This window comes from Corvus brachyrhynchos, unplaced genomic scaffold (genome assembly GCF_000691975.1).
Source record: "Corvus brachyrhynchos isolate BGI_N302 unplaced genomic scaffold, ASM69197v1 scaffold3, whole genome shotgun sequence".
Classification (NCBI taxonomy): Eukaryota; Metazoa; Chordata; class Aves; order Passeriformes; family Corvidae; genus Corvus; species Corvus brachyrhynchos.
In genome coordinates, this window is record NW_008237619.1 from 3,197,063 (window position 1) to 3,261,796 (window position 64,734).

At 39.5% G+C, this 64,734-nt stretch overlaps 1 long non-coding RNA gene across 1 annotated transcript; it reads left to right on the forward strand.

The window, feature by feature from the left end:
• The first annotated feature begins 6,040 nt into the window (after nt 1–6,040).
• Nucleotides 6,041–44,044, forward strand: LOC108446121. The gene is made up of 4 exons (XR_001861229.1): nt 6,041–18,185; nt 18,823–34,375; nt 36,714–36,805; nt 43,253–44,044. It is a non-coding gene; the product is annotated as an uncharacterized LOC108446121 (long non-coding RNA).
• Nucleotides 44,045–64,734: the final 20,690 nt, after the last annotated feature.

The following is a 64,734-nucleotide window of genomic DNA, read 5'->3' on the forward strand; positions in this document are numbered from 1 at the left end:
GGACTGAACAATATTTGGAAGTGGGCGGCTGTCTCGTTGTGATAATGTTTTCATAGCACGAGCAAGAAGAGACTTCTCTTTCTAAATGGACTGAACAAGGTTATTATGGAAGTGGTAAACAGACTGAACATCTTAAGGGTTGTCTTTTTACATTGTCAGTGGGAGAAGGGAGGAAGGTGGGAGGAGGAGGAGAGTTCTGAAGGTGGTATAATTTTTTTTTCCTTCTTTTAGGTCTGTTAATAAACTTCTTTATATTCTTTCAAGGTTGGTGCCTGCTTTGCATTTCTCCTAATTCTTATCTCACAGAAGATAAACAGTAATGAGTATTTTGGACCAAACCACTACACTAAATTGGTGTTTCCACCCGGTTACAAACCCAACCCGCGACATGGAGTCCATGAGCCAAAGATGTTTTGGAATACAGATTAATAGCCATTGATTACCAAAGCTCTATTTAGTTCTTTGTTTGTAAATAGCCCCTTCTCAAAGCATTGGTAGATTGATTCTGACCAGTACAAGATCTTTTCTGCCATTTTCTTGTTCTCCTTAATTATTCTCTGATGGGATGGTCAATAATTCTGCTAATTAGTCCCTGCACTGACTCTCTTTAGAGGTACAAAAACCATAGTAATATAATTTTTTTAAAATCGCTTTATATGCAGTATAAATTTTTTTTACTAATCCAAAGGAAGAATAGGTTATAGTCATGGGATGTAATTTTTTTTAAGCCTATGGCTTTCAAAGGATTCTTTTAAAAAAGTAAATAATGTCCATTAGTAGCTGCTCTCTTTAAAAATAAATATTTTTCTGATATCAAAACACAGTGCTAAAAGCTTTCAAGTTTCCCATTTGACTGTGCTGGCCAGGTAATGTAAAATCTGGCTTCCTGCATTCATAAATTGTAATTTAACACATACACAGCTTCTGGTGTTCACTTTCTGTGAATAACTCCTGAAGGATAAAAAAAAAATGGCACAGCAAAAATAATACTTGCAGAAAAGGATGGATTTAAAACATGTAAAAAAGTTAAAATGGGAAGTGTATTCCACTGGTAATTTTGATGTTTTGAATTCTGGAAATATCAAGGTTGGCTCAAAGCTTTATTTTATCATAACCATGTCATAGTGTATTATGAGATGTTTGATGTTTTTCATGTAGTAAACTGTAACATGTCTATGTATGAAAGGATACTGTCCATCGAAAAAAAGATATATAGGATTATTATATATCATTCTTTTATTTTCCATTTGTGTTATATTTGCAAATGTTCACTTGTTTTGAAAGATCAAAAATATAGCAAAAGTTCATCATGGTTGTTGTGAAAGGCATTAGTCTTGTTAATGAAGTTATAGGGAATCATTTTTTATTACTGATTAGCTGAAACAATTAGTAAGAGGAAAAATAAGTATCAGTGTTCCTAAAAAATAAATGCAAAGATCTTACAAGCTCTGAGTTCCACGGGAACTTTTGATATTAGAAAGAATTTTTAAGTATGTTTGCTTTTGTCTGCATTCTAGGAGACAATGTAATTTTCTGAATTTATTTTTATTGTCTCACTTGTTTTCATCATTTTTTGATCCTATTAGGTCAGCAAAGAGGGGAATGTGTAGCCTAACATCCAGGTCCTACTGGGAGCACCAATCCTTTACATCATGGCTGTCTTTGTCATTGAGAAGTGGGCTGGTATTCTCAGTTTGAGAGTACTCACTCCTGTCTTGGGCACTTTGTCCCCAGGAAGCATTTATATACAATATTTCAGAGATACTTTGGCTCTTTTTCTGAGTCCCAGCAAGGAGGAACCTGATGGAGCCCTTCCCCACATACAAGTTTCCTACATCAGATTGCATTTTCTTAGCATTGAGTGCCTTTTAAATTGCCACCAGGCTTCCAAGACAACCACAAAACGTTGTCTGATGTGACACAGAGCCTAGAGAAGATCCTTTCTTTCCTGAATCAACAGGTGGAGCATCCATGTTTAGTGTTCTCCATATTGATTATTTATGATTCCACAACTACATGTTGATCCATTTTCCTGTTTAGTTTAATAGGGTCTCATCATGTCTCATATCTTACTTAACTTACTGTGCTTTATTTACTGTATTCTCCTAACCTGCCAACTTTAGAAATATTTATAAAGCAGATGCAGCTGTGGTTTTTTGAGCAACAGTTTTTTAAAGAGAGCAGGTAGAACCATTTGTGTGCATGTGCACATGAATCTTTTACCTAAAGACTTCTTTTCAGGCACAACAGCCTTCCTCAGGTATGAAACAAAGTATGCAGACTTCAAAGCTGAGCAGAAAATGAAAGCAATTGCTCAGTTATATACCAAGCAAACCATCTCAGAAAGAAAACATCATTAGTATGTGTGGAGTAGAGACAGTTGATAAGGCAGTTACCTTGCTAAGGGAAAGAAAGAAAAAATAATTTATAGTCTGTGGAACATGGAACAGTTAGTGGAAGGGAAAGGAAATTATACTGTGCCATGCAATCAGTATCTCTGTTGAATCCCTGTTTTCTGGTGACCAGTAGTTTAAACTGCTAGCTCTAGGCTTGCCTTTGGAAGGCATTTTGGAGATCCTTAAAGATCATAACTGTGAGATCAAAGATGGCATGGTTGTGAAAATTGCTCTTTTTATAAAATGGGGATATTAAATCTGTGTCAAGAGTCTATCACAGAGCTGAATCTCAGAAATATTTCATTCAGCACTTCTAGTCCTTTGAGTGTGCCATGCTGAGTCCCAGAGGATGAACTTTTGAGATTGGAAAGGATCTTTTAGGTCAGATGTATGTTTGCTTTTGTCTGCAGTCTAGCAGAGAGCGTAATGTATCTTGTTAAGTGGGATTTACTCTGGCTAAGTCTATTGACATCTCCCTTTCATCTGCAAGATAGCTGTACCTAAGTGCTACTGCTGCTGTGCTCAAATCCTCAAGTCTATACTAAGTTTTTATTGACTCATTTCTGAAATTCCATGTTGTTCTTAAAACTGAAGTCAATCTACTTCACTGTGACAGTACATCACAAGTGGGCAGAGAGGTCCTAGGGCACACACTGCTGCCCCAGATATGGGATCTGCCCCTGGGGTGCTGTTCCCACTCTGGAAATAATATTTTGATTGGAATAAGGACTTTTTGACCCCCTGAAATGATCTGGAAGTTGCAGCCATGCAACCTGGTATTTTCTCATTCCGCAAGGGTCCCTGCTCACCCTGCATCTGTTTCACTAATCTTGACTCCTTAGGCCTGGAGAAATGCCATGGTCAGGAAGATGCTCAGGTTGCTCAGAGTTTCTCAGGTTGCTCAGGTTGCTCACTAGTTCAGGTTGCTCAGAACCCCATCCAACCTGGCCTTGAACACTTTCAGGGATGGGGCATCCACAGCTTCTCTGGGCAACCTGTGCCAGGGCCTCACCACCATCACAGTAAAGAATTTTTTCCCACTTGTCCTAATAAAAAGTCCCTCTCCAGCTCTCTTGCAGGCCCCTTTAGGCACTGGAAGATGCTATAAGTTTTCTCTGGATCCTTCTCTTCTCCAGGCTGGAAAACCCAGTCTCTCTCTGTCAGTCCTTGTAAGAGAGGTGCTGCACCTTCTGATCATCTTCATGGCCCTCCTCTGAAGTCACTCCAGGTACACTTCTTTCTTATGCTGGGGATCCCAGACCTGGATGCAGCAGTCCAGATGGGTTCTCACAAGAGTGGAGTAGGGAGAGAGTCACTTCCCTTGCCCTGCTGGCCACATTGCTTTGGATGGAGCCCAGGATGCATTGGCTTTGCTGGGTCATGTTGATCTTCTTGTCAACTGGCATCTCCAGGTTCTTCTCAGCAGGGCTGTTCTCAATCCGTTCTCCTCTCAGCCTGTGTCTGAGCTTCATGGGATCTTCCTGTTGCTCAGCTGAGTCCTGGACTCCTCTCCCTTCCAGAAGCCCCATTGTTCCAGTGGCAGGTCTGTTGTCACCACACTTGTCCTGGTTCCGTACATGCAATGAATACTTAGGGAAACAGCCACAGCATCTGTGACACCAGATAAATGATCTTAGGTATGTCATTACAGCTGCCAGTTAGTGAAACATCTGGATACCTTTTCTTCACCAACACTCCTTCAGGAATTAGCTGTCAGGAAGGTGGGATGATAATTCCTTTATTTCTTTTTTTCTTCTCCCTAAGAATCTTCCTGATCTGTGCTATTATTCAAAAAGGTGTTCTCACCTTAAACTGACATCTTCTCTTTGACAGCAGCCGCTGTGGGGTGTTTCAGAGGGATGCATGAAACTCCAAGGGTTGATATCTCAGTGCAGTTCTGTCACTGCCCTGTGGGACAGGTGTTTTGCTGAGACAATAGCCAAGGGGCTATTGGCAGGGTGTTTCTCCAAGCAATGGTGAAACAAGACTACTGAAGTAATTAAGAAGTTGTTTTACCACTCTGGTGATCCCTAGAGCATCTATTGCCATTTTCACATTAAATAAAACACATATATCTCACATATTTTCTTTCTTCAGAGTTCCTACCTGAGCTGATGAATAGGAACAAATTAATCCCAGTTTGATCCAGTTTAATTAAACCATCTCAAAGGTGTTGCATTGGCTTGGATGTTTTGATCCTGTTATTATTTTTATTTATTGCAACAATATACCATTCTTGGTCTGCCTTTTGCTAGAAATATGGTTATTTGGTTAAACTTTATATTCCTAAGTAAGAGCCCGGGATACATTAATCGAACAGTATTATTGTGTATGGATGGTGTAATTGAGGCTGGTAGAGATACTTGCAATATAGGTTTGAAAACATTTTCAATCAGGGTCTTACTGTTCTGTTCCTTGGGAAATTGTGATTGTGATAAGAATGTCACACCTGGAACATTTCTTGTTCCTCTTTTCTAGATTTTGTGAGCATACCTGATTATTCTTTCATTACTGCATAACTACTGTTATTACCTATTCTTTAATAAGTTAGATTGAAAGTACAAAATTATTTTATTGAAATATTTTATACAGTTTTGCAAAGATGGAAACCCTAATAATGATCTAATCATTTTGGCACACTCATGCAGGTTAATAATTCAACAGTGCATTAGTTATGCCCATGTTATAATAATTCCTTTTCTTTCATTTAGCAGAAAAGGCCTACTCTGGCCAACTTGGTACCTTTATATTTTTTCATATGGTTATTATAGAGCCTGTTGTTATTATAGTACCTTAAGTGGTTATTATAGTGCCCTTGAATGCCTTGAAATCAATACTGCATATTTACTTCAATAAAATTCAATTGGTTTTATTTCCATTTTATAGACAGAAAAGTGAAAAATGTCAAACCTGTAGTTCTGAGGCAGCCCAGCCTCTGTCCATGGATTTTTACCAATCTCAGTCTGTGACTTTGGACTACTCTCAATGCTACAGGACAGAGAAGTCAAAACAGCTTTTTATTTTGTTTAATCCTACTTACATGTCGGACAACGCACAGCAAGTGTCCTCCCTGTGTATCGGGTAAGTTACTCATTTGCTGTACAAGCCAGAAGCAGAACTTTGTCATCTCTGAAGACACTGGTTCCTTTATCAGGCTAGTGAAGGTGCAAAGAGCAAAGCTGTACACCAAGAGTTATCCTGTACCTCAGCTCTGAACAGGTACAGAAGCAGGTTCCTTAATCCTGCTTCTAGATTTTTCCCAGGGGCAGTTGCCTTTTCTCCCTCAGGGCAACACAAGAGCTATGACTCTGAAGTTCATTCCAGTTGGATTTTTTATAGTTATTTTAAATCACTGTATTTCACAACTAAGTTTAGGTGGCAAGTGCAAAAAAAGGTAAGGCTGAATTAACAGAACAAGTCCAAATATATTGTTTGATTAGAAACCAAGTATTTTGCTGTGTAGTAAAATTCTTTGGTTAATGTTATTTATCCTATTTTTCAATAATATTATTTGACCTCAGCAACAAAACTAAAAATCTGATTTCTAAACACAAAATTGACAATCATAGCACTTGATTCAAAAAATAATTTTTAAATAAACATTTTTATTTAAGTTGGTTTAAGTTGGTTTGGTGTTTTTTTTTTTTTTTTTTGCTCCCCAGTTATCTTGTTTCAAAAATACTCCTTGGAGTTTAGTTAAACTCATGCAATGTTTTGGTCTGCTCAAAAGTGCATATTTCAGAACACATTATTTACCAGAAAAACTTCACTCAGCTCAAATTATTTGAGGTGGGAGATCTCTTTCTTTGGCCCAGTCTGAACCCAGTAAGTGAATTATTTTGCCTCTTTTGGTACCAGTGATGAAAAAAGTGACAGTAACAATGCATACCTCTGTGGTGGGAGGGCAGTGGCTGATTTCTACAGCCAGTGTGTACCACCTTCTGCTGAAGCTGTCATCTGCGGGCAAGTGGTTTCTAGATCCATCTGTGCTATTTGTTTCAATCTGTTCTGTAGCTTCTTCACAGTCCTGTGTTAGTACTGCCACAGTAACCTAATAAATCCTCTCTGCCTGCACAAAATCAGAGGATGCTTAAGTTTTAGATGTTGCTACCAACTTACATATTTTCTCATGGCTTTCAAGTTTTTTATTTTCTGAATTTGACAGGTTTTCAGCTCCAGTAGGAGGTAAGTATTCACGGAGGGTATTATAGCTCTATCTTCATTTTTCTGCACTTTCCTACTTCTCATCCTCTGTTCTGATTTTCTGTTTCAAAAATCAAGTCACTTCAGCAATTTCTTTGTAATGTATTCTCTGCAACCCTTGTTCTTCAACCTTTTTGGGAATTCATGCTGCCTTCTTAATTGACCTGTCATTTATGGACTGTATCTGTAATTCCTGGATGATACTTGGTAACCATTCTGAATTCTGATGAACAAAGCAGAAAATTTCAAATCTGCAATACTTCAGAGACAATGAGCTGTCTGCAGGCAGGATGCAATAGTTATTATTCAGGCTAGTTACTAAGCTGTCCTTGCTCATTAAACATGCACACATAGCTATGTATTTTGATTATGAGTTTGATTTGGTCATCTCAATCTATTACATCAATGCTAGAGTTAAATTAATCTTTTGACATAGACAACTGCAATTTGAGATAAATTGGAATTGTGTTAGTCAAAGGCAAGATACTAGCATAAAATCCTGGCCTGCCTCATTGCTTAATTAGCTTTATAAATATGTATTTTTACAAAATTAAGACGATGGTTTTGAAGATCTTCGTTCTTTTTCGCTCTATGAAGTTGTAATCCAAGCTTATCTCTCTTTTCCTTCCTTTTTCTCATTCAGAAGTTTTACAAGCAGATCATTCTAAGTGACTGGACTTTAAAACCAGATATGTAGGTGGGAGTAATTGCTTCTCAGAAGCTGAGATGCTGTGTGTGTTCCTGACATGTGCCATTTCTGTTTGGTACACAACTGTGACAAGTTTTCTGCCAAGCTTTGTATCTTAATGTTGCCTATAGCATCCGTAGTTATAGTATTCTTTGCCTGACTGAAGTTTTCAATAGTAAATAGGGCTGAAAGACTTAACATGTTAGGTTGCAGGCCCAGTTATTTTATTAAAAGCAAAGCTGGATGAAGAACCAACATATCCCTGAAACTCCTTCTCCTTAGTCATTGCACATGGTCTATTAATAATAACCTTTGCTAGATCTATCTCTACCAGAATTCTCATTATTTGTCCTTCTCTCTGCCCTCAAAAAGAATATGGTAACTGTGCAAAGAGCAGCTGGTAGAAGATCATGGGAGGCACAGTTAGATCTCCCTTGGAGGCCCTCAAGAAATGGTTTTCTTGCTAGTGTTCAGATATTCCCATTTAAAGGATCATCACAATGCTATAAGGAGTGTCTTGCTGTTAAGCAAAACCCCAGGAATTATCCTTAAGCCAGATCAAGTCCAGATGGATGAGAAGTTTTTTTACAATGTTCATAACAGACAGCACAATTTAAAATATTGACAAAAGAGGCATATGTGGTTAAAAGGAAGTTGTTCTGTTAATCTGTTAACCAAAAAAGAAAACATCCTTCTTCTGTATTACCCAACCTGTTCACATAAGGAGTTTTTTGCTCAAATTCTCAGGAAGGCATTCTTTTCCTGTGTGCTCATGAATACCAGTAGATGCAGGACCTTCCAAGTCAACTGCATTTGTCTTTGAACTTATTTCCTTGGAGTCTCTTGGGTTTTCACTTATATGCAAATCCACGTCTCCTCTCCTTCCCCATTAAGTCTACACTAATGTAATAAAGAAAGAATCTAGCCCTTTATCTAGGAAATGATTACTGAATATCTACCTCCTTTAGAAAGACTTAAGCAACTTCTGGCAGGTCAGGTGCTATCCTCTGAACATGACTGCCTCTATTAAACTCATTAAAGGCATAATACCTTTCCCTGGCTCCCCACTCTCACAGCCTCTCGGCAAGTGCATTTCACTGTGAAACATCTCAGGCCATTGAACATTGCATTTTATTATCAACTACTAAATGGACAGATGTACCCTAGGCAAATAATACTCATTAAATGAGCACATGCCTTCCATTACTGGTTGTTGATTTAGAACAGATACTCTGTAAATCAGCCACTTTAGAATGGCACTCAGTGGGTTTCAGGCAGACAGTCTTGCAGCTGAGGGAACTCATAGCTGATGTTTTTGGGCAGGAGGAGTTATAATGCCAAAAGACAACTGTTGAGAGGACTTTGGTGCTCTTAAATTGCTCTGTCTTCCCTTAACTGAGAGATTGGTCAACATACAGAATTGGAGTATCGCAGCAAACTATTCAGATCTATGCAGTTGCAGAGGCTTTAAGTGCAATACCCCATTTGATGGTTGAGGCAGAAATGCCTGTGGCTTTAGGTCCCCTTCCCTGAACAAAAGTAGAATCATACTGACTCACAGAAACATAAATAAAAATGAAAGGATCGTTCCAGCAAGGCATGCTATTGAAAAGGTCAACAAAATGAAGTAAGTCTCATCTTCATGCTAAACCCTGAAAGATTTCCAGGTTCTCCTGTCTGTGAATTGAAGTCTTGGTTCTGTCTGTGACTCTGCATTTGTAGACAGATGCTCTAGCAGGTGATTTCATTGTAATTCCTAAATCAAAACAAACTGGGAAATACATTGCTGTTGTGTCAATGTCTAACACTACACAGCATGTGTGAGTGCACAACACTACTTTGCATGCTGGCATGAGCAGTGGATCAGACTACAGAACAATTACCTTTACTCGAATATTGTGCGTTCTATTATAGAGTCTCCAGTTTTAATGAAGATCAACTGTGACAAAGCTACACGGAGTGATAGAAGTACCAGAGTGAAATTGCTTTTTGAAAACAGAAAGCTTTTTAAAAAATCACAGAAGGACTGGGCGAGCCATGAGTGAGTTTTCTACCCTAACATTTTGGCATTACTCTGTGGAACCTTGTGCTATCAGCAAGGAATGAAAAATTGCAGTTGACATCTATACCTGGCATTTGTCTCCATTAACGATTAATGGAGGGACTCTGTTCTCTTGGCTTAGTCTCCACCTGTCAGGTACTCTTTAGGAGAAAAGAGAACAGGGAGAAACCAAATAGATTTAGGGCTTCCTTATTTTGAACCAGGTTTTCCACTGAAATCTATAGGCAAGTGTTATATTTGCATCCTTAAGGAAACAATTTCCTTGTGGCCCTGCTTGTCTCCCCTCCTTCAGACCTACTGTTTCATTCACTCATCTACTATGGAAATTTTCTGCCTGTCTTTTCACATCAGGAGCTAGAAATCAATTTTTATACTTGGTCCATCATTCAAAGATGATGGAAACCATGTGGCATAGCTGTGTTTTGACAGAGAGAGTACACTTCTATGTCTCTGGCACAGGAGGTAAAATGCTGCTGAAAGACAGAGCCTGAAGAGTCCTTCTATCTGCTATGGGAATAGCAGCACCTTGGTGGAGGTTCAGTGAAGCAGGAAAGCTGGAAGGTGGTTCCTCTGCACATCCTAGAGGAACATCCCACAGACTGCCAGCAGTGAGCCTGGTATGGCTGTAATTGGTTCCAGATTCCCCACCTCCTCCACAGCATAATGTCCAAGAGCTTTGTCCTGAAAGGTGGTGGGTTTTTTTCTTGCATTGAGCAGGAATTGCTGCAACTTAAGAAGGCAAAGCAGAAGTATCACACCCACTAGCTTTTAAATGCATTGATATGTTATCCATATCATCTTTCTGGCATGTTAGGTGCACAGACTCAATGGCTGCTTGTTGTAGCTCCCAGGAGCACCCCTTAGCTCCTAGAATTGGAGGCACACTACAGCAGTAACCCAGCTCTAGTATTTTTAGGCAATTATCCACACAATGTAAACCTGGGCCAAATTTTTCCAGGAGTGCTGGGGCATGCTATGGTCCTTTTCCATGGCTGAGTTATAATTGTCCAATGAAAGGTGATAGTTTGCTCTTTCAGCACGGTCAGTGGAAATATCTTTGAAAGACAGCATAGAATGCAATAAAAGAAATAACAAGACTTAAGTCTGGTTCAAGGCTGTTGCTGAATAGAAAACCAAGAGAGTTGTTATAGCAACAGATGTAGGAGATTTTTCTTTTTTTAACAAGTGTATGCACCTGAACCTTGAAACCCTAGCACAGCTGTAACTGTGAGAAAGTCTAAATGGCCTCTTGGCCTTATGTGTGTTTGCTGCACTTGCACTTCCAGGCTGACCAAAGCTGAGTGCCTGTATTACTGTCATCGTAAACCCAAGCTTTCAAGACTCATTGAGGATCCAAGCCTTGGATATATCAGCCCAGTCCATGGTCTTCTCTAACTGAGATGTGGTTTTTGGAATACAGTCATTTGCACAGTGCTCTGGAGCTCGTGTGGACCGGGCTTCCATCTGCCCATGAGTTGCTGTGCAGGCATGCCCTGGGTGAGTTTGCCTTGTTTTGCTGTCAGCAGCAGAATTCTGAAGATCACAGGGATTTAAAGCGGAGTGGTGGCTGCTGTGCCATCTCTCACCTGGCACGGGGCACGTCTAATCCACTCACTAATAACCAAATATCAGCTGCATGAGCCTGGATTTGAACTAGCATCCCTGCCCCTTGTAATGCTAACATAGCAGCTATTGTAAGAGTAGGAGTTTTCCTCACACACAAAAGTAGGAGAAGGGATTAGCACAAACAAGGCGTTGATGAATACATGTACTGCTAGAAGCCAACCAGATATTTGACCTCAGGTTCATATTTCTGTAAACATGTATCTTGGCAACGTATCATTCAGTTTCTCAATGTGATGCAATAAAAGCCTTTTCTCATTCATCTCGGCTGCCTTGTTGTGTTATGTTACAAATGATTACTGTTAATTCTGTGTTTAATTGTGCTTAGCATAATTTATTTGCTATCCAGTGATTTTAACTGTTGGACATAGCAAAATATGGTTGTTTTCTTTTTTGTTTCCTTCTGCTTCTCATTTGTGGATGCTGAAAGCAGCTGGACCTGTTCCATGTGAATGGAAATAATTACGGGCATGTACAACAGATTCATTAATCTCAAGAAGGCATCTCAAATGCAGCTACTCTTGGAGTACTCTTCATGAATTGTCTTTCCTGTCCTTACAAAATTCCTTTCTTTTAATTTTCCATCACAAACCTGTTCTCTGAGAATCTACCTCCTTTCTCTTGCTAATGGGGTTTGGAAGCAAAATGCGTTTCAACTAAAATTGGTAATGATAACATGTTTCTTAAACCTAGGCGCCTGTCCAAAATGTTCTGGAGAAAAAGGAAGCCCTGAATCTTTCAAATGCAGTTGGAGCACTAGGACCATTTTGTACAATGTGAGCCCAAAAGAGAGCAATTTTGCTCAGTGTCATTGTCCCTAACATTTTAAATATATTTTTCCTGGGTTCCAAATGCAGAGCAGTCAGGACCCAAATATTTTGTGAACTTTAATAGTGTGAAAATAATCCATGTTTTTTCTGCTAGACTCATTTTATTTTCCTCTTGGTTTTGCCTTTTTAATCCTTGTGAGCAATTTGTCAGTCAGACTAGCAGTAAACCTTGTTCCTTTGGTGCCTAGAGGTTCTGCTTGCCCTTGAAGTCATTGTCAGATGATTCTGTTCAAATCTTACCCTCCAGAGCTCCCAAAGTGCTTGACTAGGAGTCCACATGAAAAACCAGCACAGGCCAGGATGCTGAAGTCAGGCAGCAACTATGACGTGCACCATGATGGCTTTCAAAGAGGATAAGAACCATGCATCCAGCACAGCAGCAGATGTGTTGGTGTTTCAGCACATACACGTCAGCATACATATTTCAAGCAGTTGGTCATCCATGCCCTTTCAAGTCTGAGCACAGGGACTTGTGTACATAACCCTGTGGTACTGCTAATGAACTTCCCCAGATACACAGATGGAAGTTGCTCCTCCATCTCAAAATCAAAGCCGATAATGCCCGCATCATTGCCTTTTAAATATACTGGGTTTGATCACATCAGGGAATGTTTCCAGCTTATCCATATTCAATTTATGTTACTTCTATTTCTTATTTATCACAAATACACTTGTCTGTGTGAAAAAAAATGAGATCAACACTTAATGGAAGGAAGCTTTTGAGGATGTCTCAGCTATTGTTCACTGTTACCTGCCAAATGGAATAATGACAAAATAGAAGGCAGTGCGTGCATTTTATCCAGCGTGATTAGTCTTCTAATGCTAAGGATGTAGGGAAGAACACAATCAGCAGGTAAAATGCACCTCTGGGTAAATATATAAGAGTGCAAGGCTACTCTGAAATACAAAAAACATACAAAATTAGCAGGTTTTCACTGTAGATTCTGGTTTTATGTATATATAGTACTTAATTACTTTGAGGGAGGACTGCAGTGAGACTGCATGGAGACGGAGTGTTGGGAGAAGCAATGCGATACGGTAAGTTATGATTGAATCTTTACACCCATTAGATTTTGCAAAGGTGCACTTCAGGCAGTAATCAGAATTATGAGATGTGAATGGCAGTGGAAATTCAAGAATGTATTTATCTTATAATGCACTGTAGACCTCTCTGCACGACTGTCATGGTTCGAATCCAGTTGGAAATTAAGCACTCACCAGGGGAAAAAAATGCAGCCAAAACAAAAGTGAACTCAGGTAAGAGATGAGTTGTATCTTCTACCCAGTGTTGAAGGATGATTTAGTATTTTATCTGATTTCTGAGTTCTTCCCAATTTTCTATGAAGGGTTTGATGGTGGGAAAAAGTGCTTTCTGTTTGCTTTCATGAATGGGTCTCCAGTCTACACACTGAGCCTCATTAGATGGATAGTGCTTTCACAGGCATGCCTGGGAACCAGACTTCATGATCCAGAAGGTCCATTTGAGGTCTATGAGATAAAAAAAACAAGTCATAATCTACTGTTTGCATGTGCAGATTGATCTTCCTGTCTTCTGTTTCCCAGAGGAAATTTCTTGTATTTTCAATTTGTCACTATAATTAGGGCTGGTCAGAAATGTCTCAATTTTTAAATTATTATAAGTTGCTGAGTTGTTTTTAAAACACTCCTTAATTTTTTTTTTCTGAAACACTCCAGTAGTAGTATTATCGATAATTATCAGCCCACAATGGAATTTTCACTTGAAAGAGAGACAGGCACAATATTAGATGTAGCCTGGGAAATCAGCAGAATTGAAGTGTGGTGGAGAGGGGCCTTACACTGTGTGCTATGTATTGCTAGTGATTGGCCCAGGTACCTGCATATAGATCATTTTCAGCTGTGCATACACATAACCCCTATTCCTCCTAGTGCACCTGATCAAACTGAAAAGCTGTGCAAAGTCTTAGGTTCACATGAATTAAAAACCCTGCCCAGCTTGCAAACACTTGAGGACGTAAAAATTCTTGTTTGTTAGCAAATTTCAGCTGCCCTTTCGTGCTCTGTAATCTTACCACTGCTTACAACATGTCACTGCAACATTATTTTGATTTGAAAAACTTGTTTAGGAACTGAGGAGTTTTTCTAGTGTCACAGTTCCAAAACTGGGGTATGTTAAAGGACAGTGTCAAAAACACACGGACAAAATTTCATAGTTGTGTTCTCAACATTTTGAACTTTTCTGGTGTCCTTTGTGAGTAGAGCTCACTAGGAGATCATAAATAAGTTTCATAGAAACATTTGAGTTATTCATTTTCTGTTCTGTATTTTCAGCCTAATCCAAAGAACAGATTTGATCCACAGAGAAGAGAGTAGTGTTGGCATTAATTTCTAAATGAAACCTGAGGATGGCAAACTGTGTGTATATGCATAGATTCACAGTAGGAACTGGGGCAATAGACTATCTTGTAAATGGTCCCTGGTTAATATAATTTTCTTTAAAATGTCCCTTTTTCTCCATAACTTTGTCTAGGTAATATTTTGCAAGCAAGGAAAAAAATCAGCTATTTCAGTAGGGACACTCATTAATTTAATTGCTGTTGTTGCATATTTCCATATCAGCAAAGTGCAATCTGCGTTATTTTTCTGTTGTTGTAATATTCTTTCCAGTTCAATAGCATTCTTCAAGGTGAAAATCTCAGCTGTTTTCTGTTAGTCTCCCACCTAAAAAGAAGCTTTAAAATCAGTTGTATCAGCAGCATATTCTTGCTGGCATTGAGATTATATTTTCTTCCTCCTCCCTATGTATCCTAATGCCTTTTTCTGTTCCCTGCCACAGCTCTACTCATGAACCGGCCAAGAAAAATTAAAGATTCCAGGCTTTCTAGCAACAGGAGTGTTCTGAACAAAGGAGATTGGGTATCCAAACAACTATGTGTTAGCAACAAAAAATCTTCCAGTCTGATTATGGAGATCTTTGCACAGATTTGGTTATGGCAGGATTTTGCACTAACTGACATGGAGTGAAAAAGTTATGTGGGAAAAAAAAAGAGTAATTAATTGTTGATGTGAATGTAGCAGACTTCTTTCTGTTTCTTCACTGACTTCAGGACTTGAGAGTGTAGAACTTCATACTGTCCTAATCAGGATGTCAGGGGAAAGAAATTATTTAGATCTTTGTTTAGTATTCTGTAGAAGTGGTAAGTCCTACAAGAGTGTCAGTTAGATCCATGGACCTCTCCAGGGAAGGAGGAGAGCTAGGGAAGCATGATGATTATTTAATCCATACAACTGCTGGACAAGAGCAGTTATATCTAATGAAAATGCTGCTGGGGTGATAGGCACTTGTTTTCATTTGTCTCCAATTGCAGATGATATGTCCTGTATTTTTCCTCTTTGTGGGTGTTCTTCTGTGACGTTGTAAATGTATAATTAATGCAGCATAGAAATGTGCACTAGACATATTATTAAAAGTTATCATGGCATTAGCTTTCAAAAATGAGTAGCAACTTGAAGTTAAAGCTGTATGAAAGACTTTCCTGTGAGGAACTCCACCATACAAAGCACTGAAATTTATTTCAATATTATTTTATTAGACCTTTTTAATTACTATGGCAGATAAGCAGGTCTGTCCATTATCTTTGCAGAACATTTGTATTAATAATGTCACACAATTTGCTATGATTGCCACAGAATATTCTGTCCCTATTGGGAGCTTAGTTTAAGATGATATGCAAAAGCCAGTCATCTACAGGGCAGAAGGTTTCCCACTCTCTTCCACTGAGCTCCCAACTCACAGCTGTTTTTCTCAGCCCTCCCTTGAGCAGTACAACCAAAGGAAACACAAAAAATCGCTCCGTGAGCCCATCTGTAATAGTAAGTTCTGAATGCAGGCATGGTAGACAGAATGTTAGTGACCTTTTTTGTTTTAAGGTAATCCTGCTGATTATAAAATGTGAGACAAGGTCATTTGGTAATGCAAAACTGCACTTTCAATTATTTACAGGTACTTTTGTGGGTTAGTTTTTCTCTCTTTTTTTTTTTTTTTAAGATCCATAACATGAATCCCAGCAATTTATTTCAAAGCATAACTTTGCTTCTTAGAGGGATATTTGTAGCTATGATAAGTGATGAAAGAAGAAGATATATTCTAGTTTACCCATCCTCTTCCAAAAAATTAAGCATCAAGTTCTAACACTGAATTTGAACTTGAAGTAGCGACAGTTTCCTTGTAATGCTACAGAACTCACCGAAGCCCTACGTGTAATGTTCCTGGCTTGGAGTGATATCCAGACTTATACATTTCAAGCAGGAGTGATATTTTTAGTGAAGGAACTAAGCAAATAATTATTTATGGGTATCATTTATGTTATGCTGTTCTGTATTTTATCTGTGGGAGATCCTGTCTCTGTATTCAGAACATGCTTAATGAAACAATGAAGAAATTCAGGGTTTGCAGTAGCACCACAAGAAATACCCATTTCAGCTCGTAATGAGATTTTAAAAGAACTGCTGGAAAGATTTCAGACATCTATATTGGCTGCAAACAAATTTTTGTCCTTGAATTATCTTGACTTCATTTAATTCAGGACAGTTCAATGTTTGCATTATACCTTCACAGCTCTCAGAATCATACATAGAAAAGGGCCATTAAGATCCATTCCACTCCCTCTTCTTTGCAGGTCAAAGCAGTATTGTTCCTTAAATTGCCTTTTTCTGTCATTTGCCTGGCCTTGGTAAAGATTTGTTAGGCTGATTTTTAAAAAGGACAGCTACAGGAAATGAGCCACACAGAGTGAAGATGAGAAGGCTTCCAATTCTGGAAGCCGATAAAATTGGGTTGTGGTATTCATGCCAAAATGTGGCAGGAGTCTCTTGAGAAGTACATTGGGGATGACTCCTCCTGGTAAGTGTAGAGTTGCAAGTAAGGATGTCTACTTGTGTCTTCAGGGCATGAAAACACAAGTATTTTATGAAACAATCAAGTTTATGACCTTAAGATTCTGCAGTTGTGCACTGTGAGGAATGAACAATCTTTTAGGATGCTGGTACAAAAGTGAGAGATTAGATTGAACTCTTAGATGCATCTGTTCAGGGTTTTTCTCTTGATCTCTGAGTCTTAGATACTATTCATACAGTTGAAAAAATGCAAGAGATTGTTCTCCTAATTTTAAAAGTAAAAGAGATTTTGGGTTTTCTATGGAAACTTGTAGGATTTAATTTTTGTCTGCTGACTAAAGGGAATTGCTTTATCTGAAGAAGAAGCTGGTAACTGGACAGCCAGCAGAGGAATGGTGGAAAATGGAATTTATGCAATTAAAGATACCCTTACTTTCTAATTCTACTGCAATTATTAACAAAATATGAAATACGAAGATAATTTAGCATTTACCTGAAATAACTAATATGGTAAGTGTTTTGCTCAAATATCTGTTTTAAAAAGCTCTTTTACAGCTCTTTCTGGCTGCAGTCTGTGGGTCTCATAAATAATTTGCAGGTGGAAATGGCACAGGTGTTAAAAAAAAAAAAGAAGTAACAAATATAAGAGCTTGGTGACATTAGATGGTTTACTATGGTGTGACTCAAAACAGATTGGATAGTTGCTGGTAAGACTGTCTTTACCTAAAATTCCCTTCTTTCCATGTGTTGTTTTATCATCATCATCATCATTTTAAATTTTATGAGCTAATTTTGAAATATTAGCAATGCTCTCCCTGCTGCCCTCCACCTTTTAAAGCCACAGTTCCTTCAATGATATGTTAACTATTGGCATCTTTCATGTGAGCCTTTTATTTTACAGTCTCATCCCATCTTTAAAAACTTTTTTTCCTAGATTTATGCATCCTTTTTCTTCCTCTTCTCTGTACATCAAGTGCCCCTTTAGGTCTTCATGGTCACCTTTTAGTTCTTTGATAAGCACTAGGAATGAGAAAAAACACTTAAAATATTATTTAAAATCATCACTTATGGCAGGCAAGATAGTGGTCCTTGAAATGAGCAGGGCTGCTCGTGGTTGAGAGTTCCAGTCCATCAGCAAAACCCCAAGGAAAGCTCTCCACAGCTGAAATCCATCTGTGCAACTGGAGCAGTTACAGGCAGAGGGTACCTCATCCTGAGGTAACAGTCCTTGTGCTTACACACAGCGTATGTGCAGTAGGGCCACTTATTTTGAGTTTCTATCATCTGGAGAAACCTGGATGCACGTTTGCTGAGTTCCTCTGTTTTGTCTTTTTTCTTGACAGAGGGATTGGCTTCCGAGAACAGGATTCACACCAGTCTGTTAGCACAGCACAACATTCCATGTGGCCACACATTCCTCCTCGCTGTTTACAAAAGGGTGCCACAATGAGTGGATGTGCTCATCCACTTCCTCTGAAATGCTGAGAAGAAGAGGAACCCTCACTCAGGTTGGACAGGCAGGAGATACAGCTCCGTGGTGTGCAGCTTCTGGGAAAGGGTTTGGAGCAGGGCAAAGGGTGAAATGAGAACTTGAAATTGAGGTATTGTCACAAATCCAAACCTCAGCACTGTACGGGCTGCTATGAAGGAAATTAACTCCCCTCAGCTAGACCCAGTACACGAACCTGGGATGTTCAGATCACAAAGAAAATAAATAGATAGCTCATTCCCCTGACCTTGAGGCTATCTGTAGCCAGCTCTACAAACATCCCTGTGAGATCCTAAACCAACTTGTCAGTTTTCTCCAGCATCTAGGCCTGGACATTTTCTGCAGGACAAATTCTGCCCTAATTAGTGACACCTGTACAAACACACTTGACAGTGGGGTTTGGGTGGGACTGATTTCCTCCTGATGTTTATGTAGGTCATGAATGAGCAAGTAGCAACAGCATCTTTCAGTCTGTAGTGTGATCTCAGTTAACTGGCAAGCTAGAAAAAATCAGGGAGAAATTTCTAGTCATAGCAGTCTGCTACTATGATGGTTAACAATATATGGATCTGTACAGTAAAAAGATCTTAAAGCAGCTCTTCAGAGAGGCAATTTACTTGGAATAATTTTTTCTTCTTTTTTCTCTGTCTCCACAGGATGCCTTATGTGAAGAAGCATAAAAATACTAAACACATGTAAACTCGGGAACTGGAATTCACTGGCTGCAGTTAGACATATAAGTCAGACCTTAAAATAAACCATTTAAAAAATTAATCCTGTGGGGAAGACAAAACAAGTGTAGAGTGACCACTGTCAGAGCCAATAATTTGCCTATTGTTCATATACCTGAACACCTGCTATATCCTGCTCCTGGGTTTCCATCAGGCATGCCTTCCGTGTCAGCTTTCTCTCCAATAGACTTCTATGTAAGGGACCAGAGACAGGGGCTACTTAACATGAGTGCTGCTGGCTGTGTGTAGAAGGATGCTCTGTATTTTTTCTTCCCCAACATTTGAGAGGCAGCAAGCACTAGCTAGTATCCTGGAGCTCTTCCCTCAATTAATTACCACTCATTTTAATAAAATAACATCCCTGAGCAGAAAAGAGAACAGGGTTGTGAGGAACATGTTTATTCCAGTGGCCTACAATGAGCTTTTTTTTCCTTCTTGTTTTGATATTTTTTAAGTTATCAATACAGCACCAGTAGCTTCATTACACCTCAATTTCAAGCTGCTCTCACTTCCACTGTTTTCTCTAACTCTTGAGGTGGTGTTTGAATAGGGCAGGATGAAGACTTACTCACATGGTTAGTTCTCTTTTTATATGCTTCAGTGTGTCTCCTGCAGAGGAATTAGGCAAGGCTGGAGGGACTGCAAACCAAAGCCAAGTGGTGATTGACCTCTGTTGCCTCTCCTGCTTTTGTCTCATGCTCTACCTGTGTCAAAGCATCTTAACTTCTCCAAAGCCAAGGATAAGCCTCCATCAAGAACAGTATTGCATTACTTTCTTCACCTGTAGCTTTATTATACAGGTGTGTCTAAACACCTACTTTTGAAGTCATATCCCTGACATGTTATGGTTCAGGGAAATGCCTTCTTCAGCCTGCAGTGGATTTGTGTCTGTTGCTTAAAAGATCCTCAGAGCTGGGAAAAAATATAAGGGCTGGATGGGAGTTCAAAGGTGAAGTGAATTTTCAGAAGAAAGAGAACACTGTGATTATGGTCTGGAAAGCAAATAATTTGAGGTTACTTCTCTGTATGTTCCTCTGATGTTGTTTGAGACCATCTTTGTGTGAGGAGGTGTGAAGAAGGATTGCTGTTTTTCTGGGATGGAAATGTGGTTTACTGAAGGAATTATGTGTCAGAAGTTTCCATTGTAACAGCACCAGTAAAGGGTGGGGTGAAGAGGTTCTCTGAGTTTGGTGGGCGTTTTGTGTTCCTTTGATCCCTTTGAAACAGTATGGGCTGATTTATTTGTCTGAACTGATACCAGTGGTATTCTATTTATCCATAGAAAAAGGTGCAGCTGAAGCTGGCAGAGGTATAAAGAAAGCATTTCTATTTTAAGCATCTGTCCATCAAGTGTCTTACCATAAATTCATTTCAAGTAGAGAGATCACTTAAGTGACACCTTTTCATCACTATCAAATTAGATTTGGACAAAAGACGTTGACATAAGACTCGCTGACTTTGCCATCACTTGTGAAGCACAGATCTTTCCTATCTCCGAACATAATTTAAGGCAATACAGTTGTGGTCTCAAATATAAAATATTTTGCTTTTATTAAAAAAAAAATCTGAATGTTTGGATGTCAGCTGCTCTTTCTTCTGTGAGAAATCTGCTTATCACCTGGAGGAAATAGTTGAAATGGCTCTTGTGGGATGCTGATACTGATCTAAGGTGTCTTATAACTCCTTTTAAAAAAGGCTGGTAAACCTGACTAGTCTATCGATGAGCAATTAGTACTGTGCAGGATTCTTTCTTCACCTCAGACAGGTTTTTTTGACAAAATGATGATGGGACTGCACATAATAACACTTGAACTACCGAAGAAACTATAATTTCCTAAATAGGACGTGGGGATTACAAATGGCAGTCCAGAATAATGAGCAGGGATTAGCTAATTAAATTTTACCTGTGCATGCTGTATTCTGTCTCTTGTTTCTGTTTTAGTTAGAAGACTCAGACATGGGTGAGTTGCTTTAGATTAAAATAAAAATTATAGTGCTCTCATCTTCAAACTCAAAAGTAATTACCATTTTTTAAAAACTTTTTCAAGGCAGGGAATTGCAAGATTACACTTTTGCATGTTCTCACAAGTTCCTTTCTCTTGGCATGCAAGCAAGTTGCCAGTCATCGTAAAAAATGTTTTGGCACTACCTACCTTCCTGACACTTCTGTGTGGGAGGTGTAAGAAGAAATAGTGAGTTCGCTCTTTGCTGCAACCATTTTTTCAAGAAGTGATTTCTGAGGTGGAGTTGCTTTCTGAGAGCTAAGCAATGGCAGTTGTCAAAGATTTCCAAAGGAGAGAATAGCAAGAGTTATCAAATGGCCTTTTAAAAAATATTTATTTAAAATTTTTACTACATGATCAATAGCCTGTTGAGAACCGACTTATGTGCTGTGTATGATTCCTCTTCCACCCAACTCCAGCCTCCTAGAACCCAAGTTCTGTGCCTCAGATGCTTTCGGGGAGGCTTTCCTGACTTCTGCTTGGAGCCCTTTGGGTGGGGGACAGCAGGGAAGCCAGGAGCAGAGAGGAGTGATGCCCCAATCACAGCTGTCTCTTCCTCAATGACACCTACAAGCCCTCTAGGTTTCTTTGGACTCTGCACAAATCCTGCAAAGTTAAATGAAGAGTGGAGGGTCTCCACTTCCTCTGACCTTGTGGGGCCTCCCAGCTGAGTCTGAACTGCCTCTCCAGAGCCCCCCATCTGGCTTCCCCTCCCCTGTCCAGGCCAGAGGTGACGTACACCACATGATCACAAACACCCTGCCCCTTGTTTAAAAAAAACACCAACCCCCAGTTTGACCCCACTCCAGTCTCCTCTGTCCAAGGAGGTGTGATGCCTGTTTCCACTCCATGCCAGGCCTGTAAATAAGCAAAACCTCATAGCCCTGCCCTGGTTCCACCATTAAGTACAGCTTGGGGTGACGCCACTTCCCACTTCATGGTGTGATTTTTGGAGTTATCCTGTGCAGGGCCAGAAGCTGGACTTGATGGTCCTTGTGGATGCCTTCCAACTCAGGATATCCTGTGATTCTATGATTTCTTCTTGCTTCCTCCTGCCAGGAAGGCAGATATTTACAGAAACAGCCACAGCCATGCGTGTAATCCCAGAGCATGACCTGAGAGCCCTTTTGGGATAAAGGCTGGAGTCTCCTCTGTGGTCTCTTTTCAGCAGGCGTGCCTCCTTACACTAACCCTACGTAAGGAAGGAAGCAGCACAGTGACACACTGTTATCATGGCTTGTGTAATGGTAAATACTCTGCTGGGTGACTAAATTACTCAGTCTTCCACATGGTAGCCTTAAGCAAAAAAACAGTAAAAAACCAATAATAAAAATAATGCAAGTCTCAAGAGGGAGAAGAAAACAAGTCTCTAAGAGGGACAGCATGCAAAACTTATTTCCTGGAACAGAATGCTCTGTGTGCAAGATTCTTAAAGTATGAAGGTTTTAAAGGCACAGTCCCAGTTCTGGCATTGAGGAGTTGTTGGACTGTGGCAAGTTGCAACCCAGCATCACTCAAAGGAAACTTGGAGCCCTGCTCCAAGCTGGTGTGAAATTAAAAGTCAAAGGCCAGGGCTGTTTCACTATCTTGAAAAGGAATAAATGAAGAGGAGTTTGAATGCAACAAAGTTTGATATTTATGAAACAGTTAGGATGAAAAAGGTATTAGTTCAAAATCCAGACTTTTTTTTTAAAGAGAAATACATTCCAATCCTTTTAGTTTATTAATTTTTCCTATTTAGTTTCTTCTGTGTCTTGAGGCCACATGAGCTTCCAATTCCCAAACAGGATCAGAATCACAGTCTTTTCTGCGACCCTTTCCCCTCCACCTGCACATGACATGTATCATCTTTTCTCTTTTCTGCCCTCCTGCTCACTGTGCCCTTTTTCATGAGCTGCCTGGACACTTGGTCATTATCTTGCAGTCACTTTCCCAACAAACCACGTTCACCTGAATGAAAGGGTTCATCTGCAGCATCCAAAAGGGGAAACATTGGTACAAATATACATAAAAGCCAGTTCCAAGGAAATGCAAGGAAATTGCTGCAGTTCTCTTGAAACTAAATCTAAAAGATCACCCTGTGCTTGCACTTCACTATTTCCAGCTGCCTCATGCAGACACTTGCCCTCCTCAGCTGTTCTATGCTCCAGCTCCCGGCTGCATCTGCCAGACATGAGCTCTTCCCAGCCAAACTCACTCCCATGGATGATCCGCTCCCCTGGAAGGAGCCAGGCTTATTTTTCGATTCAGTTTTACTCTTCCAAGCCATATTTCCTCCCAATGTGTTCAGGCAGATGTGTTTCCACTAAATAAAGACTTGCTCTCCTTGATGGAGCTCAGGGAGTACTTCTGTTGCAAATTATGACCCATATTTGGGGTTTAACTATGTTATTTAACTGTTTCTACAGTTACCAAGGAGTTACACCTTCATTTTCCTCTGTTCTTTTCCCAGACATATCAACATTAACCTTTGAATGTGAAGTGTGTTTATATTCCAAAGTTTCTAGTGCATACCAGCTCAAAAATTGACTAAACCCCTCGTCCAAACAGCTAAATCAGAAAAATACATGCAGTTCATTACTAACTCTTACCACTAGGCATGATGGTAAGCAACTGATTTAGGCTGATTATTGTCTGATTTGAGAGGTGTTTGGGGCTTTACAGAAGGTGTTAATATTGAGGCTTGGGCTTTATTCGATGATGTGTTAAATGACTTTCAGGACGGGTATCATCTTGCATGAAGAAATTCTTGAGTCATCCCATGTAGTTTTAAAAATCTGAGGCTCTTTTGGGAAGAAGCTCTCTCTCTCACAGTTATGATAATACTATGCACAGGCAGAAAAAGTCAGAGAATTTAATTCGAACTATCTGGAGCTTTTTGGGACAAAATGAAACCTCTGTTCAGAAGCTGTAGCCTAGAGAATCACTGGTGGTGACTGTAGTTTTAATAAGGCTGTTTCAATAAGCCATTTTGCAGATTTAAATTAATTTCATATCCTTTTGACTGACCTGATGCCCTTTAAAAGTGCTTAAAGTATTTCCTCTGTAAGTGTGCCAAGTGTGGGCACAAGGTTGAGGGTTGGTGCTAAAGAGCATCTCTACTAGAACAGGAAGGGAATTCAGGTAATTCAGATGGTTATCTTTGCATATGCAAGTAAAAATACAAGTAGTCTGTCTTCATTCAGCTTTCAACTGGAGTTCAAGTGGCATGAGTATCCATCCATGAATATTTGTGGACTGAAAATTTTAATTATTTTTCTTCTGGTCAATAAGGTGAATACCCAGTAGGACCTGTGCTCATTCCTCATAGAAGCAAAGACAGCACAACAGGATCTGCTGTAAAAATTGCATCTAGGCATTCAAGATAAAATACGATTCTGTAATTTCTAAAATCATGTATAAAAGCTGTAAAATTAAAATAAATACATAAACCCCACTGACAAAAATCATAACTCTGATTTTCTTGAAATTACTCAAACCTTCTTCAGTGACATTGAGCCCAGGTAAGAGATAAAACTAAAAGACTGAGCTTCAGACCCTAAGGAAACATTTCTAGCCTATTATTATACCTGTCTATTGTAGCGATCTCTCTATTCTACCTGGGCAATCTTTGCATGGATTCATCACCCTCCAGTGTTTCTGCTGATGAAGTACCTGTACAGCTGCTATTGTTAATTATTTCTGGAGGCATAGTCTGGCACTGCCATACCAAGTAAGCAGGACATCCATACATGCTGGAAAAACCTCAGAGCTCAATATCGCCTAGTAATTCGATGGCACTTTGCAACCTTTTTTGAGAAATCCATGTTCTCATTGTGAACAGTTATGCCATCTTAAGAGCCAACTTTTCTGGGTTTGAAAAAGATCTGTGGTATATATTTACTTGTGTTAATGCAAACTTGGAGAACTCTAAAGCCCACAGTTTAGCAACCACTTATTGGTCCATTCCATCTAGGACACTTGCTTGCTATGCAATCTAGGCAGTGGGGAAAAGAAGAAAATTTATCAGGCATATATATATATATATACACATATATATATAGCCTGTCCTTGAGGAGACTTTCTTTAAAATTGTTGTTTAGTCACAAGTTAATAACAGTCCTGTCACAAGATAATGAGACAGAAACACTTACAATCCATTATTTGCATTGGACATAATGATTGGTAGTGCTGTTGCACATCAAGTGATCTTGTACTAGAAAGGTAATGAATTCACATCTGTCCTCTTCAGTGCTGTAAGCCATTTTCTGTGAGCCTGAAACACACACACGTTTCAGGATGTCCAATTTTAGGGGATGGTAAGATCAACTCTCTAATGTGATTGAGTCCTGATGCTGCAGGACTTGTATGAGAAGGCATATCACTTGTACCAGGGTCAAATGCAAAGGACAGATCCAGTCTTTGCCAGACAGTTTATTGACACAGATGAGCTACTTTCAATCTTTGCTCAGAATGAGAACTGACAATTTCAAAGCATTTCTCTATGAGAGTTCCCTTTCTGGACTATTAGTAACAGCAGTCTCAAGCTAGCAGATTTCAGGGCAGATTAGTTCAATTTGAAGAAGATTCAGAGAAAACCTGGCTTGCCCAGGCTGTCTAGTGAGCTTCTGAGAAAAATACAGTTATCTATTCCTGGTACTTCTGAGAGTCATTTCTTCTAATCAATTCTGGCTACAATGCAGATGATGCAGTGTTTTTCTGTGTTAATGTCTGCTAACTCATTATTGTTCTTTCAGAAGCTGATTTTAGGAGGGTGTGCCTAAATTTTCAGCATGCATTGGTGACTTCCCCTTCATTTCCAGAGTGCAATTTTACATGTTAGTTAAGACCTGAAAAGGAAGACTCCGTCAAATAAGTTCCTGTCCTCAGTTGTCAGTGCTCCCACTAATAACTTCATAATAAACTTCATAGCTTTCACTGTGGGAAAGAGGGATCCGGCCGACAAGCAATTCTCTGAAAATCCTTCAGCTTCCATATCTGGTTTCAGGCTAGCATGCTTTAATTACAAAAGCTATCATTTCAAGAGAAAGGACTTTTTTGTAATTCTCTTATTTTGTAATTGCTGCTGTATATGCTGTTTCTGATACAGTTGACTGGATAAATGAAGGTAGCTTGGACATTTTAGTGAGGAACAAAGTAATCCTTGGTTGCTATAAACAGTACCTGTAGTTGCACTTGGGATAGATCTAATCCTTTGGCAATTATTAAGGGAATGAAAATAGACCTTAGCCTGGAGCAGAGAGGATGAGAAAGGAGTAGGGAACTGTGTAGTACTGAATAACGAGAAGTAGTAATGTAGTCAGCTTATTTTCTTATTTGTAGAAAAAATATTTCTGTAGTCCACAAAGTATAATATCTCTGATTGAATAGTTTGTACACTTAGCAAAAGGTAATTGTTTCAAATGATTTATGAGTAAAAGCATGGGTTTTGTAAAATTTTTATTCCTCTTAATTTCACTATGGTAAATGTTTTAAATAGGCTCTTCCTCATTACTGCAAACTCTTCTAAATTAAAAACCAAAAGTCAGTACATGTAGCTTTGCTATAATGTAGTTGCTTTATGAGGTACAATAGCAAAAATCAGACTGCATCCTACCCACAGTGTAATGTGGGGATGTATAGGTCCCAGGCCATCAGGAAGCTTGTGGTAGATCTTTCAGCACTGAGCCTCCTGCCTGAACTCCACAGCAAGGGTAGCACCATAAATATTTCAACAGAGACACCAAGAGGAAGCAGCACTTTATAGTTCTCAGAGCTGTGTTCAACCAAAGCCAGTTTGAAATTACAAACAAGATGGTTTTTAGGTCATTCTTCTAAATAACTACCAAATCAGTTCTTTCTCAGCGCTAAGCAGCCACCACCAACATCCATGGTTGTCTTTTTAGTTGCTTTCTTTCTGTGGTTGTTTTCTTGCCCTTAGATAGTCCTACCTTCATTTTGAAGACGGCACAATAACTGCTTTCTCTTTGCACCTTGCACAGTCGGGCCTTGAATTTATGATAATAATATTGACAGCAGTTGTAAGGATGTTTTTTAATCCTTCCTCAAGTGAGCTCCCTGCTGCACAGCAGCGTTCAATCACAAGCAGGACACAGTTGAATTATTCAGATCGGATTTCACATGCTTATTCAGTTCTGCCAAGGAGGCAGGGAACGGCATGAAATCACCTTAGCAGTGGCTGATATGACCAGGAGTAAGGAGCTGAATAGGAAGTGTCACTCCAAGCTGACTATCCTGTAATGCCTCATAGAGAAAGAAGCTATTAGGGGCTGACCCTAGTGGGCTGAAATTCATCAGTCTGTCCCTTCTTCCTTCCCTATCCCTGTCTGGATTGACACTGGCATAGGGAAGCTCGCTTCCCTTGGGAGGTTATGGTTAAAATTGCATTGCAGGTCTCAATGAGTACTTGTTCTATCTCTAATGTAGTCAGCTGCAGCACTCAGCCTGCCTAGGGCTGCGGTGGGATGTGGCTTGGGCTCAAAGGGAACAGATGTTTGCTGTGTTGCCTTGTGTTGATCACCTCTACAGATATCCAGCTTGATACCACTCGTCTCTCATAGAAGGACTTGTTCCTCTTTTTTGCAGCTGGTGGAAAGCAGACTCTGCAGGTTTGATGTAATGTTGTTTGAAATACATCTCTCTTCAACAGTCTTTGAGGCAGAACAGTAATTATTGATGTTTGTTTGCTTAACATAATAATCACATACAAAGACTGCTTATTTCCTGGCTTAACTTTTTGTTTTTTGGATAACTTTCTATGTTTACATTTTAACAACTGAGCTCATTTTTTCCTATGGATGATGCAAAAGATTAATAATTTATTTTGCACTCTACATGAAGTGGTTATGGCAATATACCTGCCTCAGGTGGGTGGTTTATATACTTAATCAGCCAACATAAATTGCTTTGAACACAGCTCACACTTGCTGGCAGCCAGCAGCAGGTGTAGATTAGATGAGTATTTTGTCTCAGCTGTTCTAGTTTAAACTAAGACAATAGAAGATCAAATGTAAAGCAAGGCACAACAGTAGTGTGACGCAAGCTCAAAAGGTTTATGCAGTAAAATCATCTGGGACCAGGTTCAATCACATGAATTACAACAGTGATGAAGTAGTGTGTAGAACTTTCATTGAATACCAGTTGTCACTGTTCTGTTTGAAGAAACCATTTCAGGTCATAAAGTAAATGCTTTGTTCTCATTACCTCTATATACTCACCTGCTGAGTTTATAGAAAACTGCATCTTAGTACCTATCCCATACTCAACATTTGTAAAGTAGGTTATATATGGGTTACTTGGACTCTACAGCTCTCCCTATTTGCTGTGTTCAGAATGACTGGCTTTTCTTATTAAAAGAAAGCCATGGAGTATTAATCTTTTTCTTCAATTATTATCGGAAAGACAGGTTTTCTTACTTCTCCTGTCATGTCTAACTACACTGAATCCCTCCTCTGTTTCCCTGACAAGGCAGGGCTCCTACAACCATGCTGCCTAAGTAGGTAGATGTTTATCCCCTATGTCTAGTCACTGTAATTTTGTGACTTGTGGGCTGTTTTCAATTCAACTTGACAGAGTAGGAGAGATTGCAAAGACAGCTTGATTCTTCTAAGATTGGGAAAATTAGGGATACAAGGATCTGGTGGAATAGGCAAGGATTTGCAGCATGGTTCAGATCTGACTTGGCACTCCCATGGGACAGACACCGTGTAAGGGCTTTGCCTGGCAAAAAGCTGCTGCTGGAGCTGGATATCAACCAAGAGATACTTGGACATCCTGATTTCTGTCGTTCTGTTGATTTTAGTCACCATGTTCACATGAGTCAGGAAAGAGTTGGAAACTGGCAGATGTTCTGCATCCATCCAGTTAACATCTATACAGAGACAAACCTGACTCCAGCTTCCTGTGATTCTTCTTCCTCTCAGCCCGTTTCCCTAACGCAGGGTTTGGTGCTCGAGGTATGAGCTCTGGCGTGCCCCAGGTCAGAGACAGTCCAGCTGCGTTACTTCTGTCCATCGCAGAAGCGACTTCGGCATCAGGAAAAGGGCTGCTTGCTGGGCTGGCTAGCTGGCTTCTCGGCAGAGGAAACACGGCAGGAACCGATGGGATCAGCTCATGTTAGCTCGGAGACAAAGGAAGAGAGAGGCTGTTTGGGTCTGGCTTTTAACAGGTTTATTGTTAGAAGTTTTGCAACCCGAACAAGCTGGAATCCGATGTGATGGGATGCGGTGGGATCGGATTGATGGGATTGTGATGGGATCTCTCCTTGGAGCCTCGTCCTCAGTTTTATACGGAATTTGAAAATCCCGGTGAAAGGGGAAAACAACCAATGAGTTACAAGCCACGGGGAGGATACAATGTAACAAGAACCACTGGGGGGGAAACCAAGAGGCGGGAGGTATGAACAAGAACCAGTGAACAACCGAGTAACAGAGAATTTTCCCGAACCAGGGGAGGCAGCTTGGACCCAGGCACCACCCAGGGGGTCCAGCTTAGGCTTCTGAGCCTCCCCTCAGCCCACCCTCTGAGTCTGCCGCTTCGGGAAACTCGATCCAGGGGATGGGCTGGGATTGATTGGCATCACACTGCCCCAGCCCCACAGTGGGCTGGGTCACCCCAACATTTCCCCTCTCTCAGAGGAACTGTGTTCTCTCTTGCCTCAGGGAGCTCTGGTGTTTGTGGGACTTAGGTTTTTTCCTCAAAAAACTTGCATTATTCAGAAACCAATAATAAATACTGCTCTCCATTGCACTAGAAGAAAAGGTCCTGTGCCCTGAGACCTGTTATTCCACTCCCATGACCAGCACAGATGTACTTGAAGTTCTCTTTAGTTTAGCACTATTCTTTATTTTTGTCATTGCTAAGGTATTGCCTGTGTATCTGTGCTGTGTAGAAAGAGCAAGGAGATTAAACGTGTAGGTGGCAGCATAAAGATGTGTTGGAAAAGTCAGTGAAGAAGGGTCTAGAGTTACATGAGTTAAAGTGCTGAAACAATATGTGAAGAGAAATAGGGGGAGCAAATTCACAGGGTAAATATTTTTCCCAGTTATAATTAAATGCAGATGAAGGTGTTTAATATTCAGATGCTGTGAAAGCCATTTGCTCATCGTCATGAATGGCATGTATTTGATAACACAAAATAAGCACCTCATCCTCCACTGCTACTCACGCGTGCACAATTCTTCCCATTTAATTCAGCAAGACTAATTATCTGAATTACTGACATTAGCTTGAAGCTATGGATTTGCAGATTGAGTATTGAGTCTCTGGCTTTCAGAACAACTTCTTTAAAGGAATTAGTCATGTCTAAGTACAACAGATCTGTCAAATTGCATCCTCTGGCTTTGTCTGATGTTTTGGTTGCAAAGCCAGCCTTGTGCAAGACTGTCCTCATGGCAACAGACAGTGGTTATTCTAATTTTATGGCTCTGACAACCCTAAAATGGCTCATAATGGTTGGGCAGTTACCTCACTAGCTGACAGCAGGTGATAGCTGAGAGTACTTCATTTTGCCTTCCACCTCACTGATGGGCTTTGTCATCCACGCTCCAGGGATATCTGCTGTCTATCTGCAAACCAGCTCCTGAACTACCCCCGTTTTGGTTTAACTTGCCATGCAGGCATGAAAACTGCAGTTAATGCACAGATAGATCACGAACCCCTGCCTTGGCAGCAACAACATCAGTTGGAGAGATGGGCAGAAAAGAGCAGTGCTTCAGGAACGGGTTCACAAGTGGTGTGGGCATCACTGCCTGCAGAGCTGCAACTTCTCTGGGACCAGCAAGGTGCTCAGCTGGAGCAGGTGCACCCTTGGAATTTTACTGCATATCCATTTGAAATAAAAGGCAATGCTTACCCTTACAGTCCTGCATTTTGCTATAAATTGAAGACTTTCAGTAACTCTTATCGTGTCTGTGCTGCTACTGAGGAAAATAGTGGAATGTTTAGGGTCTGGAGCACTAGCTTATCCAAGGCTGAGCAGCACAGGGAAAGGGGGCAGCAGGGACAGGCCATGACTGTGTTTAACCAGTGAGGTCTTTAGTCTATACATCACTTGTCACCCCTTATCTTTGAATGAACTGTTCATAATTAAATAGTGTGACTCAAGATGTGAAATCCTACATGGCAAATACTGAACTTGCACCTCATTTATCTCTTTCAAGCGTTTAATGAATTTTCAGCTTCAGCTAATGAATAATGGCAATTTCAGGCCCATTGTCCTATGCAGGGAAATTAATAATGACCTAAGGATAGTTTCATACCTAGGAGCATGGTAGAGATTGCCAAAAAGCCAGAATGTGGATTTCTTTCTAGAAAATCCAACATTATCTTTAAATTTGTTCCAGTTAGAGTACAGTCCATATTCAGAAAGAATCCTGAAAGCACAACATGCAGAATCTGCTCTTTGGGAATAAAAAGCAAGCAAAAATTGCCTTCCTTCACCTACCCTGCCATTAGGTTACCACACATTTTGTTTTCCTTAACAGGTCATCTTTTTTCATGCAGAAACTTTGGCCAAGGTTGAAAAAGCTTTTAATTAGCATTATATTAATAACATATAAAAGAAACATGGAATCCTAATCTTTTCTTCAAAGATGTTCTGCAATAAGGTACATTAATGAATAGGAACCAGGAAACTTCCAAGGTCAAGAACTTGGCATAAAGAACATTTGTCACCACCATTTTTTTTAGAGAACGAGTTGTGAACGTTTCCACCATTTCCTTTCTCTGTGGAGTAAGAAAAAACAACATACAGTAGTAGCTGTGGGTTCAGTTGGTTTTGGCACTCAAGACCAAGTACAAAAGCTTAAATGAGGAAAGAAAAGCATAGACATGAATGGATGTGTACCACAACACCTACTACTAGTACTTGAAAGAATGGAAATGCACTTGCACTAGAGAAGTATACCTGAAGCAAATGTGCTCTACTTCTCTCACCCATCCAAAGTGACCAATTTTCATTTCTCACTAGCCTCTCAAAAATGTAGCTAAAGGAAAATACTGAGAAATAAAAGTGTGGTTTTCAGTCACAGAAGCAGGAAGGTACATCTTAAAACAATTGTTTAGTCAAAAAAATGTTTTACATGAAAACACTAGGCATTTTTAAATCCAACCTGCTAAAAGTTCATGGTTGGTTTTATACAGAGAATTAGTTATTAATTTTGGGTTTAAACCTAAGTGGGATGAGATAAAGTCATCTTATCAAATATGTAATGGCAAATACATAACATGCCATATCCTAACATGGCCAGATATGAGACGTGTAGGATTTAATAGCTTGTTGCTGGAGGTGAGTCCCAGACTGCTGTAGTAGCTCCATGTAAGGTCTGATGTTGTTGCTAGAAAAGATGAAATAAATTTATTTTAGAAAAAAAAAAATCACAAAATTAATTTAAAGATCCTGTCAACAACTACAGTCTTCAGATTTGCCAGCTTTTGCAAATATTTTCTTCTGGAAGTACAGCCCCTGAGCCAGATTCCTGCATAGGTTGTACAGGCTTTCCATTTCAGAGTTATCACTAATCAGGAACAAAAATTTTGAAAAGAATTGTTCTACTTTATCCACAATAGTTTTTGTAACTTCTAGCTTGATGCTTCTTTGCTACTATATGCCTTCTCAAAAACTCTGCATGTCAATTCCTGTCACATTAGCATTAGGAAGTTTATTTCAGTCTGGGAGTTAACTAGCCTTGCTTTGAAATCATGAACATACTTCAGTGGGAGTGCCTGTAAATGTGTTTATGTAAATGGCTTTAGTCCTGTCATACGACAATCATTAGGATTATCCTTCTGGAAACATAACTCATCCTGGAGTCTGCCTGGCAGCTGCTGTGATCACAGCCATCAGGCACATGGATGCACAACCAATAATTAGAGACAGTTAGGGCTTTTCTCTGTGAGGAATTTTTCTGGTGGGAAAGTCAGTGGGGTTTTTTTCAGAAAACTGAGTAAAGTATCTTCAGGTAAATTTGTAATAAGGCAGAAGTGATTGCTGCTATCCACCCATATCAGTATTAGAAATTGTGAGGGAATAACTGGGTGCTTCCTTCCAGTTGCCCAAGGGCACTAGCTGAAGGCTCAGCAGGAGGGAAGGTAAATTATGGCTTTTAGCTATTCTCTCCTACTTTGTTTCTGCTCAGAGTGAATGAAACTGATGTCACCTTTCAGGTGGAAGAGCCCTGGAAAACTCACTCTGAGACTCTCCAAGCTAAATTCCTATCTCATAAATAATAAAAGATCTTTTCAAAAGCTGTGTTTCAAAATGAAACTCATTTTCACAAAGAAAGGTACTTTTAAGTCAATAAAATTCAAAGCATATTCAATTCAAAGTATATTGTGAGAAGTTCGCCCATTTTCTTATTGGTGGTTTCAGTCAGACTGACAGATGCTGTCTTAGTAACTATTTTAAGCACTGAAACTGTATGAGTTTAGTTCTACCTGCTCCTGTCCATTTTTAAGGACTGCAGTATCTTCACAGGAAAAGTGTTCTGCAGGAATAAATGCATGTGTTGTGCTTGTCCAACTGAATCATTTAGTAATTTTTCCCTAAGTTTGACAAAATTTTGTCCAAAAATTGTGTCCAATTTTAGCACAGTCCTAAGCAACTTCTGAGATTGTGACACTTCATTTCATGTACTCCTGTGCTGATCTATAAATACTGCTTTTACCAACTGCTATGTCTCATTCTCTGTTTTGTTCTGCTGAGGCTTTATTCCACACTGGATACAGTTTTGTTACTGAAATAGATGGAGTTTTTTATCTTTTATTTTTCTCCTCAGGAATTGCTTTCTGTCTGCTTTTTAAATCAACTCTATAGGAAGCAGTTTAGCTTCTGTGGACTTTTAAAAGGATATATATTCTTTAAGCTCTTAATGAGCTTTTCCAAAACATACTTAAAAAAGAACCCGACACAATAAAATGACCACATTTAAATAACTGTTAAACTTGGACCGTTAAAACAAATCTTCTCTAATTTTTCAAGATATAATTGGGTTTTTTACTGTGTCAGGTTATGACACTATAAACCAATTGTCAGCAGTGTTTTAAGGGTCAGTTTTACTTACTTAGGTACACACATCCTCCAAGTCTACGAAATGCTCTGTTGAGAAACCCCATCGTACACGGCTACCGAGGGATCGAAGGCAAAAGGGTCCAAGTCCATGTAGTATTGTGCTGTTTCTCTAAAAGCTGCCCATGATTTGCTAATCTGAAGTAGATCAAATGAGAAAGGAATATTCTGAGCTTTGATACTGAATAAATACCGTGTGTGACTACTGAGCAGCTTTGCCCATGTTGATAAATCAGAAAAATTTCCTCCCTTGACCCAAAGGATTTATGTTACATGTTAATTCCAGACCCGTGCTTTCTTTTTCTCAGTAGATGCTGCTTCCTCTTGAAGGAAGAAGATACCTGTTCAGCCACAGTGTATCCCCACGTGTTCTGGCTGCTTCTGGAGTCCCAGTAGCTCGGAGAATATGGTATATGTCGTTTGAGCCGTATGAATTGATTTGCTGATTCTTCTGTCAGAAAGGGTGCTCCAAGGACACTTGAAACAGAAGCTGAAAAATATTTGTAATATCAGAAAAATATTTTAGAATGTGCACTTCAAAAATACGCTTATACCCACAGAATATGGTTTTGAATCTGTAGTTTATTTAATAGAAATCAAAGATGGTCCTACCTTAGATTCTCAGAAAGAAACTTTTTTTTAAGGCCTGAAGTTAATAAAACAGATGCTCTAAATCATTATTTTGCTGTTGAATCTGAAGTAAATAAAGCTACAATGTAATTAAGGCACTAATTTATTTTTAATGCAAAGTTTTGTTACAAAAATCCTCTTAGACTGTAATTGCCCTAGTCTCAGGTGTGCTCAGAACCTAAAATTTTTTAAAAGAACGCAAACCCTATGAATTTATCTGTGGTTTCTGAACATCCTGGCTTATATGTGATATTTATTCTCATTAGTATCAGCATAGAAATTGCATGCTTGGAAATTATTTTCTGAACAGAAGATACTGCACTTCTAATCTTGCTATTGCATTGATTCAGATAGCTTCTGAGGTCACCACAGATGCAGAAGTAGTCCTTGCAGATCTTGAAATAAATATTCTTCACAAGAAAAAGGTCCGAATTCCTCTTTAGCTTCTTATGAAAGGCTCTGGTACAGAAAAAAACCTTTTCTTTTTAGTCTTGAGTGTTTGAGACATAAATTAATTTTGAGACATTAATTTGAGGCTAAAAGAGTCCAAAATAGCATGTCAGTCCGAATCACACAATTTTTAATGAACCACTTAAGTTGGAGCTCAGATCCATCAGCCAAGCTGAGGCCAGTCTGTAAACAGCTGGGCTCCAATTTAGTGAAGTGGGTTTAAATGGACACCTGAGGGTGACCTGCACATACTTGAAACAGATGGGCCAAGAACTTGAGTCCTTGTCTATTATGTCTTAGAGTAGGAGCTCAGCAGGGCAAGCTATCACTTCACTCACAGCTCTCCAATTCCCTGATTCCTAAACTTCTAGGGGGAAAATCTATCAATGTTCAGCTGAATCCAGTTCACTTGTAATTATTGCTGGCTTTCCTGATCATCCACAATATCGTTGCTCTTTAGTTTTTTAACTAGAAGAAAATGTTTGCTGAATGCATATAGGTGGCAGATATGTAAGCTAGAGTGTTTGTTGCTCCGTTTAACTTTGTTACTTCTCAGTGCCAAAAGAGCTTAAAAAGAGGATGAGAAAAACCTTGTTTATAGAGTAATGAACAAAAAAAAAGTGATGGTGGTTGTCATCTTTGCCCTTAATATAGATGTCAAAGAGTACTTTAGAAAAGTTACTTAGCAAGCAATGATAGTCCCAGTAATTGCTTCCTACTTCAGTTTCTTCATATTGCAAATTACTATAATTATAAACTGGAGGTAGAAATTTTAGGGTAGGGAGTTTTCAAGGAATACCCTCTTCAAAAAAGTTACCAACTGCATGGAAAAAAGTAAGTTCAGACATTTTGTGAGAAGACTCATGTGTGAACTGCTCTCTCCCTTAGGAAACAGGAATAGCAATTTCTGTACTTCAGAAAACAAGATTTTGGCCTGGGAAAGAAGAAAATATATTTCATGTATATGTCTATTAAATTGGTATACTTGTATTCTAGAGCTGCACAAGAGAAAACTAAGCTTGTGCCAAATTTCAGTATTTCTCTGGCAATTTACTATTTTTCAATAGAAAAATCTATGAGCTTTTAATTTCTCTTTAGTTAATGTCAGGATTTCTTTTTATACTAAATATTTTGTAAGCTCATGATTACATTTCTGGATGGAGATAACTGAACTGGGATCAGAAACTGACTCATTAACAGGCTACACTTTTCTTTAAATGTATATATATTAAATATATATATATATATAATGTATATTAAATTTATATATATATAAACATTAAATTTTATCACTAATATGTGCTCTGGCCCTCCAGATTTAAAGTAAGCTGCAAAAAAAAGATCATTAAGCAGCTATGTTTCTTGTGGTTTTTTTTCTTGCTGCCAACATCTTCAAAAATGAGCTTGTCATTCCTCTAGTGGGACAGTGAGGTGTTATCTTGGCTACTGTGGTGCAGAGAGCTCCATCTTCAGGGTATTACATGTCAATTTTGAATATACAGTCTGCTCTGGCTGCATCTGTATCCAATGAGAAATGCCACCCCTAACTATGCGAGGTATTCACTTTGATTGAAGTGCACTTGCCTGCTCTGAGGAGAGGCAGGTATGCCAGCTCTGCTCTTGGCTTTTCTTGTCACTGTTGACACCCAGTTCTTATTCTTTTCTAGCTGCTATTTCACCTCCTGGGAGTTGTCTCTGCAGGACTTGTCCCCAGCTGCTGGGGCACTCCAAAGATGCATAAGTAACAAAAGAAAATCAGGTAAGTGCCTTTATATATCAGCTATTCCTTCAGGCTCTGCTCATTCTCTTTGCCTTGCTGTAAAGATCACTATAAGTCTCTGAACATGGCAAGCTTCATTCACCTCTGGAGAAACTCTAGCAAGATCATTTCTAGCAAAACCAGAATTAGCCCTGTTGGTCTTTCACTGTGGCTGCACAGACAGACAGGGTTGTACATTTGCTTCTGCTCTGGCAGAGCTCAGATGAAGGAAGGTCTTTACTTAGCTCTAATGTAGACCTGAGGTCATCAGACCAGGTGTCTCCATCTAAGTAGCCCCTCTGAATACAACGTAGAGTCTCCATCAAATGAGCAATATCTTGCCTCAATTTAAGTTTCTCAGACTGGGTGTAATTTTCCCCCTCCTTTCAAACAGCTTAGCAAAATATTGTGGAAGGGTTGGCTTTACAAACACAGACTATTCCTGAAGGGGTGCATCTTGTAGGAGATTAGCATACCAACCAGGAGAATGGAATTTCAGAGCACCTGATGTGAGACTAGACGGAGTTAGGAGCAGATGGGTGATGTTAATAAAATGGCTCACAGTGCATAAAATTGAGCTGCAAAAAGATGAAGTATTTCAAGCTGTACTGAAACAGTTAACCCACTATGAAGAGCAACCAGACACATTTTATGTTAATGGTTTTATTCAATACTGTTATCCTCTCTTAGATAAATATGTGTTTTGAAAAGCACTGTTAGATGTAAATGTCCCAGTGGGAAAATAGGAGAAATGTGTGTGGAGGGTGAACTATTGCCAAGGTTGTATCAGCTGTTACCACTTAGAGGGTTTCCTTTCATTGTCTCTTGAAGATTCACTCAGTGTTCTCATATGAAATACAAATTATAGAAAAAAATCATCTGGTTTAACAAGCAGATGCTTGGCTCATGTAGTCATTGCCTTCAGCAGATAGTTTTGTCTGTCCTGTGCACCTAAAGACAGTGTCCAGAGGGAAAACTAATCGTAGTCATTATTGCTACCATGCCTTCTGAGCATCTAATTTTGGATTACTATGATCTGAGACTAAACTTGAGAGGAGATGGTGGTACAGCCTTGTCATCTTTGTCAAAAAAAGCAAATGCGCAGTTAATCCAGCATGGAGTATATTAAAACAAACCCAAACCAACAAAAAAAGTCTGATTATGAAAAGGCATATCAAGTATCTTGAATGTCAAAGTAATAATAAAAAAGTATCACAGTATAGCAAGCAAACTGCACTCAGAATAGAAAATCAACCTGGACAGATCTGTGCTTTAAAATCTCTTCATGCTAGCCTTGAATGAAAGCATCTTGTGCAAGGATAGATTACTAGAAAGCAACATATTCAGCTGGCTGCAGCCACAAAATCTTCCCAGGAAGACATCTTTTTCTATCAGCTGAATGTGCAATGATCCACTTCATCACACCATCAAAAAGGTAAGTATGGGATTAAGTTTTGACACATTTGCCTGCTTAGGGACCTATAATTGATATACATTTTCTTTTGTAAAAGTTAAGTAGCATGAGCCATTGTGAGTTTAGTAGTCTGGGGAGAGCAGGCTGGCCACCATTTGCACCTCTAATGGCAGAGTTTAATGATAAGGAGACAAATCTTCAAACTTGCCTTAATATAGGGTATGCTTCTCCTTCTCCCATTCTCTACCCCAAAGCCTTTTTTTATCCAGATCATTAGTACTGTATAAGTGGTGAGGAGCAACTTCTAGGCTTAGGACCAAAATTTATCCCTGGTGTGCATCTACCATAGGTAAAAGAGGTTCATCTCTAATTTGCTATGATATTTGCAAAGAAACTGTCAATTATTTAGCAGCACTTCAAACACTCTCTGTGGACACTATTGTTTCTCCCTAGTTTCTGAAGACTTGCAAGTTTCTGACAACCTGAAAACATATTGCTTAAGTTAATATCAATGGAATTTAAATGTCAAAAGTTAGCAATTGCTCTGGCTCCCTTCTTTTAAGTCTAATAACTCTTCTTATTGTTGGCTACGGTGATTCTCTGGTCAAAATGTCAGCTCATGGAGAAAAGACTGCCAGCCTTATCAGTTCTTTAGGACAGAGCTCGGACAGAGGCTAAACTTGGACAGAGCTAAACTTCAACCTTGCTGAGGTGGCACGTGCTGACGTGTTGGGAACTTTGAAAAAGTAAATCAAGTCTGCAGTTCAGTTGTGTTTCCTAAGGCTAGAAATGAGCCAGAATGGACCACCTCCCCACCATGTTTCAGCTATCTAACTTTCTACATATAAATTCACACGGTCAGACCACAGGACTCAGTCTGAGGACTCAAAATACCAAAGATACCACAGTGCAACAGTGCAAATGCTGAAAAAAATGTGGCAGCAGCTGCTTCTCTCCTCACTCAAGTATTTCTCTAGATTACGTGGCATTCCATGGAAATCAATATGTGGTTATCTGTCAGTACACTGCATGCATGGCTGAATTGCAGCAAGGATAGACTTGTGGATCCTGCAGGACACCTCTGGCCCATATATCAACTTTTTTTCAGTTGAAATGTGCAATTATATTAAAGTCTAACACCTGCCCATTGCTTTTTTCACATTATAAAAAATGATGTTTGTATGTACATAGGCTTTGTATGCTGGAGTGTTTGGATGGTAAGAAGCCTTAGAATAGAATTAAATCAGTCAGATTTGCTGTTGACAGCAAGATTTAAAGTTGCTGATTTTTAAGTGCGTCAACTCTGTTCATATCACCCAGTCTTTGGAATTTTGGTCTCATCTGTTTATTTTTAAAGCTTGAATTAAAGTAGTTTTTATTCTTTGAAAATTCTTAATTTTACGTCACAGGACAGAAGAGCTCTCTGGTTCAAGAGATGTCATTAGCAATCCTTAGAGCTACAGCATCAGCCTCATTCCCTCATCAGCAATGGCAGAGAACTTACAGACACTTAATGCAGAATTAGCTATTGAACATATTCAATATGTGTGATGATGCCAGGGGTCAGGGCTATTGTCAGGTATGGGTAAATAGCAAGGCGATTTTGCAAAAATCCTAGATAATCCTAGGGAAGGAACTACTTCCACTCCAGCAAAGTATTAGGAAAAGCACTGGTCAGTTGGTCCACTCAGCAGGTCCTGTTGAAATTTCCTTTCTACATCCACATGTGGCTACCAGTTTAAGCTCGAGTGAATGGGCAAAACACCCCCATCAGACACCTGAGAGACTTCAGCAATTATCTCAGTGCCAAGACATCGCACTGGTACCCCATCCCTTGCTGCTGCACTCTCCAGAGGCTAAAGGAAAAGGTCCAGAAAGCTTATTCCCAGAGGTGTGACTGTGGTTTTACTATGAGGAGTGATTTATAGCAACTGAGCTGAAGGCATGAAGAAGAATAAGGTTCTCATGAGAATCTTACAGTCTCTGTTTTACTTCACCACCACCTTCATTGTTGCTGAAAGGATTCACAATTAATGGAAAACTGAACTGATTGTGATCAATTAAACATTTAAGAGCTCATTAAAAATTAGTAATAAGTAGTTCTTCATGTCTTTTGAAGAATAGAAACGTGGGAAAGTGGGTAAAAAAGACAGGAGACATAAAGGAGATGAAAGTAAAGTCTTCTGAAAGGAGGGGCTGCAAGCTGCTCCCAGCTTGGCTTCAGGTGACACTGTGTTCTATAATGGCCTTCAGTGGAAAGGAGGTGAAGTTCAAGAAGGTAGGTAAGTACCCAGGAACTGTCCCAGTTCAGGTGCACAGCAGATCAGGAAGGACAAATAAGGAGAAAAGGTTTATAGGTGAGCTCAAACTTGCAGAAGAGACAAAGTCCCTTTCCACCTCCTTATCTCCCTACAGAGTCTCACTGAAGCCAAAACTCAGGTTCATATGTCGTGGAAGTGAATTCAACGCATAAGAGAGATTACACCTGACTGTGGTCCCAATTCACAAAACCTTTTTCATTAATCCACAATTAATCATTGGCTAATTATGTCTCCCTTATTTTGCCTTAGCTATTCACATCATGTATTTACTGCATGTGTGTTGGAGCACTCAAATCTAAGAAATGCTTTTAATGCATGCATGTGGATGGAGCATCTTGTCAAGATGCAGGCAATCACTTGGGAAGTCAGCTGTCACTGCCTGCTTCAATTTTGTGAGAAACAAATCAATCTTGCAGCATGTGGATCACTGATCATAGACTGTACCAGTGTGTGCTGCTTTGGGAAGAGCATGTGGTAACCCCACCCCATCCATTTTCTCTCTGGTCCAGGTTTTACAAGTTGAGTCTTGATTGTAGGTGCCCTGGTTACACAGTACTGTGAAGGATCAGCATTCAGACAGCCTGAGAGCTTTAAAACAGTCAGTCTCCTAAAGAAATTCAAGTCGGATTCCAGAAATCACTTGTGAAATAGAATATTTTGGGCCCTTATAAATGCATGTGAAATTTTTTCCTACAAACAATAAATGTTGAGATAAGAAAAATATTTAGAGAAGATTTCATAGAAACAGCATCAAGCTCTTTTTTACAATTTTAACAGTTCAGGAAATCATCCTTTAAGAATGCCTTTCAGTCAGAAATGCATCCTTCCTCCTTATTCATGAGCAGTAAAAAACTCAAAAATAGTCATGAGGAGCAGAATCAAACTGTATTTCACAGAATTTGCCATGCAATCTTGTGCTCACCCACTCTCCTGCATGTCTCTGCTGCAGTGATTTCCAGTTAATACTACTCCATCAGGGCTGTTCTGGTGGTAACACAGGGTTTTTGCCAGCTGACTATTTAACAAGCCTGAAGGGAATGACATGAGGTAGGATACAGGCACTTACCTGTAAAGAGCAGAGCAGACACCAAAATTTGAAATATTTTCAGAGACATGGCAATTTATTCAGAAAGGGTTTCCTTTGTAAAGTGAAGACAGCGATACAGTTTTATACTTTGTTGTCTTTAGGTTTATAAATCATTTACCAGATACGTGTAAAGGGTTGGTGCAGACAGAGGGCAGGGTACAGTACTTAGTTCAGATTTCTCCTATATGCTTCTGTTTGTAGACTTTGGACTTTGCAAGCTGAGCCTCTAATGAGCCATAATGCTCATTATCGTGTGGATGCATTCAATTCTCCGTAAGTTTTATGATGCAAAATAGTACACTGGGCTTGTTCTATGAGTGCTGAACAGGCAAGGCTCAGTCAGTCAGTCTTTTGCATGATTATTTCCCCCTCATCCTGGTGATAGGCACAAACAGTTTATAGTTTGGTGTGAATATGAATGGTGTTTGAATCCACCTGCTCTGGCACTGAGAGCAGTGCCAGAGTATGCCATATATTTCAGCTGCATACTGGTGGGTTAAGGAAATAAACCTATGATAAAATTGACTGAAAAAGCACTAATCAGGGAAGGCAGGAAGAAATTTGGTTCTGACCTGAACCAGGCAGAGGTCCCAGGGTGCCTTGTTGTCTTCTGCTGGTGTTAGGACTCTGTAATGTGGGACACTATGAGTTCATGCTGCCTTACCTGTCCCACCTGTCCAGTTAGCTGTGGCCTTTTTATATACAACTCACCTGTTGGCAGCAGTTGCTGTACTGCAGACCAGCTTATCTTCATAAGCTCACCTCCACTGATGATAATAGACCACAGAAAAGATGAGCTCTGTCACACGTTGGCGCGTGTTGATCCACAGTCCATCAGTACAGGCGTGCGTGTACTCCGAGCTATTTATGTCAGGAAATCAGACCCTGCTGACGTTACAGGTCAGGGACCAGACTCCATGCTGATGGGCAGTAGTACTTCATTCTCATACTCACAGGGAGAACCATCAAGTCTAGAGAGTGCATGGAGTAAAGGTTTGTTGGGAAGCAAAAGAGCATTTAGTTATGTAGTTACAAAGCCTAATAGTTTTTTATTACACATGAGTGGGCAGGAGGGGAGACTACTGAACAGCAGGTCTAACACTGCAATTCTTAACCTTGCTGTAGGTCATGTCACAAATTAGTATTATTTTAGCATTGTTTTAAAAAAAAAAATCAATCCATCCACCCCAGGTAGCAAATTAAATATGGAGGCAAGTGTTCTGCATTCTGGTGCCATAGTAACAACAAATATTCATTATCCAAATTTATGATCATTTTCCCCACCTCTGAGCTACTATATTAAATGTTAGATGTCAGCTTTTTTGTGCACTAGGAAAAAGGGCATAATGACTGGGATATTTGCTAATAGGCAACACAGAGCTCTCAAGAACTGTAGATCCCCCAGAAATAAATTCCAGAAAAGCATACAGATTATCCTTTAATCTCACAAACTTTGTGGACGATCACCTCTAGGCTTTTCCACACTTCCCTCTTAAATGGGCCTGTCTTTCTATTGCAGCTTCCCTCCCACAGGCTTTTCCTCACAGTTCCTGATATAATGAGTGGAAGAACATGTTGGTGTGTCATTTTATATTTATTGCAGTTATGTCTTCTTTCATGTGCAGCCCACTCAAAGAGACCACTGCTACTGATATGGCACAGGTGGAGAGATGAGAGCAGCCAGAAAGAACACTGCTACCTGGAAGCAGATCACAGGGAGGTGTGCTTGACTGGCAACAAAGACCTGAGTCACTTACTCCTCCTATTGAAGCAAGAGGAAGAGATGAGAAAGGTTTCTTCAGGAACAGGAGTTGAAAAAATGGTAAAAGTTAGAGGCCATAGATCCCAACTGATCCTGAGTAACCTAAGTCCAGGCTCCCAGAAGCTAAACACAGCCTTGCTCTCACAATTTGCAAATAAAACCTGTCACAGATTGGAGAATATGACTTGTCTATATCCTTTACTGATGAAGCCTTGACTCTTGTTATAGAAAAAGTCCTCTCTGAGAGGCACAGAGTATCTTCTGGTAGGGTCACAAAACATGGTGGGGATGTTGCAATACCTGGACTCAGGCTCTGAGTTCAGAAGAACACAAGGCTTTCTCTGCTGTAGAGTGAACAGTGGGCAGCCAGATTAAGCTATGATACGGGATCTGGGAAGTAGCTAAATTACAGATAGCATGTTCCCTAAGACATAGTGATCCATGACACCTGAACACTCCTCCAGTTTTCCTTTGTTTCATCCTCTATCCTGTCCTGTTTGCTTCTTGTCTGATTCAGGCCTCGCTCTTGGCCCACACTGTGTCTTGTGTAGGCTGCCCAACTCTGTGTTCTTCCCCTGACACATGTCTTCCCTCTTGTGTTCTTTGCAATTTCACATAAAATGACGTTATGCCCATAAAACCCAACATCTTTAGATTGAAGAATTTATAGGTCTCTTATGAGGAGAGTAGCTTTCCAGTGTGATTTCCCTTTCCTCCTTTCTTTGGTGTCCTGTTTCCCATATCTACAAGGGGTGTACAGCTCGAGGTTCAATCCCTCCCTACCCCCTACCCCAGTCCTGCTATTGCCAAGTCTCACTTCTGCTCACAACAGCCAGTGTTTTTCCTGAAGCCCTGTAATGTATACGTAGTTTGGGGCTTGCATATGCCCTACTGGCTCACATGCAAAAATTTTCAGAAGACAGATGAGTTCTTAGCAGTTCTTTGAGGGCATTATATAGGCAATCTGGATATCACTAAAAACCCATGAGAAGCATGAATTTATTCAATGAATGTAGAATTTTAGCTGTTAATCACTAACAGATATGCAGGCTGCAATTTTTTGGAAGATTTGTAACTTGGCCCAATGGCTCAAATTTTCATATGGAGGAATGAATCATTGTATCATTCTCATACGATGCCCTCCCTCTTCTGTCAGACTTTTATTTCCTACTTTAAAGCACAAAAAGCTTAGTCAAAGGAGTTGTCATTAGAATATTCAGTGCAAATTAAACTTACACACATCCTTATCTCATTTGCAGAAATTATTGAGATATTGGGTAAAGTGGTTCAAAAAAATTTCAGCTTGATGCAGACACCTGACATAGTAAAAAAAAAAAAATGTAAAAAGCTCAGACCAAATTATAAAAGTTTAAACAAGTTATAGGCAAGTGAAAGTAGGATTATCTGAAGGGATAGTTTAGGCAATCTACAATGCTACCAGTCTTATCAATAAGGTAAGGTAGACTTCAAACAGCAAAACTCTGTTACAGTAAATAACTTCAGGGGAAAGATCTGTGTTCTTCCCCGAGTAGTAGAAATTATTTTTCTTTAAGGAAAGAGTAAAACTCCAAACTTTAGCTGATTATAGCTGAAACAGTTTAAGCAAGAAAAGGGAAAAAAGAGGTTGGACTCATCTTAAAAGCATCCTAAGGAAGATGATGGTGACTGGCTGTACAATGAGGCCTCCATCTCCTGAATTATTTTTTAATGTATTTTTCACAGGTGGAATAGTTGTAAAATACTTGAGATGGTAGCTGAATATCCATAAGATTACTTGTTGCTTCAAGTTGATTGATATCAGATAACATAGAAAGTTATTGGGAAGGAGAAAGCAGGTAGGAAATCTTAGTTCGGTTGGCAACAAAAAGCTGAAGAACTTGAGCTGGAAATCCACATTCTTTCTCTTCTTTGGCACCAGCTTCTCATCTGCCGAGGAAACTTAACTCTTTTGGTTCAATTTTGCCATCTAAGTATAATGCTGATCTCTCAGATTTTGTAAACTCCTATGTAACTGTTGAAAAATGTAATCTTCTGATGTATTTAATATCAAATTCCTCATTTGTTTCAGCTTGTCTAACATTTACCATTTCTCTTTGTTCATCTTTAAGACATCTTTGGTTTAAGTAGATATGCCAACACCAGTGTTTAACTTCAGGTTTTGTGTATCTGAAAATGCCTGTTGTGTTGCTGTGGTATCTTTTTGGAATAGTGATGAGACAAGTGTTAGGTAATATTTAAAGGGATACAAAACATATGGAAAAACCTCTCTCAAAAAAAAAGCACTGGGGAGAGGGAGAAGAAAATAGTTACCGTTGCTGTTGTGACCAGTACACCATGATCTATACAACCACCATGTTGTAGCTCAGGACTTTAAATCAGAGGCAGTATCTTAGTGTTTAGTGTTTCTTGACTGATTCTCAACACCTTAGTTTTGTAACCACTTTTAATATCCATAGATGAACAAGGCGAACCACTGAACTCTGCCCCTGACCATTATTTGAGCAATATTTATTCTGTCACTTCTGTCTCATGGGAAGAGCCTGGCTACATAATTCCACATCCTATTTCTTGCTTGGTGGAAAGGCAGGAAGGCCACAGTTTGACCTGTTATCACTGTGGGTGCTGCTGCAGTTCAGTAGAAAAGATGATCCTTGGCAGGAATGTTGAGAATGTACTCTGGGATTTTCAGCATTTTAGGTCAGTCACAGAGTCCAGTTAATGTTTTCTATATTCTGTCCTGGAGCCTCTGGGCAGTGTAAGTCTCAAAAGACACCTGTCATCAGCCTTGCGCTGAAGGCACATATCCACACATGAACTTGGGGCAGCACTCTGGTTCCAGCGACAGCAAGCAGTGCAGGAGAGGATGCCTCTCTGGAGTCATCACTGCTGACTGACCTACCTTTAGAAAATATTCCTTCCTTACAGAAATTCATTATCTCCTATTTTTCCAAGGTGATGGTGTAACGGCAGTTTGTATAAGTCTATGTGCAATGGAATTGAGCTAAAACCTACAGGGAAGTCTAACGTGAGCAAGTTAACAGATCTTTTATTCAAATATCTGTCATGTTTTGAACTAAGCCTACTGGCACATGGTGAGGTATTTAGCACAGCAGGACTGTGCACTTTACACCTTCTGGCTCGGAGGTGTGCTTTAGTTCAGTTTTTTATTCCAACTAGCCATAGCTATTGATAAGCCTGTGTCTGCCTGTGCTGAACAGCACCACCAGTCCCATCCTGCTGCTCTTGTGCTTGAGCATGTTTGTTCTTACATTTAAAACTGCCGAGGGCATGAGTAATTCTCTCTTCATGGTGGGAGAAGGCATGAATGCTTTATCTTGACTTGTCTTCCCAGAATTGCACTGTGCAAAAATCTTACCTTTCAATGGCACGCACTACTCAGTTTGCCAGTTCCAGGAGCAGATTGTGCTCCAGTATTTGTGCAGCAAACATGTCTCAGGCAGAATCCTCAGACTGGTCTGCACTCCCTCTGGGTTTCTGGGTGTAGGTAACAGTCTACATCTTTGTTCCTTCCATGACCACAGGCATTTCAAGCCCCCTACAAGTGTTGCCCACAGGCTCAAGTTTGTAGTCCTTTTTGTAACACATATCAAGTGACTAGCACAACTAGAGATTGTGGCTTCCTTCCTCTTATTGGTGCAAAGTTTAAGAAAGGATGACAACATTCAGATAAGTGGACTAGAAAGCTAATCACTGCTTTAAATGGTCATCTAGTTCCCAAAGTCATAGCTTTCATACCTGACTGTAATGCTTAAGAAGTACATTTCTTGTTGCTGGGATTGTAATAACTGAACTTCTAACATTCTTCGCAGAACATTTCCTATGGTACAAACAGTGTTTTTCTAGAATTTCAACAGCTTCATTATGCTTCACAGTATTACTGATTTGGTACCTACTGAGTGCCTTATTTTCATGGGATAATGGGTGTCTTCAATGCAGAGTGAAGTTAGAGGAGCTACAAGCCTGTAGATTGCCTAGATTTTTTTTTAAACATTGAACTCAAGTACAGGCCCCAAGGTGTAATCGAGTGCCCTGCTTAGGCACCCTCACTGATGACTGACACACTGGCCTTGTTCTCAGTTCACCTGAATGCAGATGTTCCAATGCAACACGAAAATACAGTGGCATCAGAGTGCCCGAGAAACTAGACGAGTGTGCAAAATCTCCAAGAGACTGTCAGTGCTTTATCTTCTGAATGCTTTCTTCCTATTCTGCAGAGGATTATGCAGTCTGGGTGCCTTTTTTTATTTAAACTTCAGGTTTCTACTTTAAAACCTCTCATAGTAGCATGACCTGCAGTTCTCATAGCAGCAGCCAGAAATTGCCACAGCATTCCAGAGAGGTTGCTGCTGTCTGATCTTGCTGCAGTGTAGATATTAGCTGACAGCTCTTGGAGCCATTCTAATCCATCACTCCTGATCCACAATAGAACAACTCTGGCTTGCAAAGACAAAACACACACCCCATGATCCTCTTGATGTAGCTTAAAACCACATCCAGAATCTTCTGTATGTTTTTCTTGCCTTTCTGCCAGCAGTGATGTAGGAACTGTGGTAGCTACAACTTGAAACAATTTTGAATGCAGAATCCTTTAAGCCTCCCCCTCTCATAGAAATTTATATATATTGCTTCCCCTGCACAGATTTGAGATGGTGTTTATGAAGTCAAGATGATCTAGGCAGGGCAGGACCTCATGAATTTGCTCCATCTAACATGATCCCTTGGAGGCAGAGCATGCAGATACCATTTCCCAGCTAAAACAATAAAGCTGTTGGGAGTGTCTTGTGCTGTCACCTCCTTTTTACTTACGTAGTGCAGAAATTTTTAACAGCTATAAACAAACAAATGTTTTAGCTTGTCATAGAGTCAATTTTTATTACTCCTTCTTAAAAGCTGAATAACATGCAGCCAGAAGAATTGACTTTGATGTACACGACTGAGCATCAAACCGTAGCCTGTATTCTCATACTCCTGTCACACAACTGGGAAAATTAGTGTCCCAATGTGAAACATGAAAAATTCTATTGCTGGAGCAATATGAGGAGCATTTTAGCACTGTCAGAGACTGCAGTAGGAATTAACTGCTATTGGTGTGACATGCCACAGGTGTATTTAACACAGTCAAGTTAAATCCTTGTTCTGTGAAGTCCATCTGTTAATCTGGCTTCGATCATCCTGTCACCTGCTGTTGATAAATGTGGGATGAACTGATCCTTATGTGCACTTGGAAGATAAGACTTGGGTTTAAATCTCATTATACTGGTAAAACAGGGATAGATGCCCTAGGAATGGAGCTACACAGGTATGAAACATGGTTAGATCTCTCTAACTACCATACCACAAGTCTGCATAGATCCAGCTCTTCATAGATCATTCTGTCACACTATCACAAAAGGGGAGCTGTACTAGATCCAAAAAATATGTATTAGCCATACAACTCAGTAGAGAACAGCCCTGGTAATTGCAGCACTACTTAAAGGGTTGTAAATGGATGTACAGAGTGCAATATTTAAAAAAAAAGTTAAAAGGTACTTTGAGATAGGGGATTAGATGCCTTGGTCTGCGCTTTTCTGTTTAGAAATCCTTAACAGAACCCTTCACAACTAAGTGTTTGAATCACCACAAAAAGCAGCTTTTACCTGACTCAGTATATGTAAAACTGAGGATACTGCTCCTGTTCATTAACATGGCACAGTTATTTAGTACATCTAATTACTTCTAATTCTTAAAAACATTCACATTTATTTATTTTAGCTCTACTCATTACTTCCTTAGTGACTGCAGAGATGTTAAATAATGCCTAGAAATTATTATGGTTTTAAGGATGATATATTTTTCATATTTGTGGAATCTGCAGTGACCATCAGAGTGAGGAAAATATTAACTGTCAGCTGGTTGGTAAAAGCTTTGACAAAATCAGCCATGCCTAACAAAAGTGGTACAGGAAATGGTAATGATCTGAATGAAGTAATGTAATTCAGAGAGTTTGGGTTTCAGGTTTGGGGTTTTTTTTCATTGTTTCCTAATGAGAAAAAGGATTTTATTGGGTCACAACCCCATGACTGTGTTTCCTTTACTATTTCAGCAGTGACTGGTGTCTGTGGCTACTCCATCTCAAGGAAGTACCAGAGATATTTTCTGCATTTCATAGGAAAATAGAGCTTGGAAAAGTAACTGTTGCAATGTTATTATGATTTGTCTGATTGGTTGAAATTACAGTAATTATCAGCACTAAATCTGGGAAGGTATAATCTACTTTGGCATGGTGGAGATGCAGGTTGAAGTCTCTGAGCCTCAAATCTTGATTCCCATGTTCCTGTTTATTGTGTGTGTTGTGTAGGAAATTTTTATCTATAATCTCTTGCAATTGTTTCACTAAGAAGCAGCCACCAGTCATTTCAACTCATGTACAGGAGACACAGCTGTTAGTTGCTACTTAATGTTGACCTAACTTGCCCTTTTAGCACAGTTCCTCAAAGAAGCAGTTCTGTGTAATGTGTTTCCTATCTCCAATGACCAAACAGCATACAGCTCTAAAACTCCTTTGCTGTGCATGCCAATTTATTGTTTTCCATTTTGTTATTATATGAGATGAATACTTTAACATAACTACCAAGAGTACATGAAGAATCGCACAGTGTGCAAGTTACTAGCTGAAGTTACTTCATAACATGAGAGTGCAATAGCTCGGTAGCAGTACAGGGGGCAATAGGAATTTCAAAATAATTTTCAGTGTAAGCTAAAAACAACCAAAATAGTTCCAAATTTAATTATATCCGTTTTCTTTTTAATCATTAAACAAGTTTTTTAAGTCAGAAAATCTAGAAATTTACTCTTTGTATTTCAAGCACCTTGAAAGTGCAAGGTGCCCGGATGCAAGACTGAAATATCGTGTCAAGATAAAAGAAAGTAGCAAGTGTTATTTAACTTTCACAGTAGAGTATCTGTTCTTAGACAGGAGGTGTGAGAGAAATTTCTTATAACTGAGTATTTCCAGAAAATCATTAAGTAAAACGTGCCATGAAAACATGGTAAACAGAAACAGTATGTTGACAAGGTGTTAATTCATCAGTGTGCTCCATGAGCTCAAAGATCGAAAAAATTGTCCATGCCTCATAATGCCTTCCTGGTAGGCTGGAGGCAGGGGAGGGAAACAAGGTTCATTTTAGATGTATTTGTGAAATAAAGGACAGTGTAAGCAATGTTATACTTAAATACCTCTCTGTTTGCAAGAAGCTAGTGTTCTTCAAGTTTCCCCTTGTCAGACTGTGTCCTGAAGTTCATAAGTGAGACCACTGTGGTGTAGAATGGAGAAAATGGAGAGAGTTTCCTGCTGTGCCTTGCCTCTTGTCACTGACAAGTCTACAGAAAACACCTGGGCTTATCTCTGCCTTGTCCCTTTCCTAAGAAATAAATGCCTTGTAAAATTCTTCTACTGTCCACTTTTCCCCCCAGACTACATGGTCTTGATGGTGGTGAGAGATAAGGGAGAAGATCTGTTAAAACTTATCATTAGAGGATGAAATAGGAAAAAGTAACTGTGATGAATCTGCCTTTGTGAAATCTCTTCCCATTTTGGATCTCACCAGCTTCTTGCAGTTGGAAATGTGAAATTCCGTCCACATCAGCAGCATTCAGATGTTAATAAAAATGATCAATAAAATGATGAAGTATCAGCCCTCAAAGGCACCCTCAAATGTCACATCCTTCCTGTGATGCTGTAGACACATCCCTGCAAATTGCCTTGGCACGTGCTGTATGTCACTGATGCACATTTAGTGAAGAACTCGCCTTGGTATGAAAATCAGACTGAAATATCAGGATCCTAAAAGCTGCATAGCAACATCTGGCAGGCCAAAGGGCTATTTTATTATTTTTAAGTGACCCTGAGATGTTTAAGTTTTCTGACCTTCCCCTTGCATCAGTGGCATTCTCTCCTTCATTTCTCGTGAAATATTCAGTAGCTTGCCTTCTAAAGCTTTCCAGTTCTTAATCCTCTCATTGTCTCTCTTGATATCAACCTTAGCTGCTGATGTGACAGCTTTTTCTAATATATATGTGAACTAAATGGTTTGGATAAAAGCCAAGAAACATCTCAGCTCTTGGAGAATTGTAGTAAACAGATATTGCATTAAGACCTTGCTACCCAGAGCTAAAAAAAAAAAAAAAAAAAAGCCTAGCAAACTACTGCCTGAACAACAACTTAATTCCACAAATCTTGTGAAGGACACACAGTACTCACAACTCTTGGTCAGTTCCACTTGCTTAAAAGTGGTCAGCATCCCTGAGCTTCCCACAGATGGGTAGAAATGGCTCTGAAGTTTCAATTACATTTCTTCCTTGGAGTGGCTTCATTCCATTCCCGCAGATGACTTGTAAAATGAAAGCTAAATCTTTTTTGCCTTTTTGTTCTTTTAATGAGGACTTTTATTCAGGAATCTCTCCCCACCTGGAGGAGCCAGCCACAGAGTTTTCTGCCACTGCTGGCCTCAGTCAGTGGCCACCGGGTGCTGACAGTGCCATGCTGCAGAGTGGTTTGATGTGCCAGACATCCATGTGCATCCCAGCTGCTCCCTCCTGCTATTGCCCCTGGCCAAAGCTGGCCCAGTCCCAGCTTTTGTATAAGCGATGCCATCAATTTACTGAGGACAGGCCCAGGATGGTGCACATGGAAAGAAGCCCAACCTGTCTTCACTGCTGCTTCCCTCCTCCTCAAAGGGGAGAGACCCAATCATCAGTATCAGGCTTTAAAGGAGGAAATAGCTCTCTTTCCCCCACTGTTTGCATCTCAGGAGGGAGTGAAAGGGGAAGGAGTTTGTTCTGATTACTCCTGTGTGGGAGAGGTCTTCAGCTCCAATTCCGCTTGCTAACACTCTGTTAGTGTTGACATCTACACAACTCCTCAGTGGTGATGTTTTCCAAAAGAGGGATTTCTAAATGAAAATAATTTTAAATAGTTCTGTGGATTGCTGAGAATTTTAATACCTTTGAAGCCATGTACCAGCACTGGCAAATAGCTCCCCCAAGCAGCCTGGTGTGATCCTCAGGCACTCTCAGGAATGCAATGAGGAAGGGGCAATTCCTGGTATCTTGCTGGCTGGGCACCTCAGTGTTGGGTTGTTGCTTTCAGATTCCTCAGGGGAGGCCTCTGTGGCATGGTGCCTGTGTGTTTGCAGGAAAGGGAAACCTTCTGCCCCTGCTTCAAGAATCCAGCTGTGGAACAGGAAAGGAGGGCATAGATTAGGCACCCCAAAAGCTGCCTTGAGACACATTTTTGGTTGAATATGTTCTGGTTTTCTTCTTTGGGGATGTCACAAGGGAGCGCAGAGAACTTTCTTTCAAAGGACTATTCAATTAAACTCTTTTTTTTTTTTTTTGAGAATATGTAAGTTAGAGGGATTCATTTTTCAACCTAAAGGTCCTGCCAGCGACTTTGTAGTGTTTATTTTCAGAGTGACCAGACTTGACATATTCTCTGGTAAGCACAGTGAGCCCCTTCATAGGGGAAGTGACACTAATTGCCCCAGGGAAACATATGGAGAGTGTACTGGTCTGTGACCAGCTCTTCTATTTAACACTCCTGCCGGCACTCTGTCTCGGGAGTTGAAAGCTCAGCTTCAGAAATGTCAGGTGATGACATTTTCATTTCCCTTTGAAAACTATCCCACAGTCATATGGATCTTGACTGTTAGAAGCTTTTTTTCGCTTTTTGTCCTCTAAACTGTTTTCATGCTTCAAATAGAAGGCATGCAAAACTGCATGTTTTGCATTTGTGTATGAAGACAATTTCTTGTTATTATGGACAAAATAAGCCTGTGAAAGTATTGGTTCCAGGTGAGCTGTTTTGCACTAACCTTTCTGCTCTTTGTCAATGGTAGAAAGGAACATCAGGTCCACAGAGCAGTGTTCTCAAACATGTTCTGTCAGTTATCTTGCTAGAAACTGCAGTTGAGCTGATCTGATTCCCCTAACAGCACCAGTTTCGTACAATAAAGATCCAACCATAATTTATTATTATTATTATTTTCATTACTACACAGGAGACTTCTAAAATAACTGGTTTTGTAGTGCTGTGGTGTCTCAAAAGCCAGCCTTCACTTGTGCTCCTCCCTTCTTCCACCATGTGTGTCACTTCCTTCACGTGCTGCAGGAGCATCAGATGTGGCCTTGAACGCAGGCCAGCATTTGGGTAGCTCTCATCAGGTTTGAAAGGGATTCCACAACAAGTTTCCTTTCTGCACAGCTTGGAACAAAATGAAATATGCCCATATGTAAAACACAACTGCAGTAAACAGCAAAAATTTGAACTAGAATAGCACATCAGAACATTTTATCAGCTTTCTTCTGTGGGCGTGAAGGAAAACTTTTAACCAAAGGACCATTAATTTCCTGAATTTTTTTTTTCCCAGTGTCTAGAAGTGAACTAATAGCAATAGATATCATGTGACCACAAGTAAGGTAGTTACATAACTGCTGAGCTGCATAGGTAAATTTCTCTCTGCTGCTGAGAGGTAAATTTCTTTAAATTAATGGAATACCATACCCATAGAGTAATTTATTGTAAAAGGAAAAATATGTCTAGATCAATAACCACTTGTACATTATTTTTATTAGGAAAAAAAAATATTACGAGACTGGGGGGGTTGCTTTTTATTGTTTCTAAGATGACTGTGCATTTTTTAAAGGAATTAAATGTCAGATTGATCTTTAGAGAAACCTATCTGACTTGCCTTAAACAGCAGCACCACCACATGTCAGGAAGTGGCCAGAGGTCCAAAATACCATATTAACTCTTAATCCTATGATTAAGAAATAAAAAAAAAAACCATAACAGTACGCTACAAGGAATATATTCAGTAGTTTTTGTTAATTCTATAAAAACAGGATATTAGTCCCTATTTGCAAGTCAGGATAATTTTCCAGCTAAATATCCTTCCTATGATTCTTCTTCCTTCTTCGCTCAGTGTTAGGTAATTGCTTATAATCTGACTAAATTGTATAAGGTGGCAGAGAGTCCTCCCTGGCTGCTGCATTGCCCTGTCTCCAGAATCCATATGTTACTACTTATTTGCTGCAGCCCTTGCTGTGTTGTCCTTTAGGTTTAACTGTGCATGTTGGGATCCTCTGGCAGAAGTAAAGTGAAAATCTAGCCAAAACCCCCAGGTGTGTAAGAGTTAAGTCTGGGACTCTCATGCTCTCTTAGAGAGGTAGCCACAGTAAGAAATCAGAAGAGCACTTGGGAGTGCTTTTTGCTCTGAATTCTCCATCTCTCTCGTGCTGTAGAGTTAGTGCCATGGAAAGCTGACCTGCAGCAGTGCACTTAGAGGATCAAAAATAATTATGGCAAAAATGAATGTATATGACCTTTTGCTTTGAAGCTAATGAGGGAAGAAGCTTGCAAGGAATTCTCATTTACTTCCTGAAAAATATGTAGAATTTTATTGAAACATGATTTGAGCATTAATGTGCTTTAATTGTTACTGAGGTGTGGCTGGCACCTGAATTCCAGTCCTTGCATTGTGCTTAAACCAGGTAAAGTGTAACCATTGAAGGTCAGTTATCTGGACAAGGCTAGATATGATCTAAATCCAATACTTTAAAGGAAACTGCAAACATCACCATCTCTGTGAGAAAAGAGTCAACACAAACTTGCATCGCTGCATATTATAATTTTCTACGTGGTCCTGCAGAGTTTTGAAAAAATTCTTTATTACAAATGGCTGTCATGGTGGTAACTTTGATTGGTTTGGATGCTCTGTGGTAAAAATGTGCATAATTTTGCCATTGTGTTTTGCAAGCACACATGAGCATACCATTAAAGTGTTCTGGTATGACAATGCTCTCGTTCACAGGTTGCCCCTCTCTAGAAGAAGGTACATGATGTTGTAGTGGGGAGTCCTTAGCTGTCTTAAAAATGTTTTCTGGTTTTCTCTTGCTGTGTCTTTATTTATATGTCTCTTTCTAAGACAACATTTGCCCTTTTTCTAGTAGCCAAATAGTGTTGTAATCAAAAACGTATCTTTATCATTTGATACCTCTGTTGTTTTGTACCATCATCAAGTAGATAATGCAAAACCTGTCTCCTGGTATCTTTAAATTTGACACAGGCTGCAAATAAGCTGTTCCTAAAATGGTGTTTCCAGGTATTCTCACAAGCCAGCTCTTTGTATTTAAGCCTTTGAAAGACATTGAGTATGTAGATTTTCCTGAGTAACAGAGCTCTTCATTAGCTTCAGCAGGTACCAGTGCCTCCCAAAGTTCCTGAATCAGCATGCTCGTGTTCCCCTTTCCGTGGGACAGCGAGTCAGGCTAGTCTCTGTGTGGTCACTCAGCTCTCTGACCTCAAGTATAAGAAGACACTTGCTGTTAACAGTGTTTCTCCTTATGTTATAAATGGGAACACTGCCCTTACTTCTTGTGAATACAGAAGATCAATATACTCATGCTCCTGAAGTATCCAGAGCATTGTGTCAAATATAATGCAAATATTGGCTAACTTGTAATTAAAGCTTAATATTTATGTTTTTATATGAATACAGAGTGGATCCAGTCATTCAAATTTGGCCCTTTGTCTCTGAAATTCTTCTCTGGCTTCTGTCTGTGTCTTGGGACAGGTGGAAGGGTGCACGTGTTGGCTGTACTGAGTTTGCTGAGCAGGAGGAAAATATGTTAGATTCCCACCAAGCTGAACAGATAATAATATACACTTAAGTTCTGATAGCTACTTTGTTTTGAAGTATCATGAATGATAATACCACTAAGAAAATTACTTTATGTTTTTGAACTTCTGTATTGCAAATACTATTTGAGGTATTATCTGATGAATGCCTCATAGGCACAGCTCAGTAAATGAAAAGCCTGTTTGCATTTCAGGTGAAGCAAATTATTTCATTTATCCTGGAAAGCTTTCTAAATGGACTTGAGCCTCCAAGATTATTAGCTACAATTTTCTCTGATCTTAAAAACTTGTTCATTTAGTGACAAATTCCATAAATCAGGCAGAATGAAGTATATGACTGTGGGTAGTCAAAAACTAATGAATTGTCTAACTCAGTGTTTAGATTACAGTTGTTGCTAATAATGCAGATGAAGCTCTGTAGTACTTATTTTCTGGTTATCTCTAAGGAATCTTTCAGAAATGTATTTTTTCTAGTCATCCACCTTCCCATTGTCTCACACGTGTTCAGAAGAATGATGTCAACTGTTATTCATATTCTTGCTTTGTATGGATGGAGTTACTAACTGAGCTAGGTAGGAAAAACAGACAACTTCCTTGGTGCACAAATTCCACAGAGCAGCCTGGGATTAAAATGGTTGTTCCCTTCTCCAGAAACTTTGGTTATCCTTGAGTTATCAGGAACACAACAGCACTAGTACTGCAAATTTAACCTCGACACGTTAGAGTAAATGCATCAGATGTGTTTCCACCTTTTTTGAAATAGAGTAACATCTTGATAACGAGCTTTTGAGAGTAATCAGATCTTTCCTAATTTTATTGCATGTGACTATTATTCTTTGAAAAAGAAGAGGCAATGGCATAAATACTACCCTTAAATCTTTTCTCAGAAAGCAGATCTTAATGAGGCAGTTTGATTTTCTTTAGTTGCCACATAAGCAGTTTGGGTAAAGCTTTCAGTTAACTATCTCTTCAATCTGATCGAACTTAACACTCATGGGTATTTAAGTGAGTGATGTCTCTAAATCAACAGTTTATACTGTTTTGAATAGTGCTCTTACTAATAACCCTTCTTGCTCGAGGGCTGGCTTCCTGTCTGTTGTTTGAGGAGGGAAAAACAACTGGATCTAACAGGTTGTGTCTGACCTTTGTGCAAAAGAAGAGAGAAAGGTCGTAGAGATACAGTAGTATAAAGTCTCATACTTTCACAAGAATTTTTTTATGTTTCTGGCAAAGACAAGAGAGAGAGGGTCTATGTCCCTGTGAAAACTCCCATGGAGCAGAAGTCTGACAAATAATTTGGTCTCTCTGTAGATGAGACTCAACATCCTCGCAGTTCATGTGCTGGCGTGTTTAAATGCCTGTGAATAAGTAGTGGCCACCAACAACAGCTGTTGGATATTTTCTCATAAACTCAAGGCCCCAAATAAGAACCCCAAGAAATTCCCAGCATGTGCTCTCCAGCTGTAAATGCAGATTTGCATCTGCTGAGGAGAGAGGAAATCCCAGCACAACAATAAAAAAAAAAAAAAAAAGGGCAAACATCTTCATGCTGTAAAAAAAAATAAATAAAAACCTCAAAAAATATTTCAGATGTGTTAGGGGAAAAAATAATAAGCCAGAAACCCCAAAATAAACATCATACTTCTGTAAAACGGTTACCAAGGGTAGGAAACTGACTGCAGAAGAACAATTTCTTTTTAGATGTTCTTTTTTTGCCCGGCTGTATGTCACATGTTGCAATAAACCAAAGTAGGGACTTAAATTTCAGATGTGCTTTTTACGTGTTTTTGTGTTTCCTTTGGTAACTTTCCCACTCCAAATATATAGCTCAGTAATAAGGTTATTGATAAATTCTAATGAGAAAGGACTGTGGATAGCAGCAAGTGTGATCTGGGGCGTTCCACAAAATTTTGTTTTATTAATATTTGTAATAACAGTTCTGTTGACAGTGCTTTAAGCCAAAAAAGATAAGGAATGTTGTATGAGTTCCATTTGTGGTTGATCTTGTCCTGGAAGCACGCTGTAGTCTTCTTCCTTGGTTTTTTTGTTTTGTTTTGTTTTTATTTTTTCAGTTTTGTTTGGTTTGGCATTTTTTTGTAAGAGAAAAAGGTTTTCTTTGTTGGAAAAGTAAATTATCTCTCTCTCAGCTGTTGGTTTAGTCATTTCTCCTTGAAGTAATGAAGTAGTGCAGCAGCTCCAAGCATTCCAGATCTCCTTATCTTAGTTAATGTTTTACAGATTTTGAAAATTTGGCAGTGAAGGCCAAATAGCAGTTAGAGTGTATCAAGAATTTTAGAAGAGCCTTCCAAGACAGCACCCTGTGGGAAGGACAGCGCTGTCAGCTGATCTCTAGTCATGCACTTGATTTCTTACTGGCAGTCATTCAATGAATGTGTGGTAGAAAACAGATCTGAACCCAGTTCTTTAGGCTGCAAGGTTACAATAACAAAGTAGTTCAGGCATGTAGCTGATACAGGCTTGTAGCTGGTATCGGTAGGTTGGTATCTGGGTGATCAGCCAATTTTGCTACCTTTTTCAGAGGTATTCCTTGAAAAGATCTCCACAGAAATAGTAGTTGGCAACATATATTTCAGAACTATTAATCACATGTCTTGAAAATGAAATGAAAACTGTTAGCAGATGCCTCTGTTTTTATTTTCTTGAACAAAAACTCATTACAAATGCCACTTTCCTCATCCTTTCTTTTTTGATGTTAAATATCTTGAGAATAATTCTTTCATTTGTGATTTCTCTAAGAAATAAAAAGTTTAAGAACATTTCTTTCCTATTATCAAACCAGTGCATGGAGTACACTTTTAATTATTTTAGATAGTTGTCCTAATGCTTTTAGAGTGACCAAGAGCCAAAGAATCAATCACAGATTATGTTTCTTCATGTTGTGGAGGTGCCACTCACTTTTAAATAACCTTCTAAATACTGAGGCTAAATTGATGCAATGGTTGGGTGCCTTCTGTGGTGTAAACAGTAAGTACAAAAAGCTCCCATTTTAATGGTGATAACTTTGTAATTATCTTAAAATATCATTTATGTGCAGCCATTTTAATGTACAGTAACAATGAAGTATCATTTACGATGCCATGTAGTTGTTGCTTTTTATACTGTCCAGTTCCTTAATTTTCTCTTTGGCCAGGTTTACCATTGTTAAAATACTTCCAGCAAAAGCCATGCTAAGTGACTCAGGCCACTACAACAGAAGTCAGCCAGATCTACTACATTTTGAGAAGAATTCAGGTAGACGCTGTGTAGACATTAAGGGATTTTTTTTGTCCTTCACTTGCCTTTGGGGTTGTGCTTTTTTAAAAGTCTTTACATAGGATGCAAGAACCTTCTTTTTTAGCTTGTGCCTTACACAAGTGACAGAAATTATTGGGTTTTCTCCCTGACCTTTACAGTTCTGATTTCACAAACACTTCAAAGTCCTCCATGACTTCTCCCAACTTCTTCTCTCATTGCCTTGGCCTGAATCAACACAGGGTGTTATCCCAGTCATGGTGTTCCAGGCATCTAAAAGAGGCAAGATTTGGAAAGAGAGGTTGGAGTGTATCCCCCCCCCCCCCCCGCTCTACTTCTGCAGCAGTAAACATGTACTTACACCACTAGTGGCTTTCCTAGCAGGACTGGGACCTAAAACTATGAGCTTAATTTCCACAGTTTTGTCTGAACAGAAGCAGACCTTAGAAAATAACAGCCTTCTTTGCATGTGTTTGAAAAATGATTATTTTTCTCTAGGAGCTTTTATTTCTTTTATTGCTTAAACTTTGGGGCAATGGAGAGCCCAGCTATATACAGAAACACGTTGAATGCTGAGCTTCTGGGCAGGTGGCATGGCTTCATTGGGCTACTGGGATCATTTCTTCAGCAGACACAGCAGGAGCATGGTCTGTTATTACAGCAAGCTAATAACACCTCTGGAGGTGAAAAATAGCACAGAAATTGTGCTACTTTTTAATAAAAAGGAATATGGAGGCTTGGTTGTGAACATGAAATTACGTATGGAGGCAGTAACAAGGCTTTGTTGTGGAAATTAAATGGGACAGCATTATGGCAATACTATCATTTCTCAGTGGAGCAAGATGAACACTATAGAAAATATTTAAAATAAATAAATCTACTGCCTGTGTAAGCTAGGAATTTTTGACAAGAACTACCTAGAGGATAAAAAAAAGACAAGTTCAGTTTTTAAAAAGGAGGAAACCACACTGGAAATAGGGAAAGCTTTATTTAGTGATTAATCTTTGTATTTATTTTGGTAGTATTTTTGTGTTTTCAGACCCATAAGAAATGTAGTTTCAGATAGTTTTTGTAAAGCACCATCAACCATGTTGGATGTTTTTAGAAGAAAGTTCAAAATTGCTGGGAGTTCTTTTCTTTAGAGATCATGTCAGATACGACAATAAATCCTGATTCTCAATTCTTAGAAGGAATTTCTTAGAAATGTTGAGCCTAGAAGGAGAAGAAATAGACTAAACAGAAAGGCTGTACCTGCAGACCAAGGGAAGCTGAGAAAAAATAAAAAGAATTGAGGTTATGAAAGACAAATCTGTGGAAAAGCTGTGGCAGCTGCTGGTACTCCCTGTGCACAGTCTCCATGCTAATCTCCCATGCTTTGTGGCAGGTTTCAGCAGGGAGCACCAGTGAGCACAAAGACGGGGAGAAAAGGGGGGCGGAATCTTTCTTTGGTCCTGGAGCACAGCATCCTGAAAATGGGAGAAGAGCTCCCTGAAGCCATACTCATTGGGCAGGAAACACAACCTTGTCCTTTGTGGTGAGTCTCCCAAAGCATTTGGCCAGAACTGTGACCAGGAAAGGGCTAACAAAGCAACACAAGCAGGGCAGAGGAGCAAGTCTGCCTCTGTCTCTCCCAGCAACTCGTGCTTGTTTCCAACTTGCTTTCCACTACAACTCCTCTCACACAGGACAGCAGTTCCTGCTCCATGATTTAGTAAGTCTGCAGGACAGCTATATGCTTTGGACCTGCCCATCTATCATTAAATCCCTCCAACCAGTAAATTTCCATCCTGCATAGCCCCAGTATTCCCTTATAGATCTTGTTTCTAGCCAAGTATAGTGAGCGTTTATTTCTGTTAGATTCAACTCTAGTGAAAATGCTCAACTGAAAGGATCTGAGAAACTTACTGCAAGGAAAATTTACAAAACCCTCTAATTTTCCACAAAGCACGTGCAGGCCACCTAGGACACTTCAGTCTAATAATTGTGATGATTGTGTCTTCTTTGCTTATTATGCACTTCATATTCGCTATATAATAGTTTTTACTTTGTGATCTGCAAATAAACTCATTTACATGTTAAATATTTCAGCCTTCCAGGATGACAATCACTGGAAGACCAGGTAGCTATTAGGGTTTTGACCCACAGATGAGAACATTTCTTCAAGCTAAGAAGGCAGTTGCAAATCACTTGCCTTCTTTTTTTTTCTCTAGACTCGGGTAACTAGATTTGCATTATTGTTGCACTCTTGGATATTTTAATTTTCAAACCAGTGCACTTGAAAGCTTAAATAACCTTTTTTGTCATGGTGGGAATTGACTTAGAAGGTGGGGTGACTTATAATTTAAGTAAAGTTCAAATCACATTGGCAGGCAAGTCTGTTTAAGCATAACCATCTGTGACAAAAAAAAAGCTTGGCAGTCACTGCAACGTAAGGCAGCAAACATGGTATAAAATACCACCTTAAGATGGCCCCTTTTTTTCCCCTTGTCTCCAAAGTGTATAAAAGTTGCCACATAAGATTATAGGTCACTTACGCAGATCTTTTAGAAGGGACCCTTAATCTTTAATATGTCATTTACATAGAATTGCTCACTTCTATGCCTAATTAGTGGACAGATTCCCACTCCTGCTGGGACCTGATCCAGCTCTCTCAGATATCAGCATAGAGAGACTCTTAAGTGTACAAGCTGAAGTAATCCATTATTTAGCAGCTAAGTTGTTAATACAGGTCCTTAATGGAAAGACTGATCATTGGTCCTATCTGTCTTACCACAGCTGATAATATGTAAAATGTTGCTGAGCCTTGTAGAAGAGGTCTGAGTAAAAGGGCTCTGCTAAAGCTTCTGCTAATACTTCCTTTGCGTGAAATGCAGCTCATCCAAAAGAAGATACTAGAATTTCAAAACCCAGACAAACGGCACAGTGTGGTCCTGGGTTTTCTGGGTGTTCAGCCTATGTCAGATAAATTCAGGTCTAACACACATAGATGCTGGTGGCACAGCTTCTGTAACAGCTTTGAGTAAATCCTTAGGAAGACTTGCTTCCAGTCCTCTTTGTTTGTGATAAATTAAAAGTGTTGACATGCTGTTCCCTGTGTGATGTATGAGCAGACTTGATTTTTATTTTGATCTGGTTGTTCGTTTTTATCAGGATTAAGTTTACTGCTGTTTAGATGCACATTTTCTTGCATCCTTTGTAGCTGTGGAGTCCAGGAATAAATTTTTCAGAGTGTTTAACCTTGACCTTATTTCTGTCTTTTCAAGTTAATAGTGTCTGGCCAGTGGTCTTTCCCTGCCCGCTGCTTGTAATCTGCCTGTTTGCTGCAGGGTGAGGTGCAGATTGTACCTGTCATATACACAGCTGGATTTCATAAATGATTCACACCTATTTTCAAACAAGTGCACGTTTCATAAAAGTCCTTGTAGTAGGTGTTTTATAAACCCAGCAAGCCAATGAGTCCAACAATATAAATCAGAAAAAAACACGGGTCTGCAGGTTTTTTTGCATGATGACCTTGCCTGTCCTTAAAACTAGATTTCAATTACAAAACCTGCCTTCGCAGCTCAAACTTATAAAAACTGGATCACAAACTCGTGGCTTTCCTCTTTCCTGTCTCATGTTTTCCCAGTGGATCTACGGTCACAAGTAATTCTTGTTCTGTGCCTTCATTTTTGTATCCTGCTGAGCTTTACTAAGGGCTCTTTTCCCTTGCTTGAGATATATATATTTAAATATTTGGGTTAATGATAATGAGTTTCTATCTAGCAGTGTTAGCATTTCTCCTACTTCTTTTTCTAATTGTGATAACTACTTATTTATAATAACTGCTTAAGAATAATAAAGTAACTGTTCCTGCTAGGCAAATTTTTCCAATATGAGGTGTAAACAATTTGTACAGTTGCTACCATTATTTGGGTAAATTCACAACTTATCCAAGTATTTGTGTGAATTTTGTAAACATTTAAGCTGCAAATAGATATCTAAAGTCAACTGCTGAGCCCAGTAGAAAGCAGCACACATAGAACTTGAAAAGTACATTTGGTAGGGGGAGCAATATCAAAGTGTGGGTGACATTTTGGAAAATGCTGAGCACAAACTTATAGGGATAAAGAGGTACATTAAAGACCACTGGCGTGAAGAAAGTGAATGTTCAAGAGTTGTGGTATTAACAGAGTGAAATCTTTAGCTCCTGCCCTGAGGAGTTGCTTTTCATTGCTTGAAGTCTCGAGGTGGCTGCCTGTTAAGTAATGTCAAAAAATGAGTCGCTGCAGGTTTCCTGCTTTGAATTGGAAAGCACTCTGGATCAGAAAGGATTGCAGGAACCTAAGCCTTTCAGTTTCTTCAGCATACAGCAAGTTAATGACTGTCTTCTAGATGACCTCTGAAAGTCACTTGTAATTCTTCAGCAGGCTGGAGCCCGTGCTCAATGCCACCACAGCTCGTGCTGCGCTGCGATCTGAGTCTCTTGGAACAACAATCATCCAGAGCCACCCTTGCTGCAGATGCTAGGTAAATATTAAAATACTTTTTGAGGGACCAAAAAATCATTCCTTCTGAAAATAAACTATTCTTCTATTCTATATATGTGGAATAGTGACAAAAATAACTTTTCCCATCATTTGAGGAATCGTATCGGTTTTTAGGGTAGTATTCATTTTGATGCAATGATGATTTTTGCCTTTTCTTTCATACCCCTTTTATATCCTTTTACAACTTCTGTATTCTTAGTGCTTTTTGCCTAAATTCTTGAACTTGTTTCTCAAGCTAGGAGATTAAAATTTTAGAAGCTTCGTAGTTAGGGATCAAAATGCCCACAGACATCAAGGTCCTCTCCAGAACACATTTTGTAAACTAAGATAAAACCATCCAGGGGAAGGTTCCTTGGGGAGGGGGCCTGACATGAGCCTCTCAATGGGGAATCTTTGATAGATATGCTAATTAGTAAGACCTATAATGTTATAACAGATCCTTTAGGGGTGCGCATTGAAGTATACATTGAAGGGCATTCAAACTAGGCATAGTGCACCTAAGGATCCTTAAAATAAATACAAAGGTAAAATTCCTTTTTCCCTTCTAAGCATGTTTGAGTCCTGATTTTAAGACCAACAAAAGGCATGGACGGGACGGGACGGGACGGGACGGGATGGGATGGGATGGGATGGGATGGGATGGAATGGGACGGGATGGGATGGGATGGGACGGGATGGAGTGGAATGGAATGGAATGGAATGGAATGGAATGGAATGGAATGGAATGGAATGGAATGGAATGGAATGGAATGGAATGGAATGGGATGGGATGGAATGGGATGGGATGGAATAGGATGGTGTGGAATGGGATGGAGTGGGATGGGATGGGATGGGACGGGATGGGATGGGATGGGATGGGATGGAATG